This window comes from Symphalangus syndactylus, chromosome 24 (assembly GCF_028878055.3).
Source record: "Symphalangus syndactylus isolate Jambi chromosome 24, NHGRI_mSymSyn1-v2.1_pri, whole genome shotgun sequence".
NCBI classification, from domain to species: domain Eukaryota; kingdom Metazoa; phylum Chordata; class Mammalia; order Primates; family Hylobatidae; genus Symphalangus; species Symphalangus syndactylus.
In genome coordinates this window covers 27,227,662-27,297,626 of record NC_072446.2, presented here as the reverse complement: position 1 = coordinate 27,297,626, position 69,965 = coordinate 27,227,662, and the positions used below count along the sequence as shown (strand labels likewise).

General features: G+C 47.4%; 3 protein-coding genes across 9 annotated transcripts; 1 reads left to right on the top strand and 2 right to left on the bottom strand.

Moving 5' to 3' along the window:
* Positions 1-652: 652 nt before the first annotated feature.
* SLPI (secretory leukocyte peptidase inhibitor) lies at positions 653-2,990 on the bottom strand. The gene is made up of 4 exons (XM_055265023.2): positions 2,856-2,990; positions 1,988-2,146; positions 1,415-1,564; positions 653-832 (listed from the first exon to the last, which is right to left on the bottom strand). The coding sequence occupies exons 1-4, from the start codon at positions 2,962-2,964 to the stop codon at positions 828-830; spliced, it is 423 nt and encodes a 140-aa protein (XP_055120998.1). The 5' UTR covers positions 2,965-2,990; the 3' UTR covers positions 653-827.
* A 39,530-nt stretch (positions 2,991-42,520) lies between these two features.
* Positions 42,521-57,337, bottom strand: MATN4 (matrilin 4). 3 transcript variants are annotated; one of them, XM_055264992.2, is made up of 10 exons: positions 57,213-57,337; positions 54,527-54,633; positions 53,247-53,816; positions 50,347-50,469; positions 50,128-50,250; positions 49,913-50,035; positions 47,215-47,628; positions 46,963-47,115; positions 42,967-43,074; positions 42,521-42,884 (listed from the first exon to the last, which is right to left on the bottom strand). In XM_055264992.2, exons 2-10 carry the CDS (start codon positions 54,597-54,599, stop codon positions 42,826-42,828), a joined length of 1,746 nt encoding a protein of 581 aa, XP_055120967.2. In that variant the 5' UTR covers positions 54,600-54,633; positions 57,213-57,337; the 3' UTR covers positions 42,521-42,825. The 3 variants fall into 3 exon arrangements, with proteins under 3 accessions (XP_055120967.2, XP_055120968.2, XP_055120969.2); XM_055264993.2 differs by lacking the exon at positions 50,347-50,469; XM_055264994.2 differs by lacking the exons at positions 50,128-50,250; positions 50,347-50,469.
* RBPJL (recombination signal binding protein for immunoglobulin kappa J region like) lies at positions 55,777-67,256 on the top strand. Of its 5 annotated transcripts, none has more exons than XM_055265000.2 (12): positions 55,817-55,989; positions 57,181-57,289; positions 58,600-58,725; positions 60,716-60,786; positions 60,966-61,081; positions 61,348-61,522; positions 62,818-62,955; positions 63,383-63,492; positions 63,760-63,912; positions 65,623-65,778; positions 65,913-66,016; positions 66,122-67,256. In XM_055265000.2, exons 1-12 carry the CDS (start codon positions 55,968-55,970, stop codon positions 66,393-66,395), a joined length of 1,554 nt encoding a protein of 517 aa, XP_055120975.1. In that variant the 5' UTR covers positions 55,817-55,967; the 3' UTR covers positions 66,396-67,256. The 5 variants fall into 5 exon arrangements, with proteins under 5 accessions (XP_063489622.1, XP_063489623.1, XP_055120975.1 ...); XM_055265001.2 differs by having other exon boundaries at positions 55,856-55,989; positions 66,125-67,256; XM_055265003.2 differs by having other exon boundaries at positions 55,856-55,989; positions 65,913-66,023; positions 66,122-66,385.
* The last annotated feature ends 2,709 nt before the right edge of the window (positions 67,257-69,965 follow it).

Genomic DNA, 69,965 nt, shown 5'->3' with positions numbered 1-69,965 from the left:
AAGGAAGATTTTTTTAGTTTAGTGACTTTTTCCAGGAAAGGATTGAATTACAATATTTTAAAAAATCTTATCTAATCAAGTTGTCTCTTTCCTCTGGAGTCCACAGAGCAGAGCAATGTGGAGTAAGGCCCTTTGCCTGCTCCCTAGCTCTCAGCAGTCCCAGTTCCTGTTATTCCTGCCCCTTGGAGTCAAGGGCACCATCACCCTTGCATGGTATGGCCAATGGTGTGTCATAAATGTTACCCATTGTGATAACGTTCTCATCTTAAAATAGAAGAAATCGTGTCTTTGGAGAGATAGGAAATGAAAGAGACTCAAAATCACTCCAGTAAGTGACAAATAGCCTCTGTTTTTTGAGAACTTGCTGTGGCTTCATAACATTGCTATTTATTACATACACAATGCCTCCTCCAGTGTTCCAAATGCTGTGAGAGACTGACTTTTATTGCCATTTCCCAGACAAAAGAATCGAAATTTAGGAGATCAAATCACAGAGTCAGCACTTTCAGACTCATGATATAAATTCAAGTCCCCCCAGTCCCTAAGCCTCTTCCTCCCACTATGTATCCATAGGAAGGAGGCCTCATATCTAGATCTTCCCTCATAGCCTCCCACCCCACTCATACCCCCAATGAATCACAGAAGCAGGATGTACAAAGAGAAATAGGCTTGTTTATTTATTCGTTGATCAACTGGCACTTCTTGAAAGGCTGCTGTGTGCCAAGCCTTTCCCCAAAGGAGGATAGCAGTGGTGGAGCCAAGTTTGGGGGTGGGAAGGACCTGGACCACACAGAGCAAGACTCCAGAGCCTCCTCGTATGGCAGGAATCAAGCTGTGAGAGAAAATCAGATAAGAGCTTCAGCATAGAAACCAGCCAAATCATATCCACATCCTTCCTCCTGCCCAAGGATCCTCCTGAGATAGAGAAAATAGCAAGATAGTGCTATAGTTGAGAGAGACTTAGTGTCAGGACACAAGTCTCGTTTTCACCGTAAAACTCTAAACTCAAAGCATTGAACTAGATAATCCTCAAACTCCACTGATCCTTTGTGATTTAACCTCAGAAAACATGATGGAAACAACCTGAATAATAAATTCTTAGTGCACATAGTGCTTTGCAGAGCACTTTCAATCTCATTATGTCCATTTTACCAATCAAGAAACTGAGACTCAGAAAGTCACTTGCCCAGGACCCCCACCCAGAGACACTAGAATAGAATCAAAGCCACAGGTGATCCTATGGAAATCCTGGCCCCGAGACCTGGAGAACAGTTCTCTTGAAGGACAAGGGAGTCAGACAGAGGCTCTGCTTGGAGTAGGGGTCAGGAGTCCCCCTGCCCCTATGCCTGGGCCTCCAGAGGGTTGAGGCTGAGAGGGCTGGAGGGAGCTTACTGTGCCCTCGCCGCCTGCTTACCTTTCACAGGTGAAACGCAGGATTTCCCACACATGCCCATGCAGCACTTCAAGTCACGCTCGCACTGGCCATCCTTCTCACAGTAATTGGGGGGGTTAAGCATCATACATTGGCCATAAGCCACTGGGCACTTCCCAGGCTTCCTCCTTGCTAGGTGAGAGTGAGGCTACCGATCAGAGGCCTTGTACTTTACACAACCCCTCCCATCCCCACTTTTTAGAGTGAGCCCCTGCTCCAGCCTGAGCAGGGGGCATCATCCCCTCCCCACCTCTATCACCACCACCTTCTCCCTAAGGCACCCCCCAAACATAGCACCTGGCTCTCCTAGAACATCAGGTCCCCCATTGATGCAGGTGGCCAGCCGTCCAGTGCTGACTAGGTGGGAGGCTTCCAACTACCTGGCTATCTAAATGCCCACTGCTTCACCAGCTGCTGGCTACCTTCCTGCTTAGGGCAGTGTGACTCACTGACTGATTGACAAGGAGGCCTGGCAGGACCCATCACCCAGTCCCATCCCCCTAATGCTGTGTACTCAGGCTCACTCCTTTCTACCCAGTTCCCTGACCTGCTTACTTGGGTTTGGGGTGTCAACAGGATCCAGGCATTTGATGCCACAAGTGTCAGGACAACATCTCTTCTTCCCTAGACACTGCCAGTCACTCTGGCACTCAGGTTTCTCATATCTAAGGCACTGGGCAGATTTCTTAGGAGGACAGGCTCCAGCTTTGAAGGCTTTTGAAGAGAAAGTCAAGAGGTCAGGAGGAGGCTGGGCACCAAGGAGCCATCATGCCTCCTGAACAAAGCACCACTTTTGAAGGGGAGAGAACCTTACCTCAGTAGCTATCCACAAAACCCAAAGGGTCATGCCTGCCTGATCTCCAGGTGGATTGATGGGCTTGATTGAATTAGACAAATGGAGGGGACATTTCACACCCAAGAAAAGGGCAGCAGGCTTCTAGTCAAGGCCTCCCACCCAAGAGCAAAACAAGGCTACACAAAGGCAGAGAGGAAGGCTGGGAGTGATGGAGATGGAGAGAGATAAACAAAGATAAATAGAACCGGTGTGAGAGAAGTTGAGAGCTAAAGCCCAAGGCAGAAGCACAGAGACAAAATAGCGGAAGCAAAGACACAAAGAAGCAGAGTCAGAAACTAATATTTGAGAGTCGCAGACAGGTGAAGAAGAAGGGAGACCATGAGAGAGAGAGAGAGAGAGAGAGAGGGACCTGGGCTGACAGCATGGCTGCATAGAGGAAGCATTTCCGGAAGCTCAGAAACTCTCACACAAACCTTGGAGCTCAGCCAGACATGTATTCCACCCTCAGGGAGGTCTCCTGAAACTAAGCTGAGGGATCAGAGCCTACAGAGGGGACACACCCACACCACCAGGAGACCCCACCTCTGACCCTGCAGCCCAGATTAGACCAGAGTGACTCCAACTTACACCTTCCAGAGCCTTCCACAGCCCAAGGTGCCAGAGTTCCCAGGGCAAGAAGCACCATGAGGGGGAAGAGGCCGCTGGACTTCATGGTGAAGGCAGGAGTGACTCTCATGGCCACTGCCAAACCTCACTATTTATTCTTTCACCAGTGGGTGTGGACCCACAAGAATTCTTTTGGCCCCTCCCAGCTACTATTGCATAAGCAGGAAGCTTAGCCAGAGACCAGAGATGCTGACACCAAGGAGATGGTTTATCTTTCCTATGCCAGGTAAGGCTATGAGGCCAACACAGCAACTACCAGAAAAGAAAGGGAAGAGGTTGGCCTGGGAAGTTGGTTGATTAAAGAGGCCATCTCAGTGTCCATCTGAGCCCTAAACATCACAAGACCCCAGGCCATTAGCCTTATAGGTGGAGAGAGGGAAAAAGTGGTCAATTGCAAAGGTGCTACCTGGACCTGGAACTGAAAACAGACACAGACTCCCAGCTGAGACTTTGTGCAATACATCCTATTCTCACATTACTAATTCTGATTCTCACGTTACTGGACTCTCAGGCATTGTGAAACTCTGCTGACTACTCAATGCGGTTTCTTTCTCAACAGTTCAGCTCGTTTAACCAACTGATACTTAGTTCCCTGAAATATTTACACCGTTATATCCCCAGTGCCTGTTCTGTGCCTGACACAGGAAAAGCACTCACAAATGAAAGCTGAAGAAGAGCTCTGCTCTCCGCAAATCTCTTCGGAGCTCAGTTGTCTCAGCTGTGAAATGAAATGATACTAACAAGTCAGCCCTTCTCAGAGGGTTATGAAATTAAGGGCATGAAGGGACTCTGAAAAGAATAAGTGAATAGTATCCCTTCCCACTAAAGAGAATTGAAATGAATCTGAGATAAAGGGGGAAAGCAGCTCATCAGTCACTGTAATCAACATTTATCTATGAGATAATTTGAGATCTTAGAGGATTGCTTCCTAAAATTCCCCAAAATCCCTTACAGATCTCACATGACAGCAAAAAATTAAACCCATCCTGTATGCTACCCAGTCTGCATAGATTGCTTCTAATTATAAAGAGAGCAATCATTATCTCTAAAACTCAGCCCATAGCTGAGTGTAGGGCCACACACTTGCTGTCTCAGCTGCTCAGGAGGCTGAGGTGTGTGGATTTCTTGAGACTAGGAGTTTGAGACCAGCCCTGTCCACATATTGAGACCCCATCTCTACAAAAAAGTGTAAAAAATTAGCCAGGCATGATGATGTATGCCTGTAGTCCCAGCTACTTGGGAGGCTGAGCCAGGAGGATCGCTTTAGCCAAGGAGTTTGAGGCTGCAGTGAGCCATGATTGTGCCACTACATTCCAGCTTGGGGGACAGAGTGATACCCTGTCTTAAAAAAATAAAATAAAATAAAATTCAACCAAAGCTCATCTGGCTACAAACTCCAAGCTCTTGACTCATTATCTTCATGCTTGGAATTATCCCATTCATTCCTAAGGTGAAGGTTTGTGGAACTTTCCACAGACATGGAAGACCCACTCATTATCAAGCAGCGATGGCCCCACATGAAGTATTTAAGTATTCCACAACCAGACAGTCAACTGGCAGCAGATCCCTTTATACAAAAGTCACTCCATGGTTTAAATTTTGGTGGATCAGAAGACTTGGACATAATCAATCAATCATCAGTCAAATTTTGGTGGAAAAAGAGAAGGAAGAAAATTAATATGCACAGGGTAACTACTATGAGCCAGGTGCATTCACTCCTAGTTGGAGTACTTAGTCGGGTAGGTAAGAGAGAAATGGAGGATATGATTTCCACCAATAGGTAATGACACTCTCAGGTCAAGATTTTTGTTCTCACTTCCACCACCCAGGGGATAATTTGGTTTCTCTCATAGAGTTCCTTTTCTCTCTCTCTCTCTGTTTGTTCCTATTTTCCTCACTGCCACACTCAAGAAATTCTCTGGAGTTTTCTAAATATTTATTTCTTAAAGAACGAAAAGGGTCTGGGCATGGTGCCTTATGCCTGTAATCCTAGCACTTTGGGAAACCAAGGTGGGCAGATCACTTGAGGTCAGGAGTTCAAAAGCAGCCTGGCCAACATGGTGAAACCCTATCTCCACTAAAGATACAAAAATTAGCCAGGCATGGTGGCACGCACCTGTAATCCTCAGGAGGCTGAGGCAGGAGAATCACTTGAACCCTGGAGGTAGAGGTTGCAGTGAGCCGAGATCGCACCATTGCATTCTAGCCTAGGCAACAGAGTGAGACTCCATCTCAAAAAAAAAAAAAAAAAAAAAAAATTGAAAGGAGAATGCTACAGCTTAAGATTTTTTTTTAATCTGTGATTGACTGATTGCTTAATCTGTGATTGATTGATTAGAGCCAACTACTTTCTCATCAGAAAAGAGCCCTGTGCCCAATTAGCAATGTCTTCCATAGGTGTCATAGGAAGGTAATAATATATAATCATTATTATCTTTGACATAATTGGTTCTAAATCTTTACATGATAGAATGTTAAGACTAAAGAGGGCTTCGAGGGCTTTCTAGATCAGCAAACTACAGTCCTTGGGCCAAATCCACCTAGTTACCTATTTTTATAACATTTTATTGGCACATAGCCATACATCCATTAATTTATGTATTGTCTAAGACTATTTTTCCACTACAATGGCAACAGGGACCTAAAATATTTACTGCAAAGCCTAAAATACTTACTGTCTGGTCCTTTACAGAAAATGCTAACCCCTAGACCAAAACCACAGCTTGCATAAAAGAGACTGAATCCCTTAGAAGAAGATCCGGTCCCAAAGCTGCATAGCGGATTAATGACACACACAAGATTGGGCTTTTCTAAAACAGGTTACTCACATGCTGATCCCCAGAACCTGTTTGGTGGAGGACACTTCTGCTCCTAACCAAATCTTAACCTGAGATTGACTCATTCAATCTATTTCAAGGCCAGGAGCAGTAGCTCACGCCTGTGATCCCAGAACTTTGGGAGACTGAGGCAGGTGGATCACTTGAGGTCAGGAGTTTGAGACCAGCCTAGCCAACGTGGTGAAATCCCATCTCTACTAAAAATACAAAAATTAGCCGGGCGTGGTGGTGTGCGCCTGTAATACTCAGGAGGCTGAAGCAGGAGAATCACTTCAACCCGGGAGGTAGAGTTGCAGTTAGCCGAGATCATGCCAGTGGGCTACAAGAGTGACGCTCTGTCTCAAAAAAAAAAAAAAAAAAAAATCTATTTCACACACCCTTTATTGCCTTCTACCTAAATCCTATAGATTCCTTCATTCATTTATACAATCCATTCACACAAAAGTTATTTAACATTTCTTACCACATGTCAGGTATTGCACGAGGCCTAGGGTTCCAGAAAAGAGCACGCACACAGAGTCGACACCACACGGTTGTTAAGAACCTGAACTCCAAAGTCAGACTTACAGGTTGGAAGCAAATCACTGAACCTCTTTGAACTTCAGCTACCTCCACTGTAAAATGAGAGTGTTGCTGCCTCTGGAGTCGTACAGTTGTTGTGAGGAGTATTTGGAAAGCACTCAGCCACTGTCTGGTCCCCTCAGTACAGTACACATTGCTTTTATTACCGGCGTGTCCCTGCACACATTAAGCGCACAGGGAGCTGTCAGTCTTTAACTAAGTAGCTTAGTCCTTGGGTCTGGACCCATCTGGCTCTGCCCCATTAAATGTTTGACAAAACGTGGTCTTATTTCTTGACAAAATAGACATGATTGGGCCTATTGGTAGGTAGGTAGATAGGCAGATAGACAGATCTTAACTGACAGATAGAGATAGATAGATAGATAGATAGATAGATAGATAGATAGATAGATAATAGATAGATAGATAGATAGATATAGCCAGATAATCAGCTATTGGTTCTGTTTCTCTGGAGAACCCTGGCTGATGGAACCTGCTTGCCTCTGCACTTCCCAATGCCATTTATTAAAGTTGGTTACATCATTACTTGTGACGCTGCATCATCCTTTATGCCTCCTCTGAATACTGGTTTCCAGTTACTGTCTCAAATGTTGTTAGTGTGGCCGCTTGTCCCTGACTACCAGGGTGCTGGCGACAGGGGGACCCGGGCAGCTGGTGGGTCCTGCACACACCAAGTAGCGGGACAGGGACCCTGCACACCTCTGAGAGTCGGCACTTTCCCTGTGAGTATCCACATACTTGTGGAGGAGCAACTGTAAATAACTCTTTTAACACCATGGCAGATCTAGAGAGAAACTGCCAAAGAAAATTTAAAAATTAATTTTAGTACTTTTAACACTTTTTTTTCCTGCTTTTGACCAAGGGGCTCCGCATTTACACTTTGCATTGAGTTTTGTAAATTATGTAGCCGGCCCTGGAGGGGCTCATGGTTGAAGTGAGAGGAGCATCTCATTTGCACAAGAAATGTCTCTCCCTAATCCATTATGGCTCAAGACCGACCCGAGAGGGCACAGGTCAATCAGAGGCAAAAAAAAAAAAAAAAAAAAAAAAAAAAGAAAAGACAGGACACTAACTGAAATGCCCCTTTGGAGTTGCACAGAGATGGCCTGGAAAGCCCTGAGGAAGAGACAGGAGCAGTCACAGGCTCCCGCCAGGAGCCATCCAAGGCGGTAGGATGACTGCCCTAGATTCTAGCAATGGGGGAAGGAGTACAGAGTGGGAAGCACCTCCTTGGACTAGAACCCATGCAGGTCTCAGTCCAAGCTGGGATTCTCTGCCCCATGGCACCATTGATCCTGGCTGGCTTCAGGCACTCGAGGGGAACATAGACAATTTTGAGGAAGATGCCCCAAGGCACAGGGCGCCCTGAAGTGTGAAGTGCAGGAAGGAGCCCCATTGCTCAGGCCTAAGGGAGATGTGTTTTGGGTCACCCCATTCTGATAGCAGATGCCAGCTTCACCCTTAGCTAAAAGTCACTGTGTTCTTACCTAAAATTCACTATGTTTCCAAGTCTCAAAACCAAAAAACAACATCAAACAAAAAACTCTTTCAGAATCTGGCAGATGACCAGGTTTTCACAGTTCATTCCTGTGTGAATAAGGCAGCCGCTACCTTTTCCTGGGCCTCAGTTCCTCTACCTGTCCCAAGACAGTAACTGTGACTCTAAGAAACAGTTTCATCCTGCTTCCTCTGAGGGCATGAGCTCACCCCAAGAGCCTCAGCCACTTTTCTGACTTTCATAGTTGCCTTTATAACTTAGCTTAAAATGTTGTCTTAAACAAAATACATAAAACGTTCAATAATGTCCAAATGGGAATGGAGACACAGAGCCAGGGAGTATGGAGAAGTAGCAGGTGTGGTCGGGAGAGTATTGGGGAAAAAAAAAAAACCCCCGAGCTGAGATAGAACGAGCAGATGAGAAAGAGATGACTGCAAGGGAGGTGGGGTCATTTCAATCACCTCTGGAGGTGTCATCCACAGGTGGTGGACGTGGCAGCTGGATCTCCCTAGACCTTTCAGAGAAACAGGTGGCTTAGCCACTCCTTAACATTTCCCCACCCAAGAAAGTTTGAATTCTGCAAGGTTTGTACTTTCTGCCCTGCTGCTCATCATAGTCCTAATAAAACCTGGAAATGTGAACTGTCCTTTTAGGCTGACATGTGAATGGGTGAAGGGCAGTAAAAGCAGAATCTGGGCAAGGGTGAAAAACATCCATCCATCAAAGAATTAGCAGGAGAAATTAACCAACAATGGTGGATCTCAGGTGTCTTCCTACTTATTACCATGCAAGAGATGGTTGGTGTACAGATCAGGGCTCTGCACTTTATTCCTTCAAAAGCTACATGTCTGTCTCCATCTCCCTAGAGGAAGGGATCCAGTTAACCTAAGGTTAAAGAAACAAAGTCTGTGGTATGTCATGAGGAAATGCTTTAGGGACCTGGTAAAACAAAAAGAAAAACAGTGCTGGGCATTAAGAAACTGCCATCATGACTACCCATGAAAGAAAACAGGGAAAAGAAAAACTGGATTATTAAACTGTGGAACAGCTAGAAGCAGCTTGGGAAAAGATTTCCCCAAATCACTAGAATCCATCTCCTTTGGTTTAGCATGTTTTATTACATTTAAGCATCACCCAAAACTTGGTAGATACTAATGTCAAGTCAGTTTACAGATGGGAAAAAATGAGTCTCAGAGAAAACGTTCCTGTTGCCGATCAGGAGATGGCAGGGTCTTGGATGGACATGGCAGACGATGCCTGGTTGATCATTACTATGGGAGAGTTTGGTGTCCAAGCCTGGGGTCAGTGGAGAGCACCACTATGAGGACACCTCTGTGGCCCAAACAGAGCAGAGCACCAGAAAGACCATGAAAGACTCACACTTGATAGCAGCACTTCTGGCCTCTGGGGCCCTGTGGTCAGCTAGAGAGGCATGACGATGATACTGGACTCAGGAGACTGGGCTGGAATCCCAGCTCTGTCCAATTTGATGTAGAACCTTCCTTTCTCTGGGCCTCAGTTTCCCTATTTGTAAGATCAGTGCATTGGAACAGATGCTCTTTAGAGGTCCCAAGTCTTAGATTCTAGCTGGGTTTTTACCTTATAGAGGACTCCCAGGACCCAGAGAGCCAACCTTCCTGAAGAAAAAGCCTAGGAATAGACACTATGCATGACCCCGAACTTCACAGTGGACCAAGCACTTTTATATCCCATTTTAAAGAAAAGGAAATGGAACCTCAGAGAGTAAGCCCACTTGCAAGTCAGAGGTACAGTAAGATTCAAACCCAAGTCTTCAGAATTCAGCCACATACTGCTTCATTATGGTCCCTCCAAGACTTCTGTAGTCCTAAACCCAGAGTTGGAAGATGGCTGGGATAGTAGCACTGTCCAGATAATCCTGTGGGGGAAAGTTAAAAAATTATCTTAAAGATGCAAGAAGTGAGAGTGCTGAATAAACCAAGGAGAATAGGTGCTATTTTCAGGTGCAATTTGAGCAAGGGCTCAAACTATAGCTCCCACAAGATTCTCTCCACGACACTTCTCTTCATGTTGGCTTGATTCTTAGTCAGGCTCCCTCTTAGCATTTATAATATGGCTGTAGCATCTCCTCCCATCTTCCCAAATTCATGTCTAGTAAGGGCTTTTTCTGGGCAACTCAACTAACTAGGAGTGGCTAGAATTAAATCTTTAAACCAGTGATTGGGACCAGGGAAATGGGATGTACTGATTGGTTTAAGCAAAGGCCACAATACTCATCACGATGTGAACTCCCCAAATCCAGTGGAATTTTCAGAGTGGGAGAGGGAATGATTCTCCTGGGGTAAATTAGGATAGAGCTACCAGCAAAAGGGTGAAAGGACGCTCAGTGGTAAAAATAGTAGTGAGTGTTCTCTAAAGTCTACCCCTTTTGGTTACTGACATCTACATAATTGTAAATTTTTTCAAATACTTTCTAAACCAACATCTACATAAAATGCACTCAACCTCTCCCAAAGAAAGACAACAAAATGTCTCTCTGGGTACTATATTCATCTCCAGTTCTGGAATGTGGGTGAAAGCAGTTCTGTCAGTTAAATTTATAGTCTTTACAGATTAAGTTTAATAAACTTAAGTAAATTTAACCACTTCAAATGCACCCAATATAAAATGGTAGATTGAGGGCGGAACGACTGCAATAAAAAGTCCTATTTGCAAAAGGGAAACATAGGAAGATATATACAAATTGTTACTGGCCCATAATAGAGATTGTATATCCTGTAAGACAGGGATGTGAGGACTTCCTACCTAATGTTGGAGTGATTTCCTTATTCAATAAATCTGAAGAATCCAGTTCTGCTTTCTGGGAGCCTCTCCTTTGCCCGTTGCCTTCCATGGCCACATCTCAGAGAAGTATTGCAGAGGATGCCCTTCTGTTGGGGAAGGAAGGGCATCTGCACCTTTTCAGGAATTCACGTTATATAGCTGCAGTAGGACCTGGGGATTGTCACGAGCAATCAGTGGCCATTATGAGGCTTGGTTTTCATGCTTAGTTGGCTCCTGGTCCATTTGCTTCATATAAAAGCATAAACTAGTAACTATGGTCAGAAATCTTGCCAAGTCACGTTTGCCTTTTATTTATTCTGCTTTACTCCAAATATGCACTTTTAGTCTGAAGATGCATGTCTTAATTTAATTCTAAAAAAAAAAGTCCTTTTTTTTTTTTTTTTTTTTTTTGAGACGGAGTCTCGCTCTGTCACCCAGGCTGGAGTGCAGTGGCGCAATCTCGGCTCACTGCAAGCTCCGCCTCCCAGGTTCCCGCCATTCTCCTGCCTCAGCCTCTCCGAGTAGCTGGGACTACAGGCGCCCGCCACCACGCCCGGCTAATTTTTTTGTATTTTTAGTAGAGACAGTGTTTCACCGTGGTCTCGATCTCCTGACCTCGTGATCCACCCGCCTCGGCCTCCCAAAGTGCTGGGATTACAAGCGTGAGCCACCGTGCCCGGCCCGAGTCCTTTCTTTATCTATTTGAATATTACTTCTGTGCCATTCTCTCCACTCTCTTTCTGGAACTTCCACTGGATATTTACTAGACCTTCTATTTTTATTATCGTTGTTTTGCCTTTCTCTTATATTTTTCTCCTCATCTCTCTGTGCTGGGCTCTGGGTGAATTTCTCAGTACTAGCTAACAATTCACCAAGTTTTCATTCAGCTGCATCCAGTCTAAACTCTATTTTATCTAATGTTTTTCCAACTTTTATTTTAGGTTCGAGGGATACATGTGCAGCTTGTTAACATGGGTAAATTGCATGTTAATGTTTGGTGTACAGATAATTTTGTCACCCAGGTAACCAGCATAATACCCAATAGGTACTCTCAGTCCTAACCCTCCTCCAACACTTCACCCTCAGGGAAGCCCCAATGCCTATTGTTCTCTTCTTTGTGTCCACATGTATTCAATGTTTAGCTCACACTTATAAGTGAGATGATGTGATATTCTGTTTTTGGTTTTTCTGGGTTTTCTGTTGCTGCTTTAATTCACTTAGGATAATGGCCTCCAGCTCCACCCATGTTGCCACAAAGGACATTATTTCATTCTTTCTTATGCCTGCATAGTATTCCATGGTGTTTATGTATCACAGTTTCTTTCTCCAGTCCACCATTGATGGGCATCTAGATTAATTCCATGTCTTTGCTATTTTGAATACTGCTGCAATGAATATATGCATGCATGTGTCTTCATGGTAGAACAATTTCTATTCCTTTGGGTATATATCCAGTAATGAGATTGCTGGGTCGAATGGTAGTTCTATCTAGTGAGTAATGAATTTTTATTTCAATAATCATTTATTCCCAGGATTTCTACTTGGTTCTTTTTTTTATGTGTTCATCTGGTAAATCTAAATAATGTAGAGTTGTCTGCCACCTTTTTACCAAATTAGGCAGGACAACCCTTTGGCCAATTGTTAGGTATCTGCATTCCCTGAAAATTCAGCCTCATTGCTTGTTTTAAAAGAAATGGAAAGAGACTTAGCATCAATAAACAATAAGCACCTAACCACAGCTCTCTTGTTTGATGTTGTTCTTCCTCCTGTGAACATAAATCAAATTATCAATCAGCAATGCCTCTATATGCATTTATGTTTAAGGTCTTCCTTAATTAGACAGCTAACAAAGGTCATCCCCTACAAAAGAAGACATACAAGTTATAAATTCGTGCAGGCTGGAAAGGAAGGAAATTAGCAGGATTTGCAAACCTAGAGTGTGCCTTAAGATGTTCCCATGGAAATGGAGGCAATTATATCTCTAATCTGGTGTCTGTAACCCTAGCACTTTGGGAGGCCAAGGTGGGAGGATAATTTGAGCCCAGGATTTCAAGACCAGCTGGGCAAAATAGCAAGACCCTATCTCCAAAGAAAAATAAAAATAATAAAAGGAAAAAATAAAAATTTAAAAGAAAAAAAATCACTAGTGGAGATGGGGCAAGGAGAAGCTGAGAAAAGAATAAAAACATGGGAGGGGCAGAATGTCCAGTCATCCCTGTTGGTCTAAGAACAGCAATGCACTTCAAGGGAGAGGCTAGGTGCCCACCTCCTTCTCTTTTACCAGAAGGCTTGAATTCCCTTGGCTCGATTTTTGCCATTTGTGCAGGTTGGATTCTTCTTAGCAATTCTGGAGAGACTGAGAAAAGTGGTTGCCCTCAGAGAAAAAAGTCAGTACAAAGAAGAGTTAGAGAACTCAGGGATGGGAAGAGCTGGGATCTCGGGCAACAGCAGCAAATGTCTGAACCAGAAGTAGAAGCCAAGGAAATTCAATGGTGGCAGGTGCATTTGAAACCTCCCCGCCCAAGAAATGATTTGTGACAGTGTCGGATTGAAGACCAGGATGTTTCTCACATTTTCCCCTCACGGGCTGGCATATCTCCCCAAAGGAAGACATCAATTTACTCAATGACCAACAAAAAAGAAGCCATGATTCGTCACTAAGGAAGTGGTGTGGGCCTTGATAAGACATATTAAAAAGAGAACATGGCCCCTGTGGTGGTTGAACATGTGTTTGCTTTGTAATTATTCATTAAATCTTACTCCTATTTTATGTGCTTTTCCTAATGCATGTTTTGTTTTACAATTTTAAAGTGTTGGGAGAAAGAATGAGTATTGGAAATTAGGCAATTGTCAGCAATGCTGGAACCTACTGGGAAGGCCAAGAGGAGAAAGAAAAATGACCTATCAAACTCTAGAACAAGGAGGATGCAGACCCCAAATTCCACAGCCTGGACAAACATCTCCCAAATTATCCTATATCCTTTCGCTTGATCTCAGTGACATTCATTAAAAGATCACAGACTTTGGAATCATACTGACCAGCTTTTAAATCCTGTCTTTCCCACTTAATAAATATGTTCCCTTTGATAATTCTGATACTTACGGCTAATAATTACTGAGCATCTGTTTTATGCTGGGCACTGTGCTGAAGGCTTTGCATGCTTTTTCACATTTAAACCTTATAACAGTGAATAAAGCAGGTACTACAGTATCCAATTTTACAAACAGGAAAAATAAGGCTCAGAGTCAACCTCCTATACAAGGTGACAGGAGGAAGGAATGCTTTGGGTGAATTTGATAGGGGCTGTCCATGGAATAATGCTTCTTACCCAGGCCTGAAGAGCAGCCAAGAGGACTCCCTGTGCCCAAAGCTGGGGTAAGGAGAGAGAACCATTGAAGGTCACCTCTGCAGTTCATGCAATTGATGTGCCTGCTGTACAGATGGTGTGTGAGCTCCAGATAGAAGCATCAGTTAGCATAAACTGTCTCTGGTGTCATCTTGATTAAAAATAGGACAATCTCCAATTTTATAAACACAGTTTTAAAAGTTGTTTTTTCCACATTTAAGTCGTTAATCCATCTGGAATTTATTTTTGTGAAAAGTTTAAGTAGAGACTTTGTTTCATTTTTTTTCCAATATGGAATGCCAATTGTTCCCTATATCATTGATCCCCCTATTGATCATAAAACTGTATTTATTTTGTACCAGTTTTCATATGTGGATGGATGCACTCTACTAGGTTTTCTTACTCAATTTGCTCACTCCCAGACCAATACCATACTCCCTTAATTTGCATCTATATTTTTTATAACCTGGTGCTTCGCAGTAGAAGTCTTTTCTATTTTACTTGTTTAGAATTGTTTTGGCTATCCCTGTGCTTTTACTCTACCATATAAACTTTAGGGTCAATTTGACAAGGTCCTTAAACACTCTGTTGAATTTTAATTATGATTGCATCCATGCTATAAATTACCTGGAAGAGCCAAAATACTTACCATAGTAAGTCTTCCCAAGTATAAAAAAAATAAGTATCACTCTATTTATTCAAGGCGTCTTCAAGTCATTTAATAAAATTTTATTTTCATCGTATAATTTTTGCAAGTTTTTCCTTGGTTCATTTCCAGATAATCATAAATTTTATGGCTGCTGTGAATAGTTTATCCATTGATTCTCTTGGATGTCATCCTAAGACAATCATATCATTTGTAAACACTTACAATTTTATCTTTCCCTTTCCAATCCTTATACCTCTTTATTTTTATGTCCAATTTTATTGCATTGGCCTAAGATCACCAATATGAGATTGACTGAGAATGGAGATGGGAGAAATTCTGCCCTTGAACCTGTCTTTAAGGATGCCATTTCTAAAGTGTCATCACTGAGTATATTTGCTGCGACTGTTGGTAAATACCCTTTACCAGGTTAGTTATGTTCACTTTTGTTCCTAGTCTAGGGTGTTTCTATTTTTATTATGCATGAATGTAGGATACAATATAGAATGATTTTTATGATGCTATTTAGAGATTCATTTGGGTCATCTTTAAACTTTTAATTTGCTTAATCCCCTTGATAGATTTTCTGTTCTTGAACTACCTTTGCATATCTATTTATTTATTTATTTATTTATTTATTTATTTATTTATTATATTTATTATAGGGATACCCTACTATTATAATAAGTATCCTAGCATGTATTATACTTGTCACTTTGAAATATTTCAAATGTATGGAAAAAAATGGGAAGAACAGTACAAAGAACTACCATTTTCCCTTCACCCAGATTCACTAAATGTTAACATTTTGCCACATTTGTTTTATCATTCTTTGTCTTTTGTGCGTGTGAGAGAATAGAATGTTTTATTCCAAACATTGAGGATAAGTTGTATACATTATGCTCCTCTATCCATGAATACTTCAGTGTGTATTCCCTATGAATAAGGACACCTTTATATAACCACAGTACAGTTATCAACTTCAAAAAATTCATCACTGACAAAAAATCCCAACATTTAGGATTTTCCCATGTATTCTCAAAAGAAAAAAAAGTCTAGTTTCTTAAACTCTGATTATGATATAAACACACAATATCAAAGATAAGCACCACAAAAGTTTCTGTCTGTGCTTTCCCTTTTTTTAGTCTCTGAAATCATTTGGGATAGAAATTGTCTTTCTTGTAGGTTTGGTAAAAAATGAATACATTTCATATTATTTCCCATTTTAAAAGAAGAGATTTAATTACCAAGTGAAAATCTCTTAACTTGTTTTCTTTTATAAAAGGAGAAATTTAATTACCATTTTAAATTCTTTAATGATTAGAGGTTTGTTCAGGTTTCAAATTTCTTCTTGAAACCAGAAAGGACAAAGAGAGAAGAGGAAACTGGTCATGCCTGGTAACCACTGACGCAATTCATTCCAGACCTGTGTTACAACTCCTGATAAATGAAATCAAAGAGGATCACATTCATGTGTGTGTGATTTCTGAATAGTGCCCCAAAGAAAGTGCTAAACCTGACCAACAACAGCAGCATTCTCAATAGAAGGTGGAGTGAGGATTGGTGCCACAAGGAAACTGGAGCTGATCCTAAAGGAGAATAAATATCTACTAGTTGTTGACCAATGTCACTGTGGACTTGTCTCACAAACAATGTCTTTATTCCTCACCACCATACAAAAAAAGAATTATTATTAACCCCATACATACATGGTAAAACTGATGCTCAGAAAGATGAATTCCCCAGCAATTCAGACATAACTCACACAATTATGATTTCAGATATGATCTATCTCACTCGAAATCCACTATTCTTTCCACTCCACATGCTGAAAGCAAGGCCACAAATCCCACCACCTCTCTCACTTCTCTCCTTTCCTCCCATCATCCCCCATGTCCTAGACCATGGGCTAGGTGCAGTGGCTCATGCCTGTAATCCCAATACTTTGGGAGACCGAGGGGGGAGAATCACTTGAGGCCAGGAGTAACATAGGCTGGTCTTGAACCAGCCTATGAGACCTCATCTCAAAAAGAAAAAAAGAAAAAGAAAGAAAGAAAGAAAGGATGGAAGGAAAGAAGGGAGGAAGGGAGGAAGGAAGGAAGGAAGGAAGGAAGGGAGGGAGGGAGGGAGGGAGGGAAAGAAAGAAAGAAGCAAGCAAGCAAGAAAGAAAGAAAGAAAGTCAGGAAGGAAAGGAAAGAAAAGGAAAGTCAGGTGTGATGATATGCACCTGTAGTCCTAGATACTTGAGAGGCTGAGGCAGGAGACCCCCTTGAACCCAGGAGTTCAAGGTTACAGGGAGCTGTGACTGCACCATTGCACTTCAGCGTGGGCAACAGAGTAAGACTCTGTCTCTTAAAAACAAACAGATAAATAAATAAATATGTTGGGTCTAACAGGGTGGAAAAACACTTAGATAATCTCTAGAGAGACTCTGACTATGATACTAGTCTAGGCTTGACTCGTCAGCCATCTCATGTCCATTCCCAACCCACCCAGAGATCCCAGCAAACCTGGGAGATCCTAACAAACCATTTTTTAAATGAAGAGCACAGACTACGGCAGAATCTACAGACTGATGCACTCCACATCCATTTCAACCATTTTTTGTGTACCTCTCTATAATGCAGAGGCTACAATGTTAAAAGCTACATTCTCCAGACCCACTGAAGGTAGGGCCTGGCTGTCATTTATGTTTCACCAGTCAGATGCACTCTCACAAGGGTTGAACCAAGGCTAAGTTAGAGGAAAGCAGAGTGTAGGACATATATTTTGCTGGTACAGACCATGGCAGAAGCAGAATGGTTCTCCAGCTGGGAGCTTCCTGAATTGCAGCCAAGGCACCATGACTCAGGGGGAGGAAATTTTCCTGATACTCAGTGTACCGGCTTCTCCTTCAGCCCTCCAGGTGATTTTGTAGGACACCTAATCCTAATAATAAATCACTTTCTGTTTAAACTAGCTAGAGTAGTTCCTGGTTTTGTAACCGATGCTTAACCAATATAGAAGATAAGAGAGATACAGAAGTTTGCCTGAGGTCAATCAGCTAGTTGATGGCAGAGCTGAGGTTCAAACTCAAGAATCTTAGGATGTGGCCTTCTGCTCCCAACCCCCAAGTAACCTGCACTCTCGGGACACCGATCAGAGGGGCTGGGGTAAAAGGAATTCTTAGGGAGATCCTGTGGTCCCCAGTTTTAGCTGACTCATCTTCACCCCACTGGTGAAGGAGGAATTTCTGACCTAGAGTTATAGGGATGGCCAACCACATGATACCCAATGCTGAACAGATGAGATCCATAGCCCGTTTATTATTCACATCCCAGCCTGGGGGACAAGGACACTGCATGCCACCCAGGGCCACATGGAGGTTGCACTTGGGAGCCCAGTGTGCCACAAGGGGCTGTGAGAGGCAAGGTTTATAGTGTCACAAGGGTGGGATGTTCTCTGCCTCCCACAGGAGGGTATGACTGGCTTGCTTGAATAATTCTGCAGGCTGTCAGGCAACTGAAACCCATTGATCAGGAATAAGCAGGACCTGTAGCTGGTCCCTTAATAAGGAGGCTGTTTAGCTAGGAGACTTTTTCCATGGGAGTACAGTGAAGAGGGAAACTTCAAGTTAGTAAATTCCGGGTCCCTACTGATTTTATCAGACATCATGGCAGCAGATAAGATTGAATTTGAATTAAAATTTTGGGCCACATCTCCTTGAACAAAATTGTTGAGATGATGGGGAAAAAACAGTGTTGAAGATAGCAGTGCCAGGCAGATACTCCCTCTAAGGGATAAATAAGCAGGAGACCTCTTACTGATGGCCCAGGGCACCAGCAGTTGTGGTCATAAGTGAGTTACATGAAGTCAGCCTCTCCTGGATTTTTCACGATGTGAATACATGCTTTTCCATACATGCCCTTACAGTACTAGAATTCATCTTAGCACTGGCCTTTCTTCTCACAGTTGTTAGGGGGTTTGGGCATCACATACTGGCCTCTGGTACTTCCAGACCTTCAGCATAACAAGAGAGAGCAAGACCATATGTCATCCCTGTCCCTAGGATTCTGCCCCACCACTTCCAGTAGATGCAGTCAAGCCTGAGGATTGCCTTCAGGAACAAGCAACCACCCTGTTGGCCAGTGTTGAACGTTCCCTGGCCATAAAGCCCATAATGTTAGTCAGCTTCTGGTCTATTTGCTTCCATGGACTTGTAAGCAAAGCCAGGTATCTTGTTGTATAGATGTTAATTAATTCATTATGCTCCATATTTCATGTATGCTTTTGAGGTGATCACTCACATCTTTAATTCTAAAAAAATTTTTGGCTGGACACAGTGGCTCATGCCTGTAATCCCAGCCGTCTGGGAGGCCAAGGTGAGTGGATTGCTTGAGTCCAGGAGTTCAAGACTAGCCTGGGCTACATAGTAAAATCCTATGTCTACAAAAGATACAAAAATTAGCCGAGCATGGTGGTGTGCATCTGTAGTCCCAGCTAATCCAGAGGCTGAGGTGAGAGGGTCACCTGAGCCCAGGAGGTGGAGATTACAGTGAGCCAAGATTGTACCACTGCACTCCAGCCTAGGTGACAAAGTGAAACCCCACCTCAAAAATAAAAATAAAAATTTTTATCTCCCATTACTTCTCTAAATATCCTCCTCTCACTTTCTCTTCCCCCATTCTAAAACTTGAATTGTGTGTGTTTACACATTCTTATTTTTTCCATATCCATCTGTTCTTGATTCATATCTACCTGGTTTTATTTCTTAATGTCTTTTATGGATGTTAAGAAAGCATGGGTGGATGGACGTTTGTGGAACCTCTTCTCTTTTTATGGATCTTATTCCTTTTATCCCCCTAAAAGTCTTAAAATTCTTATTTCAAGGTGATTTTGGGGATTAGGCTGTTATTTACATTTTGTCTCGAGTGAACTAGCCTATCTCCTAATTGTTAAGTTTGTTGCTGTTTCAAGAGGTCCCTAATCAAAATGCCTTTTATAATCCTGGAACCTGCTAACACTAACAACTATTTTTCTCAGTATTGGTTTAAAAGTGAAATTAAATTGAGTATCACAATTAAGCAAGTTGTACCAAGATTGGCGTACATTTCTCAAAAACAAAATTTATGTGTGGCAACAAACAGGACATGAAGTGATTACAAAGTACCTGTGAGAAGTTTCTCTCTATGCAAACACTGTGCCAGCTGGCTGTCTTGTTTAGTTTCAAAGCACAGTAGGACGTGCCTATGGAACCTGCCTCAAGGGGAGTAGTGGAATTAACATAGGTTTTACTACAGCCAATCATTTGTGCATCAAGAGAGATCGGGAAAGACAAAAGAACACTTCCTTTCTTAAAAATAAAATTATAGCTGGGTGGAGTGGCTCATGCCTGTAATCCCAGCACTCTGGGAGGCCAAGGCAGGCAGATTGCTTGAGTCCAGGAGTTCAAGATCATCCTGGCAAAACCACTGCACTCTGGGCAACAGAGCAAGACTCTGTCTCAAAATAAATAAATAAAGTTATGATAAAAAACCTTCTATGCTCCTTCCCACCATTATTATCCTACTATTACTAGGACTGGAATCAATGTGGTGATGGCTGAATAGTGTTTTGGAAACAGACTTTAGGGCAACAGAAAAATTATTTGATTGGTTTCTTGGTATCTTGGTTTTCTAAAACTTCAGCCTTGTGGCTTGTATTAAATTAACCAAAATTAGCTCTAACTCAAGAAAAGGTTATCCCTTGGTTTTGTCAACTGTCTGAAATAGCTTGCTTTCCCAGCATTATTTTTATGCATATACTTTCCTATTTTTGTTGGCAGACTTACCTAGAATGGAAGGTTTTTGTTTCCCTTCTCTGTGCCCAGTCTTCCTGGTCCACCTATAATTTTGTGGTCACCTCCGTCTAGTCCCCAAGTACCCTCTGGGTCAGAGTCAGGTTTTGTATCAGTAGCTCAGAGCCATCCTGACCTGGTTATTAGTTCTAAATCCCAAAACCATAGTGTGTTAGCACTGGAAGCCGTCTCGAAGATCATCTAGGCCAAATCAACCATTTCTCAGAAGAAAACCGAGACTTGAGAGGAGGAGCCCTGCTCATCACCTGCCAGATAGAGTTACCCCCATGGGCACTCCCTGGGGCCTGTTCCCTGCTGCCACATGCCTCTTGACTCAATCTGGCTTCTCAAATCCAACTGAGCCTTCTCCAGCCAGCATCCAATACTTCTTTCTAACTCTTGTTTACTCATTCAATCCCTCACAAATGCCTACTAGGAATACAAATGTGAATAAGAAACACATAGACACAATTATGACTAAGAGGTAGACTGGGATTAGCATGACCTGAGTTCAAAGACTGGCTCGGCAATTTGTTTCCTGTGTGATCTTGGGCAAGTGAAGAGACTTCTGCTGTTTTCATTAACCTATGTGAAGCAGACTTACTCATGCATTCCTAGGGTTATCGGGACGAGTAAATGGCAGAACAATCATCAAGCACCCAGCTCAGTGTCTGGCTTGCAGTAAGTCTAAAAGAGTGGCTATTATTATTATCATTACAATGTCCTTCCTGCCAGGTTGGATCTCAGAGGGGATGTCATGCTCTTCTGTCACTTCAGATGCTCATCTCTGGGGAGATCTTGTTCAGACTAGTTGACCACCAGCCCAATCTGGTTCTGTCTCCTCTGTCTAAGACTGCAGTTCTCTCCTCTTCACTGACTTAACTTTGCTATCTTTAACTTTGGCTGGAGTCCCTCTACTCTGTGCACCATTCTCTCTGAATGGAAGCTCAGAGACAAGAATTCTTGGGACCTTGTTTCTGATTCAATGCATAATCTTGAATGGCTTGGGAGGGGTAAGGTATTGCCCTTCCCAAGCCTTAATTTTCCCATCTGTATAAAGAGTGTGTAGGGTTGGGTTAAGTCAAGGTGAAGACCCCTCTTAGCACTGACACTCTTGGGCCTCCAGGAAATGCCATGCTCTTTCCATTCCCCCAGCCCCAGTAGAGGTGAACCCTTAGCCAGCTCCCACCTCCAAGCAGGTTTCTTTGGGAAGGGCAGGGGGTTCTTTCTTAAATGGGGCCATTCTGGCTGTCCCCTGACTCCACTCTGAGGCCTTATTTCTCTGTCAGGGCTTCTTTACCTGAGGTCCTTGGATCCCTTCTGGGATCCATAAATCTCAGGAAATGATATGCCACTGTCGTGTGCATTTTTCAGAGGAGTGAGTTCATCAGCTTTTCAAAATGGCTTAGATCCCAAAAAGATTAAGACCCATTGCTGGAAGTCTAGTTCATGCCTCTATCACTTAAATTCTGATTTCCTTGTCTGTTGGATGCTCCTCTGATGTTCCCCAACCTTCTCCTTTTTTCTACGTTACATCTACCTGTTAATCTGTATCTCCCTGCACTGGACTGAGAACCCTTTGAGAGTAGGGACTGTATCAATCTTTTTCTCCTCTGTATTCATAGCAAAATAACACACACCCAGTACTCAATAACTAGGGATGCTAGCTCTATGAATGTAGGAATGCTTTGTGTTTGGTTCATATCTTTATCTTAGATGCAAGGCATAGGACCTGACACATAGTCAGTGCTCAATAAACATTAGATGCAGAAAATAACTTGTGGAATGAACAAATGAATGCATTCAGAAAGAAGCCACTTCGCTCTCCATCTTTGCCCATCCCTGGGGCCTCTAAACAGTGGCTGGACATTTATGGTTTTCTTTGTTCTTAATTAGAAAGAGTCCTTTAAAAATGCTAACTTGTACCAAGCTGGGATAAAGGCACTGGCATATCACCCCCAGTCTGGGTTAGGTGACTGGGTTGGTGGCCAGATGCCCTCATGGTAGTGTTGGCCACAGTGAAAAAAAAACTCTGCTAAGCTGGATGACAAAGAAAAAGATTGGGAAATGAGGAAAAGTAAGGAAAGATCAGATCATTCAAATCCTCCCTGATAATCAATGGGTGACAGATGACAGATGGGACTGCAACGTCTCCTCCTACACAGATAACAACTGTGTGGTCCAGCCACTCCCCAGCTGGGGTTTTCCCACCTAAACCATTCCTGACTTGTACTTGTTAAATTTTCCCCCGCCCCCAATGATTTCCCAGAATAAAATTCTATGTAGGCTGGTAAGAGGGTGCTTCTCAGAGATGAAATCCCTACAGAGGGGAGCTTGAGGTCTCAGGGAAGATGAGACCTGGAATCTGAGGCAAGGGCAGAAAAGGTTTGTGTTAGAAGATAGGGAAATAGACTGGTAATGGGAGAGCTTGAATGACTTCCACCAACAATCACCCCAGAAATGATTTGTATCAGAGATATACTGGGGCGTTTCTGGCAATCTCTCAAGGGCTTAGAGGAAGGCATCACATTTATCAAACTGCTAACGAAGGAAGCTGCAATCTCTCATGAGGAATTGATGTTTGGAGCTCTGACAAGACCTTGAAAAAAAGATCACTGGAGATTAAGTGTCTGTCAACCAGAGCTGAACACTATCCACAAGAGAGCCTGGGGCCAGAGGGGGATTCTCTAAACTATTTTTTTTTTTTTTTTTTTTTTTTTTTTTTGAGACGGAGTCTCGCTCTGTCACCCAGGCTGGAGTGCAGTGGCACGATCTTGGCTCACTGCAAGCTCCACCTCCCGGGTTCACGTCATTCTCCTGCCTCAGCCTCTCCGAGTAGCTGGGACTACAGGCGCCTGCCACCACGCCGGGCTAATTTTTTGTATTTTTAGTAGAGACGGGGTTTCACCGTGGTCTCGATCTCTTGACCTCGTGATCCGCCCAGCTCGGCCTCCCAAAGTGCTGGGATTACAAGCGTGAGCCACCGCGCCCGGCTGATTCTCTAAACTATTAAACCCTAAAGCACGAATCATTTTTAGTTCCATCATACATATAATTTACATTCAATAAAATGTACTGGTTGATGTGTTTTAATAAACGTATACACACATGTAACCACTGCCCCAGCAAGATACAGAATATTTCCATCCCTCCGGAATATTTTCTTTGTGTTCCTTTATAATCAACTTTGCTACCCCCTGGGGAATAAATCCCTGCCCTAGGCAGCCACTGATCTGCTTTCTTTCACTATTGATTAGTTTTGCCTGTTCTAGAATATCAGATATATGGAATTATATTGTATATAATCTTTTGTCTAGTTTTCTTGGTTAAACATAAAGTTTTTGAGATTCACCCATGTTGTTGCCTGTGTTGACAACCTGTTCCTTTTTATTGCTAAGTAATATTCCATTATATGGCTATCCACAATCTTTTTATCCATTCTTCCATTGACAGGCATTTGGATTTTTTCTAGTTTGGGGCTCTTATGAGTAAAGCATTTTTAAATATTCTTTTCAAATCTTTATATGGACATATGCTTTCATTTTTCTTGAGTAAATGCCTAGGAGTAAAATTGCAAGTCATAGGATAGTTGTATATTTAACTTCATCATAAACTACCAAAATTTTCCAAAGTGGTTGTACCATTTTGCATTTTCAGCAGCAATGCTTAAGAATTCTAGTTGCTTCACATCCTCACCATCACTTAATATTGTCAGTCCATTTTGTCTTAGCCATTTTAGTGAATACAAAGTAATACCTCATTGTGGATTACATTTGCATTTTCTGGTAATTAACAATGTTAAGCACCTTTTCATGTGCCAATAATGACCATTCATGTATCTTCTTTTGTGAAATATCTATTTAAGTCTTTGGCCATTTTTTGTGTTTTGTCTTTGTGTGACTGAGTCATAGGTGCTCTTTATATATCTATATTCTGTTAATATACACGTATCCTTTGCACAATATAATCATCCATTGTCAGGTACATGTATTGTGAATATTTTCTCCAAGTCCTAGTGACTGACTTTCATTTTCTTAATAGTTTTTTTTTTTGAAGTGCAGAAGTTTTAAATCTAAAAATCAATGGCAGCCTGAAAAAATAACAGCTCCTGAGGCCATCCAACTAGCTGTCTGCCCCAGGTACAAAAAGAAGATAGACTCTGGCATCAGAGTGAGCTGAGGTCCAATTCCACATGCTATCTCTCATTTAATTCTCACAGTAAATTTTATGAATTAGTTACTTTTATGGTCTTATTATACAAATAAGAAAACTGAGGTGTAGGGATGTGTTCCTATGTCACAGTCCAAGAGATATTTCAGACTTGAGGAAAAAGTAAGGGTTTCTGTGTCCACTTCCATGGTCAAAGGAGAGGATTGCTGGAAGAAGTGCTACCTGTAGTCTTCCTGAAGCAGATCATGGAGAGCCATACTTGACAGTGGCATTGTGTGTCAAAGAACAATGGTAGACAGTACTGACCATCAAGGGCTAGGGAAAAGGCTATTGCTCTGATTTGAAGGGTCCTAATAAACTTTGAGATTCTTGTAGGAGCCAATGGAAATGGGAGAGAGGCTCCATGATATAAATGACTTATATATCACACCAGTAGGTGGGGTGGGGTAAAACAATATTTAATTTAATTTAATTTAGAAAAAAAATCAAACAAAACATTTCTTACATCCAAATATTCTAGAAAAAAAAACCTGTTCCTTACAGGCATTTTCCAATGCTCTTATGAACCCTTCCTAAACATCACTTTCTTATCCACATGACATTCCATCCAGTAAAAATGTCCACCACAGTGTACCTAGCCAGTCCCCTACTGCCTGTTCATGTTATTTCCAGTTTTCACTATTATAAAAGCCCTAACATAAATATCATCTCATCATGCACAAAACTTTTTGCTATATTTTATGTATTTCCATTGGTCCATATTTCCTGGGGCAGATGTTCAGAAGTAAAACTATGATGTCAGTGAATACCAATATTTATAAATTCCTTGGTGTTGATTGCAAGACTATTTTCCAGGAAAACTGTACTAATTTGCAGTCCCATCTGCATGTCTGAAAGAGACTCAGCAACATTCTCAGTGACTAATTGGGTTTTCCATGTACCATAATAGAGGGAAGGACAGGTGACAGGCTCCAGACCTCATACTTGAGGTTGAGAACAGTGGCCAGGTAGATACTCCATGGAATAAATTATTAGGTTATGCTCCAGACTCTCTCCAGGAGTGGCAAGAACTCTGGGCTTCATTTCAGCTGACCTTGATTCTAGGCCCTTCTTTGTCACTTGCTAGTTATGTGTTCCTCAGCAGGTCACTGCTTCCTCTTTCAACCTCCCTTTAACTTATCTGCAAAATGGAGACAATAATGCCTCTATCTGGAGAGGGTCGTGAAGATCAAATGATGCCGTGTATTTTCCCGCTGTGTTATAAACCACAAGCTCCTGTGTAGGCTTGAGTCTTCTCTGTATTTGGTTGATGCACTCCATTCCTAGAACATCAGCATCTCTGATGAAGCTGCTAAGATCAAGTTTGGGAATAAGAAAAGTTGAAGACTCAATCCTAGACCCGGCCAGGCGCAGTGGTTCATGCCTGTAATCCCAGCACTTTGGGAAACCGAGGCGGGCAGATCACCTGAGGTTGGGAGATCGAGACCAACCTGACCAACGTGAAGAAACCCCGTCTCTACTGAAAATACAAGAATTAGCTGGGCGTGGAGGCACATGCCTGTAATCCCAGCTACTCGGGAGGCTGAGGCAGGAGAATTGCTTGAACCTGGGAGGCGGAGGTTGTGGTGAGCCAAGATCGCGCCATTGCACTCCAGCCTGGGCAACAAGAGCGAAACTCCATCTCAAAAAAAAAAAAAAAAAATCCTAGACTCAGGGCTTCCATCACAAAAGCCCAAAATTTTTTGCTCTTAGCACAAACACGTCAAAAGCCTGAACTCAATGTTTCCCCCTTCCCATCTTCCCGCCTTTTTTTTTTTTTTTTTTAGGTGTAGAGAGCTCTGAGCACTGCCTACCCTGCACTCCATTCAGGATGTCCCCACAGGGTGGGTGTTTCCATGTTAGTGCCTTTCCCCTTTTCAAATAGGGAAATGAGACAAGACTCACTGCTGGGCTTTCCATTTTTCCTAACACTGCCCCCCTTAGCCTTGCTAAGACCCAGGTCAAAAGTTTAAAGTTATCTCTTTCAATGGCACTACACCTCTATGATCTTCCTTCCAAAACCCATAACCGCAGTCTAACCATAAGAAAATATTAGACAATGGCAGGGCGCGGTGGCTCACACCTGTAATCCCAGCATTTTAGGAGGTCGAGGCAGGTGGGTCACCTGAGGTCAGGAGTTGAGACCAGCCTGGCCAACATGGTAAGACCCTGTCTCTACTAAAAACACACAAAAAAATTAGCTGGGCATGGTGGCTCACACCTGTAATCCCAGCTACTCAAGAGGCTGAAGCAAAAGAATCACTTGAACCCGGGAGGCAGAGGTTGCATTGAGCTGAGATCACGCCACTGCACTCCAGCCTGGGTGACAGAGCAGGACTCTGTCTCAAAAACAGAAAGAAAGAAAGAAAGAAAATATTAGACAAACCCCAGCTGAGGGGCATCCTAGACAACACCTGACTAGTACTCCTCAAAAACATCAAGGTCATCAAAAACAAGGAAGGTGTGGGAAATTATCACAGTCCAGAAGAGCCATGACTAATGTGGATCCTGGACGGGGATCCTGAAGCAAAAATAAAACAAACTAACAAACAAAAAAAAAATGTTAGGTTAAAACTATGAAAATGTGAATAAAGTCTGGACTTGTTATAATAATGATTCAACATTTGTTCATTTGTCGTGACAAATATGTTATACTAAAGTAAAATGTTAACAATAGGATGAGGGATATTTGGAAACTCTCTGTACAACCTTCATAAGTTTTCTGTAAGCCTGAAACTATTCTTTAAAAAAAAAAAGGTAAGGCTTTTTTACATATCTCTTTACAGGCTTAGTTGAATTTCTTAGACAAGGAGAAAAAACTTGTTTGTAGCAAAACTCCTCAAAGAGATATGCACACGTGCTGTCTCTAATTCCTTTCTGCTTGTATCAATCTGTTCTGGCACTGCTATAAAGAAATACTTGAGACTGGGTAATTTATAAAGAAAAGAGGTTTAATTGGCTCGGTAATTTACAAAGAAAAGAGGTTTAATTGGCTCACGGTTCTGCAGGCTATACAGGAAGCATAGTGGCATCTGCTTGGCTTCTGGGGAGGCCTCAGAAAGTTTCTAATCATGGCAGAAGGCAAAAGGGCAGCAGGTGTTTCACATAACAGGAGCAGGAGCAAGAGAGAGTAGTAAAGGGTGGGGGTGCTATACACTTTTTTTTTTTTTTTTTTTTTTTTTTTGAGACAGAGCTTCAGTCTTGTTGCCCAGGCTGGAGTGCAATGGTGCACTCTCAGCTCACCACAACTTCCGCCTCCTGGGTTCAAGCAATTCTCCTGCCTCAGCCTCCCGAGTAGCTGAGATTACAGGTGCCCACCACCATGCCTGGCTAATTTTGTATTTTTAGTAGAGGCGGGGTTTCACCATGTTGGTCAGGCTGGTCTTGAACTCCTGACCTCAGGTGATCCACCCGCCTTGGCCTCCCACACTGCTGGGATTACAGGCATGAGCCACTGCACCCGGCCACACACTTTTAAATGACCAGATCTCATGAGAACTCACTCACTATCACGAGAACAGCACAAGGGGATGGCACTAAACCATTCATGAGAAATCGACCTCCATGATCCAACTACCTCCCACCAGGCCCCACCTCCAACACTGGGGATTACAGTTCAACATGAGATTTGGTGGAGATACAGATCCAAACCGTATCACCTCCCATCCTCTCTCGCCTCTGCCTACTCTAACCAGTCTGCCCCCACGACCACCTTCTCATCACTCCACTGACAATGTCTTTGTCAAAGTTACCATTGTTCTCCAGCTTGCTAAATCCATGGTCAGTTCTCATCTCCAGTCCTCGCTGGCCCACCAGCTGCACTTGCCATGGGTGATTGCTCACTCTTCCTTGATTTACTTTCTTCACTTAGCTTCAGGACAGCATGTCTTGGTTTTACTCCTTCCTCATGGATTGCTCCCTCAGTCTCCTTTGCTGGTTCCCCCTCTCCTCCCCAAACGCCAAATTCTGGGGATCCCTGGGCTCAGCTCTTGGTCTTCCTTTTTATCCATACTCATTTCTTTCCTTTTTTTAACTATTATTAAGTTCAGGGGTACCCGCGCAGGTTTGTAGTATAAGTAAACTCATGGCATGGGGGTTTGTTGTATAGGTTATTTTGTTACCCAGGTATTAAGCCTAATACCCATTAGTTATACTTCCTAATCCTCCCCCTCCTCTCACCCCTCATCCTCAGGCAGGCCCCAGTGTGTGTTGTTCCCCTCTATGTGTCTATATGTTCTCATCATTTAGCTCCCACTTGTAAGTGAGAACATGTGGTATTTGGTTTTCTGGTCCTGCGTTAGTTTGCCAAGGGTAATGGCCTGCAGCTCTATCCATGTTCCTGCAAAGGACATGATCTCATTCTTTTTTTTCTCACCAGTATCATAGCTTCAAGTACCGCTGAATGCTGATGACTCCCACATTTGTATCTCCAGCCCAGCCCTCTCACCTAAACTCCAAACTCATATATCCAACTGACTTCCTGATGTCTCAACATAGATGCCTCATATACATCTCGAACTTAGTAGATCTAAAACTGCAATTTCTTTGAGGCTCCTTTGCCTCACCTGAGGTGATCTCACCTGCCAGAACTGCCTTGCCTATCCCATCTCGGTTGATGATGACATCATCCTTTTAGTCACTCCAACCAAAAATCTTGACATCATCTTTGACTCCTCACTTACTTTTACACTCCGTATCCAATCCATTTGGAAATCTAACTCATCCTACCTTCAGAATGTGATTATAAAATTATATATGAAGTACCTGTAATTTCCTAAATTGAAATATTATTAACCCACACATTGGGGTAGGGGAAGGGGTCCACCTTTCCCTCCATCTCTTAATATTAGGATCTAACACAAAGTGACCCTGGAGTCCTTCCCCGCTTGAATGCTGCCTGCCCCCAGCACATGGCTGCAGCACATTAGCCTCCAGCCCTCTGAAGTTCGAGCTCTACCCTGCCTAATTCTATGTTCTGTACTCACTCTGATGTGCCCTTCATTCCTGCCCCAGACTGGGCTCCCACCTCCCCTCCTGCCATTTCCTCCCTGCTCCTTTGCTCTTGGCTACCCTGCCTCCCTCCTGTCCCTACAATGCATACATCTTCCCATATACTTCACCTCTGAAGTAGGAGGTGTCCCCAGCTGGCCTCTCATCCCAGATTATATGTCAATCTAGACAGGCCTCCTTGAATTCTTTGCCACTGCCAGGTCCCAGAAAGTCTCTCGCTAAGACCTTGCAAGCCAATGAGGTTGTCCCAGCTTCTCTTCTGTGTGGCTTCCATTTATCGAAGCTGCACCAAGAGGTGAGTTCAGGTCCTAGCCTTCCCCTTCCTGGCTGTTTAATGGGGAAAATAACAACGCCTACTTCATACACCAATTCTGAGGATTAAAGAAGGTGCCTGGCACATAACAATCACGCAATAGGTGTTTGCTACTGTTACCCTGCTGTTACTACTGCCCTCTGCACCACGCTTCACGTGCATGCTCTAACTTAACCCCTGCATTGTGGGTTGACATTTACAAATCAAGATGTACTATCATTTTTTTTTTAAAGAAACAGACTCAGCGGAGTTACAAGTGAGATTTTTTTTTAACATGCTGCAGCTAGAAAGTGGCAAAGCAGAGATTCAAACTGGGGTGGGCCTGGCCCTAAAGTGTTAGCCCTTGCTATATGATATACTGTATCCTCAAAATGACTTTCTCTGGGGAAGAGAAAATCCATAAAATGTACATACATGCACACTCCTTCTAAAAAGTAATAAGGGGCCAGGCTCAGTGGCTCACGCCTGTAATCCCAGCGCTTTGGGAGGCCAAGTCGGGTGGATCACTGGAGGTCAGGAGTTCAAGACCCCATCTCTACTAAAAATACAAAAACTAGGCAGGCATGGTGGTGCATTCCTGTAATCCCAGCTACTCAGGAGACTGAAGCAGGAGAATTGCTTGAACCCGGGAGGCGGAGGTTGCAGTAAGCCGAGATCGCACTACTGAACTCCAGCCTGGGCAATCGGGCAAGACTCTGTCTCAAAGAGAAAAAAAAGAAAGAAAAATAGAAAGTAATATGGAAATATATACCAAAAAGTCTTACAGGTGCTTGTACCATTTATAAAATGCCTAAATAAAACGGTTGGAGTTATGTATAACAAGATATTATTAGTTTCTCTTTTGTTTGTGGAAATGCACGTGATGTTTTAGTCAATTACTATTTCTGCTATCTCAAGACCACTCTTGGCCAGGCTCAGTGGCTCACTCCTGTAATCCCAGCACTCTGGGAGGCCAAGGCAGGCGGATCACTTGAGCCTAGGAGTTCGAGATCAGTTTGGGCAACATGGCGAAACCCCGTCTCTACCAAAAAAAAAAAAATGCAAAAAAAAAAAAGCTAGCTGAGTGTGGTGGTGTGCACCTGCAGTCCCAGCTACTTGGGTAAGGAGGATCACCTGAGGCTGGGAAGTGGAGGGTGCAGTGAGCCAAGATCTCACCACTCCACTCCAGCCTAGGCAACAGAGTGAGACTCTGTCTCAAATTAAAAAAACAAACAAACAAACAAACAAACAAAAACAGATAAAAGACCACTCCTTTCTCTGGGTTGCATGGCATAAGAAATTACAATGGGTATACAAGACATCAAGGAACAAAGAGACCACAAGTCCTCTGTATGCCTCCCAGTGGCAACGTGACTCTTTGAAATAGATGTGACATCCTCTGGAGGAGAGGGACATGAACAGTCTCTGTTGGGGAAAGTTAACTAGCGTCTCAATTTTCTCATTTCTATTGCAAAATGTCATCATCCAGAATTATTTCCAATAACACATCGGCCCCTTTGAATTTACCTCACACATTTTTTTAAAGGTGTTGTTTGCTTACTGTCTGTTTTTTCCTTTCTATTCTCTCTCCCATCCTGTTGTTTCTATATTCGATACAAATATTTAAATTAAACATAGTAGAAGAAGGATGGTTTGCATTAGGGCTTATGTTTCACTTGGCCGTGATGCCCAGGGCCCAGGTGCAGGTGCCTCCAACAGTAGGGCAGACACCTGTTAGCCAGTGATTTTTTTATTAGAAAAATAATACAAGAACTTCTGATTAAAGATGGCAAAATGAAAGTGATGTAGCTCCACTTTCTTCTTTGAAACCCACAGCCTTCCTTCTTTGATGAAATTAGCAGTTTCAATCCTGGGCCACAGTTGATTTTGAAGACGTGGATGGGAGGGTAACAGGGAAACCCAATGGGAAGGGTTAAGGTGCAGCTCAAGTGAAAACAATGGAGGTGAAAGCTCCAAGCACAGAGCCTGCACATAGTAGGTGCTCCATGGCCCTTATTCATGAAGGACGCTTGTTTTCTTCAAGCAGAGGGACTGCTAAGCTTAAGCCAGGAGGAAGGGTGTGGGGAAGAGCCAGCATGAGTGAAGACCACTGCCAGGAGAGGTGTCTCTTTCTCTCTCTCTCTCTCTCACACACACACACACACAAAACACAAACGCACACCAAAACACACATACACATGGAAACACACAAACACACAATACACACACACAAACATACAACACAAACACACAACACAAACACAACACACACACCAACACATACACATGGAAACACACAGATACATACACATGTACACACACACAAATACATACACACACATATACACACACAGAAACACATATACACAACACACACACGTACACAAACACACAGAAGCATACCACACACACACAAACACATATACATGGAAACACACACACACACTTTCTCCACGAGGAGCAGAATCCAGGCCAAACCCATGGAATCAGATCCTGGGGCAGAACCAGCCACGAGTCAGCCAGTGGGAGGGGTCAGGGAGATCTGGAGGACATGTGGATGACTTGGGGGGTGGCCCCCACTCAAACCAGACCCCTCTGTCCTTTGACATCCCCAGCCTTCAGTCCAAACCCTCTGCCTGGCACCCAACCTGAGGTTGGAGAGAGGGTGTGGCTGGGCTTCAGCCCTGACAAAGGCTGCACTTCTCTGCCAGCCACAGCTGTGGCCCATGGGAGGGAGCTAGATCCTGGGCTGGGACCCAAAAGGTCTGGCCCCACCCAGCACGACAATTATCTTGACATGTAAACTTGGGCAAGTTCCTCTCCCTCTCCAGTCCTGAATTTTCCCTTCTGCAAAATGGGAATAGCCACATTGCCTTGTCTTCCTCCAAGGGGATGGTTGTGTGGCTCTGCTGAACACAATAGGAAATTGCTTTGTGACTCGCCCAAAACATTAGTCACTGTGATTATTAGCATCATCATCATTATTGTTCCTCAATCCACATGCCAACTGTCCTCCACCCTCTCTCTCCTCTTGCCCTCTGGAAAGCAGCTGACTTGACAGCGGAAGGCTCCCCAGCACTCCCATGAGTCCTTCCCTGACTTATCTCTCTCCTCCAAGAACCTCTGCCTTTTGCCAGCTGGTATTGAGTCAAGGGAAGGCCCCTGCTTTTACCCCAAACATTCTCCCCATTACTGACCACCCTGATGAAGTGGCAAGAGCCCTGCCCATCAAGGGGTTCACTGATGGTTTGGGGGCACATCTCATCCTCTCTCTGACCTCAGTTGCCTCATCTGTAGAGGGAAAGTGTTGATGCAAACTTCACAGTGTTGGCATGAGCACTACATAGGATCATGTAAGATAAAGAGCCCATTTCAGGCCGGACGCAGTGACTCACGCCTATAATACCAGAGCTTTGGGAGGCTGAGGTGGGAGGATCACTTGAGCCCCGGAGTTTCAGACCGGCCTGGACAACATAGTGAGATCTCATCTCTACAAAAAATGAAAAAAATAGCTAGGTGTGGTGGCATGCACCTGTAGTCCTAGCTACTCAGAAGGCTAAGGTGGGAAGATCACTTGAGCCTGCGAGAGCAAGGCTTCAGTGAACTGTGATTGTGCCACTGCGCTCCAGCCTGGGTGACAGAGCAAGACCCTGTCTCCAAAAAAAAAAGCAGAGGGGATAGGGTGCAAGTGGGGGCTGGACAATAGGCTCTGAGAAGTGTGTCATTGCATTTGTCTGTGTAGTGTAGCATAGCTAAACTATCCAGATATCCATCAATAAGAAATGATTAAGTGAAATACAACACATACATAGAGTAGAATACTACATAGCCCTTAGAAAGAATGGAGCAAGGCATGGTCAGAGTTCTTGGTTGCAAGCAACAGACATGCCACACCTGGCTGATATCAGACAGACCATTTCACAACTCCAGGGTGCACCATCCACACTAGGTTCCATGTAAATATCCCCCTCCTGCTATGTTTTTTGAAACTGTGCAACTTAGAAGCTTTGCAAAGATACCAGGGAGTTTATAGAAACAATGATTAGAGGCTGGGCACGGTGGCTTATGGCTGTAATCCCAGCACTTTGGGAGGCTGAGGCAGGCAGATCACAAGGTCAAGAGACCGAGACCATCCTGGCCAACATGGTGAAACCCCGTCACTACTAAAAATACAAAAATTAGCCGAGCGTGGTGGCACGCACCTGTAGTTCCAGCTGCTTGGGAGGCTGAGGCAGAAGAATTGCTTGAACCCAGGAGGCAGAGGTTGCAATGAGCCGAGATCGCATCCCTGCACTCCAGCCGAGCAACAGAGTGAGACTCCATCTCAAAAAAAAATAAAAATAAAAATAAAAAAAATAAGAAATAATGATCAGAAACCAAGAAAGTCAGCCGAAGGCACCGGCAAGAATCATCTGGTCAGGATTTTTTCAGTGGCTCTCAATATCATCCCCATCGTAAATGACTTTCCAACTGTTCCTGCACCTTTGGCTTATTCTCTCAAGACTATATCCCCAAGGAAAAGGCATAGAATAATTAAACCTCAGACGTGCATTTTATTTATTAACAAACACTCATGTTTGTACATACTATATGCCAGGCACTGTTGTAAGAATGTTAAGTGGATTGTCTCCTGATTGCTTTATTTGAATTAATTTAATCCTCAAAACAATTCTATGAGGTTGGTGCTATTATTAACTTCATTTTCTGAATGACAACACTGAGACAACTTGTCCAATTTATTTGACAAATAAGTAAACCTGGGATTCTAAACTAAGTAAACTTGTTTTGGAGCACTACGTTAGCTGCCTCTATAGGCATAGCAGACATCTAAAAGGAATCACAAGAAATCATTCTGTGGTAATCTCTAGGGAATAGGATTAATGGGAACAGGGGATCATTTTTTCACTTGATAGGTTCTATGCTATATACGTTTTATTTGTTTATTTATTTTTTGAGACAGTCTCACTCTGTCGCCCAGGCTGGAGTACAGTGGTGCAATCTCAGCTCACTGCAACCTCCCCCTCCCAGACTCAAGCTATCCTCCCACCTCAGCTTCCCAAGTAGCTGGGACTACAGGTGCATGCCACCATGACCACCTGATATTTGTATTTTTAGCAGAGATGAGGTTTCATCTTGTTGGCCAGGCTGGTCTCAAACTCCTGAGCTCAAGCGATCTGCCCACCTCAGCCTCCCAAACTGCTAGGATTATTGGCGTGAGCCACTGTGTCCGGCCTAAGTTTTATTTTAACGATGACCCTGGATGGCTTGTATGGTGAAAATGTTTTTAATACAAAGGTTTTATCTATGTGATTTTTTTTGTGTTTGTTTTAGTCTGTGTATGTGATGCCAAAAATTGAGCTAGCCCTGAGGGAAGAAGGGCTAGGGCACGCAATGAGCCACCAAGGAATTCTGCCAGGGTTGGAGTTGGAAGGACAATTTGTTGGGGGCCTGAGATGAGAAGGAGGAGGAGGAGGTGATTGCCGCCAGTCTTCTGCAGCTGCTCTTAAACTTGAGCCTGCATCACAGCCACCCGGAGGGCTTTTGGAAACATTGCTGGGCGTCACCCCCAGAGCTTTAAACTAGTAGATCCAGGGTGTGGCCCAAGAATGTTCATTTCTAACATGTTCCCAGATGATGCTCATGCTGCTGGCCCAAGATCACACTCAGAACCACAGCTCTACCCTTATGGGCAGCACTGTACAACTTCTTTTTTTTTTTTTTTTAGACGGAGTTCTGCTCTTGTTGCCCAGGCTGAAGTGCAATGGTGTGATCTCGGCTCACCGCAACCTCTACCTCCCGGGTTCAAGCAATTCTCCTGTCTCAGCCTCCTGAGTAGCTGGGATTACAGGCGCCCACCACCACGCCCAGCTAATTTTGTATTTTTAGTAGAGATGAGATTTCACCATGTTGGTCAGGCTGCTCTCGAACTCCTGACCTCAGGTGATCCACCTGCCTCGGCCTCCCAAAGTGCTGGGATTAACAGGCGTGAGCCACCACCTGGCAGCTCTGTACAACTTACAGAGCATGTGCACGTCACCTGGTCTCATCTAGTCCTCCCCACAGCCCTGAGAGAGAAGGGAGCAGGCAAGGGCAGGCAGCCATACCTGCTGTGTTGCTAAGGGGAATGAGGGGTGCCCACTTCGCCGCAGCCTGCCATGCCCCAGTTACCCGGTCCCCACCAGCCCTCCACCATCAGCTCCCACCATGCTACCTCACCCATTGAATGCCAGCCCACAAGCCTTCTCTCCACCCCAGAACTTCGAGCTTTGTTTACCCCCAAAGGCCCCCACATCTGCACTCTCTCCCCCTGGAACAATGGAAGGCTGCCTCCCTCTCAGACCTCAGTTTGAATTTCACCCCCTCAGGGAGTCTCCCTTGACCACCTCACTTAATTATCTCTCCCCTTTCCAGGTGTTCTCTATACCTGTGACAAGTGACACAGCGGCCACAAACCACATGGGGCTATTTAAATTTAAATTATCTAAAATAGAACTTAAAATTCAGTTCCTTGGTCACATTAGTCACATTGCAAGCATTCCATATATTGACTGCTATGTTGGACAGCAAGGACATAGAATCTTTCCACCATCACAGAAATCCTGCGGACAGCGCAGCTCTCCACCCTTACTCAATTTCATCATCTTCCCAGCAATGATCACTAGTTGAAACCTTATTCATTTACTTATTTGTTGTCTGTCCCTTCCTAGAACACAAGTTTCTTAAAGACAGTGTAGGACTCTCTTTTTCACCACTGAATCCCCAGTGTATAGCACAGTACCTAACATATTCCCAAAACAGGTATTCAAGAAACACTCACTGGGAAGGCATTTTGGGGGGCAACCACCAAGATTAGGAATTGGAGTCCTGTAGTAGGGAGCAGGGTCACTCAGATTATCTTGTTCATCTGGGAGAAAATACACCTTAATTATTATCTGCATATAGTTAGTTAGTTGTTAGCTTTTTTCTGTCTGTATCCTCTATTAATTTCCATCTTCATCTCAGCTGCTGGGAAGAACATGCATGCCCTGGCTGCCTAGAGAGGGATAAACAGCAGCAGTTCCATTCACCACTTCAGGAAAAAGAACCATCTTGGACCTGGGAAAGAGCAGAGCAAGGGATGAGGTGGGCTGGAGATGGGATTGTCCAGGGCAGGATGAAGAACAGAAAGAAACAGTGGCTCATGGATCCAGGAGTTTTAAATGTGCTTGGGATACCCTAGAATGAAGAATCAGTGCCCAGCTCTGGACTGACACAGTCTGGACTTGAGTCTCTGCTCCACGGCTTATTTGCTCTGCAAATTACTTTCTGGGACTGGGTTTCTTTGTCGTAAATTAAGAATAACAATATATTTTTCTAATTAAGATGGTTATGGGAATTAAATGGGTTCTTCATAAGTCCTTAGAATGTCAGGACCTTAGTATATGTTCTTTTTTATCACCTTTTCCAAAGCCCCAGGGCTGCCACTCACCTCCCACAACAAAAAAATTGCTTCCCAGCGGTTGCTCCTCATACCTCCCTTTCCAGCCTTCCCTCTCCTCTCCAGCACATGTCTCTGGACTAAAACCCTTGTGACTGAACCTGCCCTCTCTGCCCAGCCCCTGGTCACTCCTAACAAAGTTGTAATACTTGCCCTGGCATTCACATTTGCTTTCCCATTTGCTGTGTCTCAGCTTAGCTCCTCACATCCGCTAATGTGGGGCGCAGGGTCTAGTACACGCCCACAGCCAAGATCCTGAGACCCTAGTCTGCTCCCCTGCCTGGTGAAGGACACTGAGCCCTTGCCCTGCACTCATGTGCATCACCAGAAGCTTTGAGTCTCCTTTCTTCCTCTGATCACTTGCACAGTGTCACCCAGGAGCTGGGAGAAACAAAGATTCCTGGGCCCCACTGCAGGAGGCTGCATTTTTAACAGACCCTCAGGTAATTCGTAAGTCCATGAAGTCTTGTGGGTTAGAACCACTAACCCACAAGCCCTTGTCATGGGATGCAGCATGATCCACCTTGGAGACTGAGGGCGACTGTCTTCTCCAGCTTCACCCTCCCCACATGCCCTTGAAAAGCCACTCGAGCCCTGTGCCCAGGAGCCCTCTCCTCCTTTATCATCTGCAGAATGTCTACCTTTCCTTGCTGGTGCAGCTCACTTGCCACCTCCTCTAGGAAGCCTTCCTGGGCTCCATAAAGCTGAGCTGCTCATGCCCTCCTCTGTGTATTTAACAGCAATTTGCTTTTCATTGTGTGACGTGGCCCAACTTCTTCACTGGGCCTGGGAATCTGAAGCCACACCACTTCAAATGAGTGGGAGGGTGTGGAAAACGGGCAAGTAACGGCCTGAAAAGAAAGGGGCCCTTCCTGATCATCCAATGTGCATGTTCACATTCATCAATGACTTCGCTCTTTCCTTTTAACCTATGAGGTTGGCGTTGCCCACAGGTATTTTTTGTTGTTGTTGTTATTGCTTTGTTTTTTGGTTTTGTTTGTTTGTTCTTGAGACGGAGTCTCCCTCTGTCACCCAGGCTGGAGTGCAGTGGCGCGATCTTGGCTCACTGCAACCTCCGCCTCCTGGGTTCAAGCGATACTCCTGCCTCAGTCTCCTGAGTAGCTGGGATTACAAGCACATGCCACCATACCCAGCTAATTTTTGTATTTTTAGTAGAGACGGGGTTTCACCATGTTGGTCAGGCTGGTCTTGAACTCCTGATCTTGTGATCCGCCCGCCTCGACCTCCCAAAGTGCTTGGCATTACAGGTGTGAGCCTCCGTGCCTGGCCTGCCCACAGGTTTTACAAGAGGGGATACTGAGGCAAAAGCGTCCCGTGGTGGCTGCGCTGCTGACGAATGGCAGAGTGGCTCCTGCCATTCACCTGCACCGGATCTTGGGCTTCGCTTTGGTCTGTTCCATAAGCTTCCTGAAAAAGATTTCTTTGAAAAAGCCCAAATTCGTCCCTAATAACTTAATGGTAGAAATATGAAATGGGCCTACTCTGGGATCAAGACCTCCTGGGTTCAAACCCTAACTTGGAAGCTCTGGGCCTTGGGCAACTAACTGGCCTCTTTCAAATTCGGTTTTCCCTCCTGTAGGTTGAGAGGTTTCAACAAGACAACACAGATGAAAGGCACAGCCTGGCCCCCAGCATGTGGGCTGGTGTTTGGTAATTGATAGTTCTCTCTCCTGTTTCACTATCCTAGGTCCAAAGAGCCAGAAGAGTAGACAGTCCTTGGAGACAGCAGCTGTGCCAGCTGCAGAAATGGAGAGAGCTGTGAGCTAGATTAGAAGAAGAGAAAGGCCAAAAACCACGGAGAAACAGAGCCAGACAACACAGAGGTGAAATTCAGAAAGGGAGTCCAGCAGTTGGCTGAAGTTACAGGCCCTTCCTGCCCTGCACTTCCCCACCCAAGGCCATGCCTAGTTCATGTTACTAAGTCTAAGAAACAGCTTCAGAAGTGGCATCTCTGCTAACCACTAGGGAAGATATTGTCGTTTTTTAACGACTCAAACTCTCCGGGGAACCAAGAGGGCTGAGGACGCTGAGTTCCCTCCTGGAACACACCTGGGCTCATGACCCCCCCAATATGTAGATGCTTTGTTCCTGATCTTAACAGGCTCTGAAAGCCACATAAACCCCTGCTTGCCTGGGCACCAAGAGACCCGGGCCTGGGGGTCTTTGTTCGGGCTCGGTGCCTTCTCCATCTAAGCTTTCTTGGCAGCGTCACTCTCCTCACACTGCTACTTGGGTTCTCACTTTCTGTTCTTGGGTTAATGGATGTTTGTTTTCCTTAACTCACGAGTCCTTTCTAAGTCTTCTATCCCATAATGGAAGATGGGGGTATAAACAAAGAAGCAAGGGCTAGCTGACCTTATGTGAGGCATGGTTAGGGAACAGGAATTCCCTGTATCCAGCAGGGTAAAGCGGGTAGGAGGAAAAGGGAAATGAGAGAAGCGAATCAAGAAGTGAGCAAGGGAACCAGTACCTGTCAACGCCAACACACACCTGGTAAGTAGCAGGGCTGGTCTTCAAATCCAGGACTATGGGGCCAATGCATGGGAACAGAAGCAGCTTGTAGACTTCGGTGGTGGGGCTGCCAGAGTGGGGAAATTAAGGGAGAAGGACAGGCTCTGCAGCCCAAGTGCCAGATGCCAAAGGCCTGCAAAGGCGCTAGGACCCAGCTCCAAATCAGAGCTCCGGGCGCCATCCAGTGGCCACTAGGGAGATTGCAAGAGAAAAGAGCATGAGAAAAGAAACCTCAGAGAAGCCAGTGCCCGCCAGCTCCAGGGAAGAGGAAGGGAAGGAGCCTGGCCTTTGCCCTCAGTGCCCCCTATCAGTTGACTACCCTGCTCCAGTTTGACCTCCCCACCAGGCTTCTTCCTGGTGCAACTGATGTTTTCTCTCTGTGTGACCTTGGGCAGGCAACTCTGGCCTCTAGGCCTCAGTTTCCCCAACTGTAAAATGAATGGTAAGGCAAGGTGAGGTCACATGCCAAGTCCATAGGTCTTTAGCTCATCTGATCCTCATGGCCAGGTAAGATGATCATTCCCATCCCCCCATACTCCAGTCCCTCCTGACCATGCATAGTTCATGCTTCACTCACCTGTAAGGTCCTCCATGGCCTCCTGCGGAAATTCCAGCCACCGTTTAAGGATCACCTCTCCAGGATTTCTCCCTCCTCTCATCTGAAGTTCCTTCTTTCTGCTACAGTCAGGTGGACCTCAGCCCTTCTAGCCCGGAGCTTCCTCAGCTCAAGAGTTTTTCTCAATTGTCAGTTTCTCCCCTTCACCAAGCCTAGCAAGGTGCCCGGCACAGAGTGCTTAAGAGCAGCTGCTCTGAAATCAGTCAGCCTGGCTTCAAGCCCCATGTGGTAGGCAGAATGGCCTTCTCCGCAAAGATGTACACGTTTTAATCCCCGGCACCTGTAATTTCACCTCACATGACAAAAGGGACTTTGCAGATGTGGTTAAGATAGACAGCTTGAGGCCGGGCACGGTGGCTCACGCCTGTAATCCCAGCACTTTGGGAGGCTGAGGCAGGCGGATCACCTGAGGTCGGAAGTTCAAGACCAGCCTGACCAACATGGAGAAACTTTGTTTCTACTAAAAATACAAAAAATTAGCTGGGAGTAGTGGCACACGCCTGCAATCCCAGCTACTCAGGAGGTTGAGGCAGGAGAATCACTTGAACCTGGGAGGCAGAGGTGGCAGTGAGCCGAGATCACGGCATTGCACTCCATCTTGGGCAACAAGAGCAAAAACTCCATCTCAAAAAAAAAAAAAGCTCGAGATGGGATGATTATCTTTGATTATCAAGGTCATGCCAATATAAACAGGAGAGTCCTTATAAGACAGAGACGGGAAGGTCAGAGTCAGAGAAAGAGATGTGCTGATGGAAACTGAGTCTGAAGTGATGTAGGGCCATGACTCAAGGAATTCAGGTAGCCTCTAGAAGCTGGAAAAGGCCAGGAAACAAAAGCCTCTAGAAGGAATAAAGCCTTGCCAACACTTCTTAGACTTCTGACTTAAAAACTGTAAGGTAATAAATGTGTGTTTTCAGCCACTCAATTTGTGGTAACTTATTAGAGCAGCCATAGGAAACATCGTGGTTCAGCTTCGTACTGGTTATGTTACTGTTGGAAACTTAACCTTTCTATGCCTCAGTGTCCTCATCTGTAAAATGGGGATGATAAAGGCAATGATTCTTATTTCACAAGGTGGTTGCAAGTATAAAATGAAAATACCTGCAAATCAGTTACAATAATGCCCAACACTAAATATGTTAGCTGTTACTATAAGAATAGTTAATAGCTACCATTAATTGAGGGTCTGATAGGTACCAGGCACAGTGTCACATGCCTTAGAAGAATGTCCTTGATTCTCCCCATCACGCTTGGGGGTAACAGTTCCAATCTCCACTTTGCAGATGAGGAAACAAACACAAAATAATTTTCCCCAAATCACTCTAGGACTGGAAGCATTTTAAACTTCGTGGTTTCTTACATGCATCCGGGAAATGGTACTGGTTTGTGTTCTTTGCTGATAGAGGTGTTTTGGGAGGGGTTGATAGGATGACAGAAGGAAGGCCACAGGCTGGGCAGACAGGGGTCCTAGCTGATACCTCCTTCTCTTCCTACCTAGTGCAGGAGAGAGTTAAAATCGGGCAAAGCTCATCTATCCACTCCCACCCCATTCATTTAGGGGTTCAGCTACTGCCTCTCACTTTCCCACCAACGCCACCCCCGCCCCGCACCCCTCACCAGCGCTCAGTCCTAGCAGCTTTTGAGCCAGATTTGGGGGCATCATGGGATAGGCCTGGCCGGAGAGCGAAGCGTTCAATCCGCTGGGGAATGGGGTGGCGCTGACTTACTCAGACCCCAAGGATTCCTGTTGAGCCCCCTCCCTTCCCGCAGCCTGCATAAGAAGCCATCTGTTCTCGGCTGAATAAACAAGCAGGGGGAAGCAGCGCCGGGTCTCCTGCCCCCGAGCCGGACCCCCGCACAATGCGCCTTTCTCCAAGGAGACGCCGCCCGGGCGCCGCCAGAGCGCGCTCCGTCTGGCTTCCCCTCCCCCAGGCGGCGCAGCAAGACCCAAAGACGGACCCCGTAGAAATAAGTTTTTTTTTATTTTTTTAAGAAAACAAACAAGAAATCCAACAAAGAACTGAGCGCAGCACGCGGCGAGGGCGTGCCGGTCTAGCACGTGCCCCTTCCCTCAGCACCCGCTATCCCCCTGACCCCGCAGTCCGCCTAATAGTCCGGGCGAGGCCAGCTCAGCTCAGTGCCGGAAGCCCGCCAGCGCCTCCGCCCCGACAGCCCAAGCCTGACGGGCCCAGGTTCTGCCTGGCCCCGGCGCACCGATGGCGCGCAAGGGGCACCGTCCGTGGTCCGGGTCTGGGCTGCCCGTGGCCTTCACTTCTGGATGGCCAGCTGGTTCTCCAGATCCTCCAGGCGCGCCGTCAGCTGGGCCAGTGAGCGGTTAAGGAGGCCGCTGGGGTTCGCGGAGGTCCCTTCACTTTCCCTCCAGCCCGCGCCACCAGCCCCAAAGGATATGGTTCAGCGTCAGACTCTCGAGCGCCCCCAGCGTGCGGCCCTGGAACTCCACGAGGCTTTCGCATTCGCATGGGCTCCGAAGCTCTGTCCCTGCGCTGATGCCCTCCTCTGCAAGGCGTACACAGAGGGTCAGGGGGATGAGAAATTGCGCTAGCTTTGGCCCTCTGATTTCCCTGCACTGGGCCTATGGTTGCTTATATGGGCTTTGGATTTAGAGAGACCTGGGCTGAGTCCCAAGCTAAGTAGCTGTGAGATACTGAAAAACTCATTAACCTTTCTAAGCTCAGTTTCCTCATCTATAAAATGGATATAATGAAAGAATGTATGCATTAGTGGCTTCGAGGATTCATTCACCTGTGTACGTGTGTGTGTGTGTGTGTGTGCCCGTGCACAACTTACAAGACTGTTTCTCAAACCTTAATGCTCATTGGAATCATCAGGAGAGCTTGTTAAAATATAGATTCTGATTCAGAATGGAGAAGGAGCTCAGAAGGTACATTTCTAACAAGCTCCAAAATGATGCTGATGTTCCTGGTCTGTGGACCACACTTTGTGTAGCACTCTCCAAATAAAATTTTATGCAATGATGAAAGTGTTCTACACCTGCCCTGTCTAAAGCAGTAGCTACAAGCCACATGTGGCTGTTTAACGCTTCAAATGTGACTGGTGCAACTAAAGGACTAAAATATATTTTATTTTAATCAATTGTAATTAAATAGGTACTGCCTACCTTTTTGAAAAAGCACAAATCTAGAACACTGCCTGGTTCAAGTAAATACTTTACAGCAGGGTTCCCCAATCTCCAGGCCATGGACCAGTACCAGCACATTACATGGACCAATACCAGCCCATGGCCTGTTAGGAACTGGGTCACACAGCAGGAGGTGAGCAGCCAGCATGCAAGGGAGCTTCATCTGTGTTTATAGCCGCTCCTCATCACTCCTATTACAACCTGAGCTCCTTTCCTGTCAGATCAGTGGCATTGTTAGATTCTCATGGGGGCACAAACACTATTGTAAACTGTGCATGTGAGGGATCTAGGTTGCAGGCTTCTTATGAAAATCTAATGCCTGATGATCTGTCACTGTCTCCCATCACCCACAGATGGGACCATCTAGCTGCAGGAAAACAAGCTGAGGGCTCCCACTGATTATACATTATGGTGAGTTGCATAATTATTTCATTGTATATTACAATGTAATAATAGAAATAAAGTGCACAATAAATGTAATGTGCTTGAATCATCCCAAAACCATCCTCCCCACCACCATCATGGAAAAATTGTCTTCCATAAAACCACTGCCTGGTGCCAAAAAGGTTGGGAACCACTGCTTTATAGTGTATTTCAACTAGACCAGTGATTCTCAAAGTGTGGTCCTTGGACCAGCAGCACCAGCATCATGTAGGAATTTATAAAAAATGCTAATTATCAGACAACACCCCAGACTTGCTGAATTAGAAAATCTAGAGTTGAAGCCCAGCAATTTGTGTTTGTTTTTGTTTTGTTTTTTGAGCTCTGTCACCCAGGCTGGAGTGCAGTGGCACAATCTCGGCTCACTGCAACCTCCGCCTCCTGGGTTCAAGTGATTCTCCTGCCTCAGCTTCCCGAGTAGCTGGGATTACAGGCGTGTGCCACCATGCCCTGCTAATTTTTTGTATTTTCAGTAGAGACGGGGTTTCACTGTGTTAGCCAGGACGGTCTCGATCTCCTGACCTCGTGATCCGCCCGCCTCGGCCTCCCAAAGTGCTGGGATTACAGCCGTGAGCCATCGTGCCCAGCCGCAATTTGTGTTTTTAAAGGCCCACCAGGTGATTCTGGCATGACCTAATCTTTAGGAACCACTGATCCTGATCCAACTCTATCTCCCCACACATCAACATCTTGGGGGTTGGGCGGGAGGCCTTACAATTAAAACTGGCACGTTTTTTCTTAGCAGTACATAAAATAGTGGTGAATCTTAAAATGAATGGTATCTTAGATTCACTGAAATTCTATAATCATGTGCCATTGTTAAGATTACAGGGAGGCCAGGCGCGGTGGCTCACACCTGTAATCCCAGCACTTTGGGAGGCCGAGGCGGGTGGATCATGAGGTCAGGAGATCAAGACCATCCTGGCTAACATGGTGAAACACCGTCTCTACTAAAATTAGAAAAAATTAGCCAGGCGTGGTGGTACGCGCCTGTTGTCCCAGCTACTCGAGAGGCTGAGGCAGGAGAATCGCTTGAACCTGGGAGGTAGAGGTTGCAGTAAGCCAAGATCGCACCACTGCACTCCAGCCTGGGTGACAGAGCGAGACTCCAGCTCAAAAAAAAAAAAAAAAAAAAAAAAGATTACAGAGAATGACATAGAAAAAAAAAATGCTACAACAGAAGTAGCTTAGGAAAAAAAAGAAAAAGGATTACAGGTGGTGAAATAATAAGCACAATGCCTGACATTTAACCTTTGAAAACACTGCCGTAATGATTTAAAAGTTGTCTCTTCATCTTAGTCTTATATGTACCATGAACAAACTGCTGGAATCCAGCAAAGACCCCTAACTTCACAGATTTGTTTCTCTAAACAAAGGGTTGGAGACAAGGAACAGTCATACCACCAATTGGTAAAGAGCTTCAGCCACAAAACCCAGACTTCTCTTAGAACTCTAGAGCTAGAGGTAACCTTGGGCAGCCAGTGCCTCTCCTGTTACAGAAGAGAAAAGTTAAGGTAGGTGTGGGGGTAAGTGACTCATCCGAAGTCACACTGCAGGGCCCATAAGAGTCACACAGGAAGAGCTCTGAAAGAGCCCCTAATCTGAAAGAGCCACAATAATTAGAATTAGCTGGGAGCGGGGAGGGAAGGAGAGTTGGCGGAAGGAGTGTATGTATATATTTGTATATGTATATACATGCAAGTGCGTGTGCGCGCACACACAAACACACATATATTATATAATATAGTATATATAGTATATTATATATACTTTTTTTGAGACAGGGTCTCACTCTGTCACCAGGCTGGAGTGCAGTGGTGCAATCTCGGCTCACTGCAATCTCCACCTCCCAGGTTCGAGCAATTCTCCTGCCTCAGTGCCCACCACCTTGCCCGGCTAATTTTTGTATTTTTTGGTAAAGACAGGGTTTCACCATGTTGCCAAGGATGGTCTCGAACTCCTGATCTCAAGTGATCCACCTGCCTCGGCCTCCCAGAGTGCTGGGATTACAGGTGTGAGCCACTGTGCCCAGCCCTGCTACATATATTTAAAAAAAAAGACAGATTCTCCAGACCCAGACCAGCCCTACTTAGTCTGTTTCTGGAGCTGGAGTCTGATAAACTGGAAGAAGAGTCACATCTTAAGCCTGGGCTAGTGTCTAAAGTCTCTAGGGTAAAAGTTACCCTGGAGACATTACCTATATCACCTAGAGCACAGTACACTACACACAATTCAAGAGCCCCCTTCTCCTCCACAGGAGGAACTGAGCACCAGATGATGAAGTAGAGGGATTGCACTTATGAGGTATGCTGTCCCCATTAAAAAAGAGAAAAAAAGTCTTTTCATACCTGAAATATATTCAGTCCTGCCACTTTGCCAAGTTCATAAGGTTGAATTCTAACAAGTTCAGGGGATATGTGCTGTGACTCCACTTACAAATGCTGTCTGGTGTGCCTTCAAAAAAATTTCCCAAATTATTCTGAACCTCCACTGATTTGGGGGACAGGTAGCCTAGTCTAGGATTTCTTAGACTTTAATATGCTTGCAAATCACCTGAGAATCTTGTCGAAGTGCAAATTCTGATTCATTCGGTCTGGAGAGCACCAGAAATGCTTCAGTTCTAAGAAGCTAGCAGGTGACCGCCCTGCCGCTGGCCTGCGGACCACATTTGGAGTAGCAAAGCTCTGTCTAGTGAGCCCAACCTCTGGCTATAACTACAAAGGGGGTAGGAAGTGAATAGGAAGGGGAGATATCAGAGGGCGGGCGATGAGAGAGAGGAGGAGCCCCGAGAGAGATGCGCTCACCTGGACAGATGCTGCCTCTGAGGTTCTCCAGCAGGTGCGTCATGGTGCCGAAGTCCGGGGCGTAGGACACGTGCAGTTCCGCTGGCTCCGAGGCGATCTCGCGCAGCTCCGCCTCCACCGCCTTGCCCACGCCCACAGCGTACATGACTATGCCTACAAGGCTGGGATCTCAGAGGGTGCCCCAGGACTCGGGAAAGCTGCCTCCCAGCGTCTGACCCAACCCCAGCCCACTGTGTCCCATGCCAAGCCCACCTTCCTCCTTGGCGCGCGCTGCCCACACCGAGATGTCATCCTGGGAGCGGCCATCCGTGAAGACCAGGCCAACTCGAGGCACGTTGAGGGCACGGGGCCGTGCACCCTGTGCCTCGGAGAAGCTGTGCTCCACCATGTGCCGCAACGCCAGCCCTGTCATGGTGCCGCGTTCCATGTACTCCACGGCCAGGACCGCCTGCTTCACCTCAGCTGCGGTGCCGTAGCGACCCAGAGGGAACTCGGTGCGCACGCGGCTGGAGAACTGCACCAGCCCCACGCGCGTGCCCTCGGGGGACACATATAGGAAGTCCACAATCTGGTTCACGAAGCGCTTCACCAGCTCGAAGTTTTGTGGACGCACGCTCTTGGAGCCGTCAACCAGCAGAACAAGGTCCACGTGGCCTTCCCGGCACCCTGCACAGCCAGAAAAGCTTGAATTGAGGGACCAGATTCTGGACTGGCAGCAGCTGTCTATCCATCTAGTCATTCATTCGCAAACATTTATTATATAACAGACAACATTTCCTGAGTCCTTCCTGGGCCAGGCAGTGTGCTAAATAATAATAATTATCACCATCGTCATCACCATCATCACCATCATCGTCATCATCATCACCCCTGACATTTATTCAGTGCTTAAAACAAACCACTCTGCTAAAAGCATCTTTTTTAACAACAATCATAATAATGACCACAATAACTACCATTTATTGATCATCTACTATGTATCAGGCACACTTCTAAGCACTGTACCAGTATTAACAATAATAATAACAAAAACATTATTTACCGACAGCTTACCATGTGCCAGGTACTGGGTGAAGTGCTTATATATATATTCTCATCCTCCCAATAAGTTTGACTATTGTCCCCATTTTCTATGACCTGAGGTTCTGATGGATAAAGTGATTGCCCCAGATTTCATAGCTAGTACTGACTGAGCCAAGACACGAAGCCAGGTCCATCTGACTCCAAAACCCATGCTCCTGAATGACTCTACAATGTCACCTCCCCTATCCTGAGCCAGGGAATTTGCTAGGACCAAAATGTGGTGTGTGTTGGCCTGGGGAGGTTTTGAAAGGTTTTGAAAGAATTAAAACATAATCCTGATCCATGAGGACAGAGCAGAGCAAGTCAGACATGCCATATGCTCTGGTCAAGGAAAGTGCTAGAAGAGAAGAGCATGCAGGGACCCCAAGGTAGGAGTAGTGTATTCTTCCTGGAGTTGTTAAGGAAGGCTGCATGGAGGTGATGGCATTCTATCTGACCTTTGTTATGAACAGAATGAGTGTGTTTCCCAAAATTCATTTATTGAAACCCTACGCCTTAATGTGATAGTATTGGGAGGTGAGATCTTTGGAGGTAATTAGGATTAGATGAGGACATGAGGGTACAGTGCTTATGAGTAAAATTACTGTCCTTATAAGAGTCTGAAGAGGTCAGGCATGGTGGCTCCCAGCACTTTGGGAGGCTGAGGCGGGCAGATCACTTGAGGTTAGGAGTTCAAAACCAGCCTGGCTGAGATGGCAAAACCCCATCTCCACTAAAAATACAAAAATTAGCCAAGCATGGTGGGGCACACCTGTAGTCTCAGCTACTCCGGAGGCTGAAACAGCAGAATCAGTTGAGCCCCAGAGGTGGAGGTTGCAGTGAGCCGACATCGTGCCACTGCACTCCAGCCCAAGAAACAGAGGGAGACTCAGTCTCAAAAAAAAAAAAAAGTCTGAAGAGGGCTTGCTTCCTGTCTTCGCCATGTGAGGACACAGCAAGAAGATTGGTGTGTGTGTGTGTGTGTGTGTTGGCACGGGGAGGCTTTGAAAGGTGTGCCATCTAAGAATCAGAAAACAGGCCTTCATTAGACACCATATCTGCTGGCACCTCGGTCTTGGACTCCTCAGCCTCCAGAATTGTGAAAAGTAAATGTTGTTTAGGCCACCTAGTCTACGGTACTTTGATATAGCAGCCTGAATGAACTAAGACAGTCTTGAAACATCAGTAGGAGTTTGCCAAGGCAGTAAGGGACAGTCTAGAAGATGGGGTGCAGCACGTGCAGAGGCTTGGGATCTGGGGAGTTCCTGACACATCCAGGGAGGGGCAGGCCAGTAAGACTGAAATGTTCAAGTGTGGCAGGAGATGGGCAGATGGAGTTGGCTGAAGCTAGATTGTGATGACCTAAGGCAGTGGTTTCAAAATTTTTATCACGGCTCACAGTAAAAATAATAATAATGACAATACATCATGAGACATTTCACATAGAATTAAAATTTCAGAAATAATACAACTCTTTCTACAGGCAGTAAACTCTATATTGTCTTCCATTCTTTATTTTTTTTAATGTTGGTTGTAACCCAGTAATTTGATTTCATTATTCATTAATGTGGTTCTGCTCACCATTTGAAATACTTAGGGGTAAGTCATTTGATCTTTCTTCTGTAGGCATTGGTGAGCCACAGAAGGCTTGTGCACAAAGGAGGAATGTGATCAAATATGTATTTTTTAAATTAACATTGGCAGCAGAGTAGAGGACTGTAGGAAAGAGATGGAGGCAGGGAATGGCATACCCTCCAATGTCACCCCCACAACACACACACACATTCACACCACAGCTTAGGGGCCACAGCAATGGCAAAGTCAAGGACACTCCGAATGTGGGCAATGGGGCAGAAGCCAAGAGAACACCCTCCCGCCCATCACTCACGGTTGCAGCTCTTGCCATCTGCCTGAATTTGCCGCCCCTCGGGGCACAGGCAGCGGTAGGAGAGGCCCTCGCTCACACACTGGAACTCACAGCCATGGTCCACGCCATTGCAAAGGTCCCGGACTGAAAGGAGAGACAGGTCAGGATGAGTCAGAATGGACCCCACCAGCTAAGATCCTTTACCCCTCCCACAAATGTAAGAGAGCCCTCCTCACCCTGACAGCTCCTCCCATCAGGCTGCAAATCATGGCCCTCTCTGCAGTGGCACCGTGGCCCACCAGGGGTGCTAACACACTCATGCTGACAGCTATGGTTCCCAAAGCTGCAGTAGTCAATGGCTGGCAGGAGGGAAGAAACAGCAAGATGTTGCCTCTGATTGGAGCCCTCGGAGGCCACAGTCCAGGGTGTGGTGGGAGGGCGGGGGTGTTGCTCACCCCTGCAGCTCCTCTGGTCCTGCTGGAGTACAAAGCCAACTTGGCAGCGACAGAAATAGGAGCCTGGGGAATTGATGCAGTGGTGCTCACATCCATGGGTCCCTTCAGCACACAGATCAATGGCTGAGGAAGAGATGGGGTCAGTCTATGCCCAGGGCTGCCCTTCTCAGCTCTGGTAGCACAACCACCTGAGGAAATTTTTAAGAATACCTACGCCTGGGCCCCAACCCCAAAAATCCTGACCTAATTAGTCAGGGCCCCTGTCCTCAAGATGCTCTCTGACTTACAGAGGACAGGTCTGGCCACTTTACCTATTTGAGCCTCCATTTTTCTATTTGCAAAATGGGGATATAATGGAAGAGAGTGATTGCTATTCACAGTTTCCTTCTGTGGAAGATGGGGAACTATTGCCCTGTTGAGCATCTTGATGGTCTGGATAGGCAAAGATGGCCGAGAGCTGGGCTGGAGAGAAGATAATTACCCTGTATAAAAAAGTGAGTATTTGGGGTTCCTGGAGAGGAGATGAGAGTGCAGAGAGAAAAAAAATAAAAAAAGAACAAGAGAGCCAGTATGAAGATGAGTAACTCTGTGGGTTGAGGCTGCCCGTGAAAAATCCCTTGTGCTGGGCTGACTGAGGACTTTCAGAAACAAAGCTGTCTAATGTTCAATTATAATGAGTTTTTCGTGTGTGTGTGTGTGCCCGCTATGAGTTACTTAGCACATACACACTTGTGTATGCCCCTGCATACACAAATGTGTAAACCAAAGAAGAGGTTGATTAACATGCATGGAACAAGAACATCGTGTGCAGGGTTGAGAAATGAGAGAGGATCCATCAATCAAATGAATTTAGCAGAGGCTCACAGCAAGAGGTGACCACCAGAATGTAAGAACTTGGGGGATTTCCAGAGGTCTTGGAGAGGGATTTGAATGTTAAACAGTTGTCAAATCAGAGTTCAAGCCAACTTTTAGTTTCTAGAAACAAGAAGACCCGAGCTTACATCTGGGTTATTGGTATTACGTGATTTCTTTTTCCAGGTTGTTGTGAGGCTGAGAGATAATGTGTGTAATGCTCCTAGCACAGTGTCTAATACTAACTTGGTACTCAGTAAAAAACCCAATTGAATAAGCAAGGTATTCTATGCCATAGCTTTTCAGAAGACAAAAATGAAGAACCAGCTCATACCTGTAATCTCAGCACTTTGAGAGGCCGAGGCGGGAGGATCTCTTGAGCCCAGGAGTGTGAGACCAGCCTGGGCAACATAGCAAGGCCCTATGTCTTAAAAAGAGAGAGTCTTGCAAGATTTGCAAAGGCAGAGGGGAGCGGCAAGGGCAGCTCAGGTGAGCAGCACACAAAGAGCTGAGTGCAGAGTCAAGAATGGGCAGCATGACAGGGGAGACCCACCTAACTGAAGACCCCCCAACAGTATCTGAGAAGAGAAACTGTAACGATGTGCCTGTAAGAAGACAGAAATGGCCGGGCACAGTGGCTCACACCTGTAATCCCAGAACTTTGGGAAGCCAAGGCGGGCAGATCATTTGAGGTCAGGAGTTCGAGACCAGCCTAGCCAACATGGTGAAACCCCGTCTCTACTAAAAATACAAAAAATAGCTGGGTGTGGTGGCCGGCGCCTGTAATCCCAGCTACTTGGGAAGCTGAGGCACAAGAATCACTTGAACCCGGGAGGCGGAGGTTGCAGTGAGCCCAGATCTCACCATTGCACTCCAGCTTGGACAACAGAGCAAGACTCTGTCTCAAAAAAAAAAAAAAAAAAGAGAGAGAGAGAGAAAAGAAAAGAAAAAGAAAACAGAAACAAGTTTGGGAGGTGGATTGGCAACTGGCCTGAAAACAGGGAGAAAGAGGGCAGAAAGCACACTGAACTGTGGGCTCCCACCAGGGACTTATGTGACCCTAGGCAATACCTTTCTTTCTTAGGCCTGTAAAGTGAGGGAGGTGTGCTTTTACTGCCAAAGGCCCTTCCAGACTCATTGGTCTGATGTTGGGGCAATGGAGAGCCAAAGAAGGTTCAGGAGCAGTGAGATGGCAGGACAGGGATAGCTCTCACGCAAACAGCTCTTGTTATCTGCTGCGAGTTTGTAGCCCAGGTTGCAGGCACAGTGGAACATGCCCTGGGCATTGACACATTGGTGCTGGCAACCATGTCCCCCCTCAGCACACTGGTTCTTCCCTGAGGACACACAGGACTAGAATCAGTAGGGAACAGACGGGCAGAAGCCTCCAACAAGACAGCTGGATGGAGTTGGGGTCAGAGGCAGGCATCACCCTCAAATGGCTTTCAGAAGGAAATAACTAATTTGAGAAGGGCGGTACCAAGTGAGAGGGCTTAGGGAAAGAAGGCTTAAGGAGCCCCTGTGAGTAGGCTCAGAAGAGGAGACACCCAATTAGACACGTCAGTGGGCTGGGACAGGACTACACAGGGGCAGGAGTGGGTAGGGAGGTGGAGAGGTGCTAAGTCGAGGTGGGCAGAATAAACTCAAAACGTCACTAGAACAGATCTTGCAGCATTTGTGGGAGGAGCTAAGATGATAATGGGAGAAGCCATCCCCATGTGGGAGGGCCACGACTCTTTGGAGCAGTCGATCCCTCTTAGCTTTGAGAATCACTGGTTCCTTGTGTGCAGGGGGTTGGTGCTGGAGTTTGACATTAAGCCTGTGGTAAGCTGTGGCGGGCAGGGCAAGAAACTATAGGTTGCTCCTTGTTGATGGAGCCTGAGCAGAAGTGGTCAGAGCTGAAATCTGACACAGCCTGCGGTAGGTCAAGGTAACTCTACCTGGAAATTGCGGGGCCACTCCAAGGGATGGGATTTACTGTGGTGGGAAAAGAATCCAAGCACTTGGATTGAGAGTTCGAGCTTCACTCCAGCAACCTTCTAACTCACCACACAGCCGGCTCTGGAACTGCAGGCCGAACTCCTGGATGAGGTCGAAGGACTCTACGAGGAAGACGTGCTCGTCTAGCGGGGGCGATGCCATGGCGCGCAGGGAGCCCACATCCGCGCGCTGCACCCCCACCGCGTAAATTTCAATGCCGCGGGCGCGCGCCTGTGCCGCCACCTCGGCCACGCGGTCCTGGGGCCGCCCGTCTGTCACGATGACAGCGACACGCGGCACGCGCTCCTCTGGCGGTCGTGCGCCCTCGGCCACGCTGAAGGCCACGTTCATGGCGTACTGGATTGCCAGTCCCGTCATGGTGCCTTGCGCCAGCGGCACCAGGTCGCGGATGGCGCGCTCCATGTCCTCGCGGCGCGAGAACGCGCGGAGAGGGAAGACGCTCTGCACTTGACTCGAATACTGGATCACGCCAACGCGCGTGGCGTTGGGACCCACGTTCAGGCCTCGGAGGAGGCCCATGAGGAACTGCCGCATGGTCTCGAACTCGAAAGGGCGCACGCTGCGGGAGCTGTCAATCACGAACACCAGATCCAGGGGCCCAGTGTGACACCTGGGACCTGTGGGGAGATCAGGGAGGTCTCTCCTAGGTCAGCAAAGCCTCACTTCCGAGGAGACCCCCTGGGAAACCCAGGGGAAATGCCGCTATGCAGACATAACAGCGCCCAGCACAGCAAACGCAGATTAGACAGATGCACTCGCCCGGCATGTGCCTAGCACCTGGGCTAGGAGATTTCACAAATTCCCTCTTCTTACAGCTCTGAGGGCTATTCTGAGGCGGTATTACCCATTGACGAGGGGGCAAGGAAGCGTCGCAAACTCAAAGCCTGCAGGGACCAGGCAGGGAACATGGATGAACCGGTTGGGTTAGGACGGCGGAGACCCAAAGAGCCCCTATCACTCCTAAATTGGGCAGGCAGCTCCATCCAAATGCTGCCATGCCCCTGCGAACTGGATGTTAGCAGATCCCTGGTTTTTCAAGAGAAGTACTAAACAGGGATTTTTATGTAAAATTCCCTGGTTTTTCCATGTTTTCAAATAATTTTTCCAAATTAAACACCCCATGGACAGTTCTGCATGCGCCCAAAACTAAGCCACATCCTACAGATGAAGAAACTGAAGCCCAGAAAGGTGAAGTGGGGAACTTAAACCCAGTCCCATATGTTCCAAAGGCCTTGCTTCCCTCTCCCCAGCAGGAGGAGCTGGCTGCAGAGGGAGGACCTACTTCCGCTCCCCTCCTCCCACTGGTGAGGGCTGGGCCCCAGTTCACCTGCCAGCTGGAGCTGGGTTTCCCAGGGCTGAAGAAGGAGCAGCAACACGGGCCAGCAAAGAAGGCCTTTCATGGTGCTTGGGGACAGAGAATGGAGGTGTCAGAGCCTGGAGGGAGGAAGGAAAATAGAAAAGCAACCGTATTTACAGAGCTCTTATTCTGGGTGATAGGCACTTGGAGGGGGAAGACAGTTACGGGTTTATTTTACTAATCTCTCTATTTTTGTGTATGTTTGAAATGTTTCAGAATTTAAAAATTCTCATCACAATATGATTGCTGGGAAACACAAGAGATTCTTTATTTTTATTTATTTATTTATTTATTTTAGATAGAGTCTTGCTCTGTCGTCCCGGCTGGAGTACAGTGGCATGATCTCGGCTCACTGCAACCTCTGCCTCCCAGGTTCAAACGATTCTCCTGCCTCAGCCTCCCGAGTAGCTGGGATTACAGGCTCCTGCCACCACACCTGGCTAATTTTTTATATTTTTAGTAGAGAGCGGGTTTTGCCATGTTGGTCAGGCTGGTCTCAAACTCCTGATCTCAGGTGATCCTCCCACCTCGGCCTCCCAAAGTGCTGGGATTACAGGCGTGAGCCACCGCGCTTGGCCCACAAGAGATTCTTTGTGGAACTGCAGAATAGTAAATAAGAATAGATACAAATATGCAAAATTTAAACAGGAAAAAAAAAACCAGGTCTTTCTTAAATGTCAGGCACAGTGTTAAATGCTCTTCACGCAATGTGGCATTTAATCCTCTCTGCAATTGTAAGACTAAGGCTGTGATTGTCCCCATCATACAGACAAGGAAACTGAGGCTCAGAAAAGTTAAGCACTGGTACCTAAAGTCATTCGGCCAAAAAGTGGCTGCGGTAGGATAGAATCCCACACCTGCTAGTTTCTGTGAGCCAGCCTGGGCGTTTGGTGCCTCTCCTCCTGCCAGGCGGACCTCTGCAGACAGAAGCCCTTCCCAACCTCGGCCCACTCCCCTACGCACACAAGCTTCTGTGTGGCTGTCTTTGCAACTCGCCAACCCCCCAGACCCCTCCACACACACAAACACAGACATGCACTGCCCAACTGCAGGCGGCAGGGAGGGGCTGCGCCCTGTTGCGGGGCTGAGCGTGGTGGCGCGGCAGCGAGTGGACCAAAACCCACTGCGCACGAGAACGCGCGGCTTGGCGCCTGTTTCCCGCCTGCTCTCAGGAGCGACCGCCAGGGGGCGCCCGAGATGGCCGGGGGCGTGGGAAGCCCATATCTGCCCAGCAGGTGCGCCCACCCCGAGCAAACAGAGGGGCCGGGGCCCGGGGCCTTGGAGATAAGGCCTGGACAGGATATATCCCGCACAAGATCCGAGGAGCAGGGGTGTGCAGGGTTCCAGCGACAGCAGCACTGGACTCGTCCAGAGGGCGGCGGGTGAGCGGCTGGGGCCCCGTGGAGCCACCATGGACCCCGCAGGGGCAGCAGGTGAGCGCTTACCCTCCCGCGGCCCCGGAGACGCCCCGTGAGAACTACGAAGGACCACCACCCCCACCCCACTATACAAATAGGAAAACTAAGCCCCAAGGAGGCAGCCCGCCGAACTGCAAAAGCAGGATTAGAACCTAGGGCTCCTGGTTCCCCTTCTTTCTCTTGAGGCCCCCTGGCGCCTAGAAGTCACTAAACCTCATTTCCTTCCAGCTCCTACCCCACCCCCGCGCCCCATGCTGAAGCTGTGTTAGCCATTTTTCTGTTGCTGTTTCTTGGCAGAGAGAGCCAGCCGCCCCTCACCCAACCGCAGCTCCGCCCCCGCCCCCCAGTTCCGTGAATGCGCCTATTCTGAGCGAGGCCAGTGCCTGCTTCTCACTCCAGGCGACCTTCTCATCCCGGATTCTTCTTCCCTTTCCCCTCCCAGGCCTGGTAGAAGAACATAAATCCTCTGGCAGGGCCCATCGTGGGAGGGTGACCAAGCAAGATGTGGCAGCGCTGGTGGAAGTGGGAGGGCAGGGAACTCTTCTCAAGCTTGGGCCACAGGCAAGGCCAACACCCCTGGGCAGCATGAGGGCTAAGGCACAAGGGGCCTCTGCCACCTCCCGTACTTTCCCACCCGGAGACGCCTCTGGGCCCCTAAATCTTGGTTAAGGTTCCCTTCATCCCATTCTTGGTCTGAGCCAACTTCTCACCTGGCACTCTGCCTCCACCCCAGGAATCCTAGAGAGTCAAAATAGCGACTGCCTCAAAGTTCATCATCTTTCCAAACCCCTCATTCTACAAAGAAAGGAACTAGGTCCAGAGAGGGTAGTGTCTTGCTGAAAGGCACATGGCGATGTCGTGGCAGGATTGATACTAGAACCTGGGATTCCTCTGAGGAGTTAATCCTTGCATTAAAAAGAAAGATTCAGAGATGGCCTGAGGTGAGGTTGAGGGAGTGGAGCAGCAAGGGAGGAGAGGCCTGTAAATAATTTCTCAAAAGTCCCTTAGGGACATTTCAGGGGGTTCCTAGAGGGATGAGAGTAGAAGAGGGATGACCCTATTTTGATGGCTTTGATGGTGGGGGCTCGATTTGGAAAGGACCCTGCAGAAGTGGGAAAGGGCACTGCAAATCAGATAGGGCACCCTAGGCAGTGCCTCTGCTAAAATACAGTCGCCTGATCTGGCTTGATGCCTACTCCCCTGCAGACCCCTCAGTGCCTCCCAATCCTTTGACTCACCTGAGCCTGCAGGACAGATCAGAGATGCAGCTGCAGAGCGAAGCCGACAGGCGGAGCCTCCCGGGCACTTGGACCAGGTAACGGCGGCGTGGCAGCGTGCCCTAGGTGGGGACTGCCAGGCAGCTGGAGCATGCAGAGGCAGCGGCCGCATTTAACCCAGGGCTGGCGGGTGGGGAGGGGAAGTGCAGGCTGCAACCCCTCCCACTGGCAGGGAGGGATCCCCCCTTCCTCCTGAGGCGGGGCAAACCCAGCACCCCCTGCTCCTACCACCCTCGGAGCTGAAGACAGGGCTAGCTGCGGGCCAGGCTGGAATTCGGCTACAGCAGGAGACTGGGGAGACCGGGGCAGCCACACTCTGCAGCCGGAATTCATTGGAAGCTTAGAAGGCACTTCCCTGAGGAGAGCCCCAAGGGGTGGAGCGGTCCTGGCTGTGGCTGCTGCTTGTCTGGCCTGGCTTTCGAGGGTGCGGTCCTACGCTGTCCCCTCCAGTAGTGAGGAGAGACTCCAGTCCTGCCAAGAGGAATAAGGGCTCAGAAGGACAGTCTCAGTTTTCATGGCTCTCCTTGGGCCTCAACCTGCTAACCCCCCAAATCTCTCCCACCTCCCCTCCTCTACATGCTCCCTGCAATTACTCGGGCCCACCCACCCACACCGCTCAAGCCAGGTTAAGAAGCCACCAGATCTCTAGGTTCTAACCTGGCTCACTCTGCAGGACCAATGTCATCTGCCTTGACTCCTGTAATCAAGGGAAGGAAAGCCCACACAGCAACAGGCCACTTCTCTTGGGAGAAAGGGAAGAATATGGCTTTGGCCCCAGAAAGGCTCAGATTCCCCCAGGCCATCTCCCATGCTGAGGACAAGGTTTTGGGCCCTTTTCTGTTTGCAGGCAGGAGGCTAGAGAGCGCTCCAGGCCAGGAGCCCAGGAAAGGCTCCCCCTTCGCCTCCCCCCTCCCCCCCACCCTGCCTTCCCTAGGCTGGGGAAGCTTCATCTCTACCAATTCCATCAGCCCTAAAATACTCTTCTCCATCCCAAGGCCAGTATAAGTGCAGCCTTTGTGTCACAGCCACGTATCCCTATGGCCCTGGGCTCCAATGGGCAAGATGCCAGAGCCGCAGAGTGGAACCTGGGTGGTCCCATGGGCTCCATGCAGGCTTCATTGAACACCTCGCAGCCTAAATATTTAGCCTACAATTTGCAGCCAAGTCTCCTCCTTTCCTAATGCTTCCTCTTCCTGACCCCACAGGGGCAGGATATAGAGCAGCCCCACCCTCCCACTCACTCTAACCCCCTGCCCACTTCATTTTACTCAACTTGAGTGCTTGGACCCTGTGCCACCTTGACCCTTCTCCCTCCTGTGGCCGGTCGACCTGCCTGCCCCACTCCCAGGTCATCCCCAGAGCACACCACCATTCTGAGGGGAGGCGTGGGCAGGTGCCTGCAGCAACAGTGTGAACAGACTGTGCGGATCCTGCATGCCAAGGTGGCCCAGAAATCGTACGGAAATGAGAAGCGGTAGGTGCCTCCGCAGCCCTTCCCAGGTCTCTGCAACTGTCAGCCCTATGCACCTCCTCCATCCACCCATTGGGCCTCTTTTAGACCCAGAGCAGGCCTCAGGGCTGAGATCTCAGCTATTGGTCGACCAGGGCCTTGACCCTCAGCCGCCATTAGCCCCCACTTTGGTCTATAGTTCTACAGCAGGAGATTCCCTGTGAATCTCCTGTCTCCATTCATTCACTCATTCTCCCATTGATTCACTTATTCATTCATTCAACAACTACTTACTGAGTGTTTGTCATGTATGCACCAGGCTCTGTGGGTACTGCTGGGCACTGGGCATACAGCTGAACAAGACAGAAACAGCCCCGGCTCTGTAGCCCACGCTCTCACTCAAGTGTGGAAGAGACAGACAGTAAACTCCCCACAAATCAGGAAACAAGATACTTGCAGATTATGATGCGCACTAGAAGGAAAACTGAACAAGGCCATTTGACAGAAACTGAAGGCAGGGGGGACATTAGCTAGAAAGGTCAAGGAGGTTGAGAGACCTTTTGGGAGGTAACATTGGAACTGAAACTTGAATGCTGAAATGGAGCCAGACAGGAGAATATCTGGGGAAAGCATGCTACAATTAGAAGGAACAAAAGGGCCAGGCGCGATGGCTCACACCTGTAATCCCAGCACTTTGGGAGGCTGAGGCGGGCAGATCACCTGAGGTCAGGAGTTCGAGACCAGCCTGGCCAATATGGTGAAACCCCCCCCCCACCACCAAAAAATACAAAATTAGCTGGGCATGGTGGCGGGCACCTGTAATCCCAGCTGCTCAGGAGGCTGAGGCAGGATAATTAGTTAAACCCAGGAGACGGAGGTTGCAGTGAGCCGAGATCATGCCACTGCACTCCAGCCTGGCAACAGAGCAAGACTCAGTCTCAAAAAACAAACAAACAAAAAGGGCAACAGAAAATGGGAAGACCTTGAGGCTGTACCAATTAGGCCTGTTTGAGGTACAAAAGAAATGACAGTGGCTGAAATCAGAGGGAGGAGCTGTAGGAAACAAGTCGGAGAGGTAAGCAGGGGTCAGATCTCAGGAGGACTTTGAATTTTAAACCACTGGAGGATTTTAAGGAGTTAACATGATTTGACTCATGTTTTTAACAAAACACTCTGGCCAGCCTGGTGGCTCATGCCTGTAATCCCAGCACTTCGGCAGGCCCAGGTGGGCAGATTGCTTGAGCCCAGAAGTTCCAGACCTGCGTGGGCAACATGACAAAACTATGTCTGTACAAAAAATACAAAAATTAGATGGGTGTGGTGGCTTGTGTCTGTAGTCTCACCTACTCAGGAGGCTGAGGTGGGAGGATCAGTTGGGGAGGCAGAGGTTGCAGTGAGCCGAGACAGCTGAGATCAAGCTACTGCTTTCCAGCCTGGGCAATAGAGCAAGACCCTGTCTCAAAAAAAAAAAAAAAAGAAAGAAAGAAAGGGAAAGAAAGAGAAGAAAGAAGAAAGAAAGAAAGAAAGAAAAGAGAGAGAGAGAGGGAGGGAGGGAGGCAGGAAGGAAGGAAGGAAAAAAAGAAAGAGAAAGGAAGGAAGGAAGGAAGGAAGGAAGGAAGGAAGGAAAGAAGGAGCACTCTGGCTGCTGTGCGAAATGGGGAGGAGATAGAAACAGAACTTTCTGGAAGTAGACCAGTTTGAAGGCTGATGCTGTGGTCCAGGCAAAAAGTAATGGCAGCTGGGATGAAGGGCCAGGTGGTAATAAGAAGCCAGTAGATTCTGGATATATTATATTTTGAAGGTGGAGTGGACAGGATCGTCTGATGAGTTGAATGAGGGTTGTAAAAACAATAAGGTTTAGCTATGAATGGGGTTTACAGTCATGAAAAAGTATTGGGGGGAGCAGGAGGAGGAAACGAAGGTTCTGCTGGGTTTATGCTACTACCTTGCCCTGCTTAACAGGAGAGCCAAGTGGAGATGGATGCACGAGTCCAACACTCACTTATCTCCGCAGGTTCTTCTGCCCTCCGCCCTGTGTCTACCTCTCGGGGCCCGGCTGGAGGGTGAAGCCAGGGCAGGACCAAGGTGAGGGCGGACTCAAGGGCTGCTGGCCGCCTGCACTGTAGGGAGGACCACGAGGTTGGGCCCGAGAGGGGGCGGTTCGCAGGCGCAGTCTCCCCGCGCCCTCTGGCGGCGAGCGCTAAGCTTGCCTGGCACCTGCGTCCTCCCGAGTCCTTGCAGAGCCAGTTCGCGTCTCTTTCCAGCTCACCAGGCGGGGGAAACGGGGCCCACGGTCTGCGGTTACATGGGACTGGACAGCGCGTCCGGCAGCGCCGCTGAGACGCAGAAGCTGAATTTCGAGCAGCAGCCGGACTCCAGGGTGAGAGCGCACGGGAAGGGGTCCGATTCCTGCTCCCATTCCTGCCTCTCCTGGGAAAGGAGGGCTCCTTTACTCCCCTCCGAAAGCCAAGAGATAGGTGGGGAGACTGGGAGGCCAGGGTCCTGCCTTAAGGCCCAGCCTGAGAGCCTGGATGGTGGAGCTTCTGGTCACCTCCAACGGGGCGGACGTCCGATATCTGGGAGAGGTTGGTTCATCCGACGGGGGAGGGCTGGGATGAGACGGCCCTGTCCCTGCGAGTCCCCTAGGAATTCGGCTGCGCCAAGACCCTGTACATCTCAGATGCAGACAAGAGGAAGCACTTTCGGCTGGTGCTGCGGCTGGTGCTGCGCGGGGGCCGGGAGTTGGGTACCTTCCACAGCCGCCTCATCAAGGTCATCTCGAAGCCCTCGCAGAAGAAGCAGTCGCTGAAAAACACCGACCGTGAGCAGGGGGGGGCCTGACCGCGGGCCTGGGCGGGGAGGTGCAACCAAGCCCAGAGCAGCTCAATTGGGGCGCGGAGGTGGGGGTAGGCTGGGCTATAGGGGTCAGAGTGGAAAAGGTGGAGTCGGAGCCGAGAGGGGAAGGAGTCTGGATGAGTGAGTGCGGCCCAGGCCTGGGGATGAGAAGAGTCGGAGGATGAAAAGCATAGCGGAAAGGGACAGATACCAAACTCCAGTTTGGGAGTTGGGGTCCCAGAGCAGACAAAAGTTGAACTAGGCAGGGGTTGAACTAGGGACAGACTAAAGGTGACCTAGGCGGGGCACGGTGGCTCATGCCTGTAATCCCAACAATTTAAGAGGCCAAGGTGAGTGGATCACTTGATCCCAGGAGTTCAAGACTAGCTGGGGCACCATGGCGAAACCTTGCCTCTATCAAAAAAAAAAAAAAATTAGCCTGGCGTGGTGGCCTGCACCTGTCGTCCCAGCTACTTGGGAGGCTGAGATCAGAAGATCACTTGAACCCAAGAGTTCGAGGCTGCAGTGAGCTGTGATAGCACCATGGCAATCCAGCCTGGGTGACAGGGTGAGATGCTGTCTTAAAAAAAAAAAAAAAGTTTAACTTTTGTTTATTGAACTGAAAGATGTCCAGGCAGCAAAGGAGCAGGCAAAGTTTCCAAAGCAGGACTGCAGCAGGTCCTGGAAAAACAGCTGTGAACTGGGAATGCCCAGTGTATCTAGGCCTGTGGGCACATTAGCCAGCCTGACACAGGGACAGAAGATTGGAAACTGTGTGGAAAGTCCAAGAGACCAAGCCAGGCCAGGGCACTGATAGCACCAACTAACCTTAACCCTCACCCTGACCCCCTCCCTCACCCTAACCGTCACCCTAATCCTAATCCTTACCTCACCCTCACCCTAACCCCAACCCTAACCCTAACCCTCACCCTAACCCCTAATCCTAACCCTAACCCTGTCCCCTCACCCTAACCCTCACCCTAACTCTGACCCTCACCCTCACCCTTACCCTGACCCTGACCCTCACCCTCACCCTGACCCTCACCCTCACCCTCACCCTCACCCTCACCCTCACCCTCACCCTCACCCTCACCCTCACCCTGACCCTCACCCTCACCCTCACCCTCACCCTGACCCTCACCCTCACCCTCACCCTCACCCTCACCCTCACCCTCACCCTGACCCTCACCCTCACCCTCACCCTGACCCTCACCCTGACCCTCACCCTCACCCTAACCCTGACCCTCACCCTCACCCTAACCCTGACCCTCACCCTCACAGTGTGCATATCCTCCGGCTCAAAGGTCTCCCTCTTCAACCGCCTGCGCTCTCAGACGGTCTCCACACGCTACCTGTCTGTGGAGGATGGGGCCTTTGTGGCCAGTGCACGGCAGTGGGCTGCCCTCACGCTCCACCTGGGTAATGATATCTGCAGGCCCTGGGGCTGGGCACTTCACATGCATTAGCTTATTTAACCTCCACCACAACTCCTTAAGGAAGGTAAACTCTGCCCCATGTGATTAAGGCTCAGAAACACAAAAAGACTTGACTACAGTCAGTGAGCTGGTGACTGTTCCAAGCTATTCTGACTCCCTTATCCATGCCCTTTCCCCTTATATCAGCTAAGCTGCCTGCCCCCAACCCCTGCCCCCAGGGCAGACATTTGTGAGGATGGCCTCAAATGGCCTCTCCAGAATTAGAACGTTCAGTCGGCTCCCCTGAGTACCACCCCTTCCTGCAGGGCCCATGTGTGATGCGAGGAAGAGCCAGAGGCAAGAAGGCAGGGTTTAAGGCAGAAGCTTGGGGGCCGCTGAAAACCTTGTCCCTTGCTTTTTTTGACCCCCAGCTGATGGGCACTCTTCCCAAGGAGACTTCCCACCGCGAGAGGGCTACGTTCGCTATGGCTCCCTGGTACAGCTCGTCTGCACGGTCACCGGCATCACACTACCTCCCATGGTATAGAAAGGGAGGGCATGCGTGGAGGGGTCCCCTCAAATCCATGCAGAGAATGTGGCACACATGGGCAGGGCTGGAGAGTGAGGCCCCAAGGCATCGAGACACCTGTTCTCACCCAGTGTCGCATAGGACCAGACAGAAGTCAAAGGGCAGGGGGAATCTGCTAGTGCTTGTGTGGCTACTGGAGTAGCAGACAGCCGCTAGGAGGGCAGCCTCTGGATGCCCGGGCTCCTTGCCACCACTGTTCTTGCCACCCTTCCATTGCAGATCATCCGTAAAGTAGCAAAACAGTGTGCACTCCTTGATGTGGATGAGCCCATCTCCCAGCTGCACAAGTGTGCATTCCAGTTTCCAGGCAGTCCCCCAGGAGGGGGTGGCACCTACTTATGCCTTGCCACAGAGAAGGTGGTGCAATTTCAGGTAAGAAGCAGAGAATACCAGCACCAAGTGTCCTGGAAAGTGAGAATGCAGAGAACCACAGAATGTAAGATCATCACCCTCACCATGGTTGCTACTTCCTGAGCAGCCTCCCATGGAACATTAAAATCATAGACTCCCAGGACAGAATCATAGGATGTAGAAAAATAGTAATAAGTAATAGTATGAAGCAATATTCCTTCCCAGAGAATTTTAGAGTCATAAAATATTGGGATATAGCCAGGTGTGGTGGCTCATGCCTGTAATCCCAGCACTTTAGGAGGCTGAGGTGGGCAGAACACCTGAGGTCAGGAGTTCGAGACTAGACTGGCCAACGTGGTGAAATCCCATCTCTACTAAAAATACAAAAATTAGCTGGGCATGGCGGTGGGTGCCTGTAATCTCAGCTACTCAGGAGGCTGAGGCAGGAGAATTGCTTGAACCCGAGAGGTAGAGGTTGCAGTGAGCCAGGATCACACCATTGCACTCCAGCCTGGGTGACAAGAGCAAGACTCCATCTCAAAAAAAATAAATAAATAAATTGGGATATAAAATTGTAGGATGTAAATAAAAATAATGATAGGTAATAGAGAGCAGAGAATTAATGAGCAAAGACTAGTCAAAGCACAGATAAAGACACAGAATGTGGGAAATTATATAGAATGTGGGAAATTATAGAATGTGGAAAATAATAATTATCATTAAGCAATAGTACTCCCAAAAGAATATTGTCATAGAATGTTAGGAGATAGAATTATAATAAGTGGAAAATAGCAAGTATTATTCCTTCCCCAAGAATATTCCTTCCCAAAGAATATTAAAATTGTAGATTATTAGAGCATAGAATTGCACAATGTTAAAAAAAATTCTGGAATCCCAAGAAAAAAGACCCTTAGAAATCAGCTATCCCAGGCCGGGCCAATGGCTCACGCCTGTAATCCCAACACTTTGGGAGGCTGAGGCAGGAGGATCACGAGGCCAGGAGTTTGAGACCAGCCTGGCCAACATGGTGAAACCCCGTCTCTACTAAAAATACAAAAAAATTATTTGGGCGTGTTGGCCGGCACCTGTAATCCCAGCTACCTGGAAGGCTGAGGCAGGAGAACTGTTTGAACCCAGGAGGTGGAGGTTGCAGTGAGCCAAGATCAGGCCATTGCACTCCTGCCCGGGTGACAGAGCGAGATTCAGTCTCAAAGAAAAAAAAGGAAGAAAGGAAGGAAGGAAGAAGAGAGAGAGAGAAAGAGAAAGAAAGAGAAAGAAGAAAGAGAAGAAAGAAAGAAAGAAAGAAAGAAAGAAAGAAAGAGGAAGGAAGGAAGGAAGGAAAGAAAGAAGAAAAAGAGAGAGAAAGGGAAAGAAAGAAAAAGAAGGAAGGAAGGAAAGAAAATAAAGGAAAGAAAGAAAGAGAAAGAAAAGAAAAGAAAAGAAAAGAAAAGAAAAGAGAAAGAAAGAAAGAAAGAAAGGAAGAAGGAAAGAAAGAAAGAAAGAAAGGAAGGAAGAAAGAAAGAAAGAAAGAGTCAGCTAGCTCAACGAGCTTACTTAACTCTAAGTGAGAGAACCTAAGGGCACCGTCCAAGCTGAGGGGACAAGTGAACCCCAGAGCCTAGGATTAGTATCCAGTTCGGTCTAATGCAGAAGCCCACGCGCCATGCTGGCTCCCTACGCTGGTGGCCACCATGAAAAGCTTCTGCCTCATCCCCTCGGGTCTCCTCCCAGGCCTCTCCCTGCCCCAAGGAGGCGAACAGGGCTCTGCTTAACGACAGCTCTTGCTGGACCATCATCGGCACCGAGTCGGTGGAATTTTCCTTCAGCACCAGCCTGGCGTGTACCCTGCAGCCGGTCACTCCGGTGCCTCTCATCAGCACCCTAGAGGTGAAGCCGGGCGCTAGGAGCGTCGGGCAGGGGGACTCTGCCTGCACTGGGCAGTGGGGGTGCTAGTGAGTGGGGAGCAGCAGATTCCCGCCCTGCTTGGTTCTCTCACCTCACCTGGTCCCACCTTCCCCCAGCTGAGCGGCGGGGGCGACGTGGCCACGCTGGAGCTCCATGGAGAGAACTTCCACGCGGGGCTCAAGGTGTGGTTCGGGGACGTGGAGGCAGAAACCATGTACAGGTACGGGGTGGGGAGGCAGCCTCCCTTGGGCCCCGGGGAGCGGGGGAAGGGGGCGCACGCGTCGTCAGAGTCGCCGCAGCCCTCACCCTGGTGCTCCACCCCCAGGAGCCCGCGGTCCCTGGTGTGCGTGGTGCCGGACGTGGCGGCCTTCTGCAGCGACTGGCGCTGGCTGCGCGCTCCCATCACAATCCCCATGAGCCTGGTGCGCGCCGACGGGCTCTTCTACCCTAGTGCCTTCTCCTTCACCTACACCCCGGAATACAGCGTGCGGCCGGGTCACCCCGGCGTCCCCGAGCCCGCCACCGACGCCGACGCGCTCCTGGAGAGCATCCATCAGGAGTTCACGCGCACCAACTTCCACCTCTTCATCCAGACTTAGGCCCGCCCGGTCGCCCTGGCTGCCCACCGTGGAGGGCTGCGCCCGCGCCAGGCGCAGGGACGTGTTTCTGGGTTCTAGGCCCTGCTTCCTTGCCCCTTTGCTGCAGAAGGGCAGCTGAAGGCTTACCCTAGAAACCGGGCCTGGTGGCTCTTACCCGCTCACTCTCTCCCTCGTCCTTACACATACAGGACGACAAGACCTGAGTAGTGCTGTCTTTGTGTCCATCATGTGTGGCTCTCCCTGTCTTCATCTCTTCTCACTCGGTCTCTAAACCTCTCTCTCTCCCTTCCCCCTCAGTACTTAGTCTACAGACCTATGTGCGTGGCCCTATCCCTCTGTCCTTTTCTCTCTTCAGCTCTCCCTGCCTCTCACACACAATTTCACATGCCCCGAGGAGCCAGGTCTGGGACATTTACCCTCCAGGCCTCTGTGTCCCCTCTTGAAGAGAAAACACACAGCCTCACACACCCAGGCATGGGGGGCAAGCTCTTGGGGCATCAGGACCCTGGAGCACCAGGTCCTGCCTGGAATATTAGATCCACCTGGAGCACCGAGTCTCTCTGAGTCTCACCTGGGGCATTTGGTCCCACCTGGGGCACCAGTTCCCACCTAGAGCACTGTGTCCTGCCCTGGAGCACAAAGACCTGCTCCTCCTGAGACTCTCTCTGGCTGCAGCCAGGCATACTACCCTTGCCTGTGTTTGCTCCCTGGTCCACAGCTTTGGTGGCTGGGCAGGTGCCTGGACAATGATGAGGTCTTGCTGCCTTAACTGTCCCCTCAGTCACTTCTCCCACAGGCCCAGCAGGACGCAGTCCTGAGGATCAGGGATTCTACAGCTGCATTAAAATCAATCCTATCCAAGGCAGAGTTTGGTCTGTATGAGCCACCTCCCCAAGTGTGCCTCCCCCAACCCTCACACCAACACACAAAGGAGGGGACCTGCACAGAAAGAAAAGAACCACAAGTCTGATGGAGCAGAGAGCCTACGTTTTTGACGTTTTTTAGAGGAGGAATAGGGTGCAGAGGCAGCTGGCATCCTGAGTCCCTGTCCCTGCCCTGGGGATGTTACCCCACTAGCTATCTCTCCATCCCAAGCAAGGGTGCCCCCCAGGCCCAGAGGTGACCACAGGACCCTTTCAAAACAAAGCTTTCCCAGGATAGCCCTGGGCAGAACTCCTGGGATTGACTGGGCAATAATGTAGTTGAGAGGGGGACCTCTTTGCGTGGGGCTGAGGGACAGAATCACAATCTATTCCTGACCAACCTACCCACCCTCTACCTGGTCTGTGCTTTATAGGGAAGGAAAAAAAAAAAAAAAACAGGCAGAACACTGGCTTGGGCTATTGGAATCAAGGACACAGATAAGTATCATGTGTGCCAGCTACCTGTACCAGCCTCTGGTGGTGCCTGATGGGAAAACTGGTCTGAAATGTGGGTTCCAGGTTATAACCCTCTAGGGAAGAGCTTGCCCTCCTAAGGAAGAGCTCATTTCTTGTAAAACTCCTCCCCCAGGGTATGGAAAGTCCCATGGGAAAAAAGAAACTAACAATACCCAGAGGAGAGGAAATGGGGTATGTTCTTTAGCCTTCCCAAAGTCTTGCTAAGTTCTGTCATCTGCCATCAGCAGGCTGCAACCCACTGTGAGGGGTGAGGAAGAAGCCTGTGGCCCCTGAAGGTGAATCTTGGCTGAGGAATGCAGCGAGTGAGTTGAATGGGAAATGTCCCTGAAATGAGCGCCTGATTCACCGTCCATGGTGGTGATGAAGCAGGCAGCCAGGAGGAAGGAGGCTGAGAAGAGTGTCATAGCGCACCACATGGGGAATTGGGGCTCAAGCACTCATCGTGCAGCCCTGCCCCCAAAGTTTTCCTCCACCACTCTTCAAGGCAGGAGTCCCAGAAGCCAATAATCTAGGTTGGACCAAAAGCCCAGGCCCAGCCATACAGCTCTCTCTTAGTCCTCACCCATCTCAGGGGATCCTATAACCTTTGGTGTCACCAAGGTATCCATCTGGAGGTCTGTGACCAAAGCTCCAGCCCTGGCCTAGCTTCTGAGTTCCAGCTGCTGAAACTGTCCTTGGAGGTCTTCCTTGCACTGAGTCTGAAGCCATCTAACCTCAAAAACTCCTTTCCCTCTCCACCTGCCTTGCAGCACCAGCTCTAGCTCCTTCCCCCACACCACCCAGTCACCCAGGCCTAAGGATCTCACCTCCCCTTCCACACTACCATATACCTCCTGTTTTCCTCTCCCTTCACTACTGCCCTGCCAGGTCATATGTCACCTCTTCCAAAATTTCCCAAACTACTCCAGGTAGAAACAGCTATATAATTTGTGGGCCCCAGTGCAAAATGGCCGCTTGTTCAAAAATTATTAAAGATTTTCAATTCTACAGAACACAGGATAAAAAAAAAAAAAAGGAATTTCAAGGCAGCCACAGGAAATGATGAAACCAAGTACAAGGCCCTTCCAAGCATAGGCTGCAGACCCATGAAGCCAGCCCTGGCCCCAGGCTTTTTTCATGTATTCCCACAGAACCTCGCTGGGACCTTGGCGGCTGCCCACTTTGGATCAAAGGTTTTACGTACATGCCCATTGTCCCCTCTAGGCTGTCAGCTTCATGGGGAAAGGAGCTCTTATCTCTTCATGTCCTAAAGGGTGCATCACAATGCCTCGCATGTTGAGTTGGCGCTCAATAAACAGCGAATTGCATTATATGGCATTGGCAGATATTTAGATATTGCTAATGCAAAGTGAAACCAGCAGGTGGCACTGTTCTCCACCCGAGCATTAAGTTCTCATTTTATTTATATTTAAAAACCGGGCCTTAATCCCAGCACTTTGGTAGGCCGAGGCGCAAGGATCACTTAAGCCCAGGAGTTCGAGACCACCCTGGGTAACATAACAAAGACTCCCATCTCTACAAAAAAATGTAAAAATAGGGCCAGGCGCAGTGGCTCACGCCTGTAATCCCAGCACTTTGGGAGGCCGAGGCGGGTGGATCACGAGGTCAGGAGTTAGAGACCAACCTGGCTAACACAGTGAAACCCCATCTCTACCAAAAAATACAAAAAATTAGCCAGGTGTGGTGGCGGGCACCTGTAGTTCCAGCTACTCGGGAGGCAGATGCAGGAGAATGGCGTGAACCCGGGAGGCGGAGCTTGCAGTGAGCCGAGATCACGCCACTGCACTCCAGCCTGGGGGACAGAGTGAGACTCTGTCTCAAAAAAAAAAAATTAGCCACTGTGGTGGTGCACGCCTGTAGTCCCAGCTATGGGGCGGGGAGGGGGCTGGGGGGATGCTGAGGTGGGAGGATCTCTGGAGCCCAGGAAGTGGAAGCTGCAGTGAGCTGATTGTGCCACTACACTCCAGCCTGGGTGACAGAGGGAGACCCTTTGGGGGTTTATGCACAGAATTCTACATACTTCCAGGGAATTTCCAAACACTAAAACCTATTTATGGATTAATTTAGTCCTCTTGATATTAGAATCATTTACCAAGCTATAAAAATTAATATACCAGGCCTGGCGCAGTGGCTCACGCCTGTAATCCCAGCACTTTGGGAGGTCGAGGTG

What these genes read in the sequence shown, in the direction of transcription:
- MATN4 (XM_055264992.2), bottom strand. Translation starts at nt 54,599, where the DNA reads ATGAAAGGCCTTCTTTGCTGGCCCGTGTTGCTGCTCCTTCTTCAGCCC. An exon ending in AACCCAGCTCCAGCTGGCAG is followed by an intron (nt 53,817 to 54,526) that starts GTGAACTGGGGC and finishes ATCTCCCCACAG; the next exon opens with GTCCCAGGTGTCACACTGGG. An exon ending in TGATGGGAGGAGCTGTCAGG is followed by an intron (nt 50,036 to 50,127) that starts GTGAGGAGGGCT and finishes CTCTCCTTTCAG; the next exon opens with TCCGGGACCTTTGCAATGGC.
- SLPI (XM_055265023.2), bottom strand. Translation starts at nt 2,964, where the DNA reads ATGAGAGTCACTCCTGCCTTCACCATGAAGTCCAGCGGCCTCTTCCCC. An exon ending in TGTGGAAGGCTCTGGAAGGT is followed by an intron (nt 2,147 to 2,855) that starts GTAAGTTGGAGT and finishes TCTCTTCAAAAG; the next exon opens with CCTTCAAAGCTGGAGCCTGT. An exon ending in TGTTGACACCCCAAACCCAA is followed by an intron (nt 1,565 to 1,987) that starts GTAAGCAGGTCA and finishes ACTCTCACCTAG; the next exon opens with CAAGGAGGAAGCCTGGGAAG.
- RBPJL (XM_055265000.2), top strand. Translation starts at nt 55,968, where the DNA reads ATGGACCCCGCAGGGGCAGCAG. An exon ending in TGCCCTCACGCTCCACCTGG is followed by an intron (nt 62,956 to 63,382) that starts GTAATGATATCT and finishes TTTGACCCCCAG; the next exon opens with CTGATGGGCACTCTTCCCAA. An exon ending in GAGGCAGAAACCATGTACAG is followed by an intron (nt 66,017 to 66,121) that starts GTACGGGGTGGG and finishes CTCCACCCCCAG; the next exon opens with GAGCCCGCGGTCCCTGGTGT.